The following is a 69,729-nucleotide window of genomic DNA, read 5'->3' as shown; positions in this document are numbered from 1 at the left end:
CGCTTTGGGCTTGAACCACTAATAACACTGCACTGCAGCCATTACCTTTATTTTAAATTTTCAAGATTAAAAAAAAACAGATTTAAGCCAAAATGGCTTATTTCCACTGTGGTCCTCTTAAACACTAAACAGAGAAAAGAACCATAGAAGCAAATAGTGACATATACAGCCAATACAACAGCACAGCTGAGATGAGGCAAAGGCTTTCTATGGGCTTCTCTCATTCATGGTTCTGCTGAAAGACAGAATGGCATTGCAAGCTCAGCCTTGGCCACTAAGGGCATTGCTTGTACTGGACTTCAGTGATGTGGCTGGGTAATGTAAGGCCCTGAACCCTGACCTCTGAACTCTGACCTGACACTGCCCTGGCTGCTGGGGCCTTGATAACATCAAACACTGCATGTGTGGAATGTCTTCAGTCTGTTGTGTGCGGGTGTGTGTGTGTGTGTTTGCTCTGTGCTGGTATACTTGGACATAACTTGGTCGTAAAAAGTGAAGCTTGCTGCACACTTTGTTCTGTGTTAATCTGTTGCCCTTTGTGCTTGAGAAATGTTGTAATATAATTTCAAGTTTTTTAAATGTACAGTTGTGCTGGGCTCACATAGTGCTAATCCATCAGTCTCTCCTCCTCTATCTCTCTCCCCTCAGTCCGTCCTTCCCTCTGTTACCCATTTTTCTCTTTCTTCCCCCCTCTCTCTTCCTCTCCATCTCTGCCCCCTCCCTGTCTCTCGCTCCCTCTCTCTTTGTAAGCCTCAGTCAGGCGATGGTGTGCTCAGTCTCTGGACTGCTGTGGCCATGCCTTCGTGGGTGGCAGTAATTCATACAGAGCCCCCCCCCCCCCGGCCCTGTGTTGTTTAAAACCTGGCGGCGGGGCCATTTTATGAGTGTGGGAAAGTAGCGCCCGGGTCTTGGCACAGGGAGTGGATGATGGGTGTGAGAGCCGGTCCCAAACGCAGCCGGACCCAAACACAGCCCGTCCCAAACGCGGCCCGTCCCGAACGCGGCCCGTCCCGAACGCGGCCGGTCCCGAACGCGGCCTGTCCCGAACGCGGCCTGTCCCAAACGCGGCCGGTCCCAAACGCGGCCGGTCCCAAACGCGGCCGGTCCCGAACGCGGCCAGTTTACCTCACGGCTGCAGTAAAGAGCGTTTACTGGTCCGGTGTGTTTAGTCTGCTGGGGCCTGGCCCAGCACGGCGGGGGGGGGTGCGGTTTCTCAACCCAACCTTCTATCGGGCAGCGTGGCCCTGCCCCCATGTCCCCGCCCACCCCCCGACCCGACAACACGCGCCCCCCACACACCCCCACACCAGTCGGCTGTACGGTCTGTCTGTCTGTCTGTCTTTCTCTGTCCATCCGTGCCTCCGTCTCGCTTTCACTACTGTTGTATAGAAGAAATGTTTTCCCTGGAGAGAGTGATATCAGAGGACGTGCGTGTGCGTGTGTGAGCGTGAGCGTGAGCGTGAGCGTGTGCGTGAGCGTGTGCGTGTGCGTGAGCGTGAGCGCGTGCGCGTGCGGCTGGACCCCTCAGTGTGTGTGCAGTGTGTGTGTGTGTGTGTGTATGAGTGTATAGTGTGTGTAGTATAAGTGTGTGTGCGTGTGGCTGGGGCCCCTCAGCCCAGGCTCCAGGGGCCACTGTGCCCTTCCTGAGGAAGCAGGGTCCCCTGCAGCGGCTGCCAGCCCTGCTGTGTTTCAGAGCTCACATGTTAGGACATGGCTTTCATTAATCTCTGTGCACAGGAAGCGCAAAGGCAAACAGAGAGCCCAGGGCTGCAGCCCCTTACCACCCAGGCACACAGCCCCCCCCCCCAAACCCCCCCCTTCTCCCTGCACCCCTGACACACATAAACAGCTCCACACCGCCCGACCCCCACCCCCACCCCCACCCCAGGGACCCACCGCTCCACGCATGTTCTTTGTTCCATCTGTCTAGGCCCCGCCCCTCACGTCTTCAGAAGCTTTCAGTGGTCTGGTTTCTGCTCTCTCTGCTTATTAAAATGGCCGTTTGTATTATTGGAAAAATGCGTCGCTCCAAGCAGACATTCGCTGTGAGCCCAACTGTTTGCAATAAGGCATTCCTTCACTAGAGCTGAGCTGAGCTCACAGGGCAAATTCTTACCTTCCCGAGAACAGAACTCTTCATATTTTTTAAAATGCTTGAGCCAAAAGGTCTTCAGGCGATTGCACATGTGAAGTCAAAGTGTGGTTGTGCTGCCCCTGTGCTGGCCTGTGCTGCCCTGTGCTGCCCTGTGCTGGCCTGTGCTGCTGCTGTGCTGCCCTTATGCTGGCCTGTGATTAAAATGATTATGAGTATGATAATAAGTTATGTTTTTATCATACTCATAATCAGTCATAGACAAACCCTTTACAGTATGATCAGACTATGACTGGCCAAGCTGCTCAGGTGTTCCCCAGGTTAGCTGCGTCCTGATCAGCAGAACTGACCCAGTGGACCAGACTAGCCTGACAGAACCCAAACCTGGCATGAGGAGGGCGGGCCCAGCCTTCCTTTAGTGTCATGACAGCGCTCTACTAACATAAGACTAGTAACCCCCTCTATCTGCCCCGCGCTCTGAGTGGACTGCTCTATCTGCCCCACCCTCCTGTCCTTGGGGCAGTTTATCTCCCGACGCTCCGCCCCTCCCCTGCAGGCTCTCTGCTTTAAGGACAGCACCCCCAGCCAGATAACCGGAATATTCCGGATTCCTGGTCTGTAAATACCTGTGATAAAGCAGGCGCTGAATTCATTCAGTTGCGCTGGACATCTCTGGCAGGGGCAGTGATTAATGGGTCCAGACTGCCCCCCCTCGCGCCCCCCCTCGCGCCCCCCCTCGCCCCCCCGGCTCACGCACGTCTGATCTCCCTCCATCTCTCAGCGTTTGCCAGGAGAGCCGTTCTGCCCCCGGGGCCAGGAGCACAGGCCCGCCAGGGGGCCTGCAGCCAAATGATGCAATTTGACAATAACCATTTCAAGAGCTGTGTGTGTGTGTGTGTGTGTGTGTGCGTGCGTGTGTGCGTGCGTGTGTGCGCGCGTGCGTGCGTGCGTGTGTGTGTGCGCGTGTGTGTCGGTGTGGGGAGGGGGGGGGGTGGGTATGCTCTGCTAACTTGGCCTTGGGGTGATTTGTTGCTACTTCCTGGGAGTGAATTTGCAATCATGTAGAAATCAAAAGGAAGCAGTGCGGAATCCAAAAAAACTAATTTGTTTAACGCATAGTTGTTAGTTGTGGGGCAGGAGGTGTAGTGTCTTAGTATCTTACTAATGGTAGTACCTTTTCATGAGTGTGATTGTAATTGTTTGCTCAGTAGATGATTTTTTAAGTTTTCCTTGAAGTCCTGTTGTTGTAAAGCACTTCCGAGGTCCAGTCAGGGGCTTCAGCACTCTGTGTACCTCTCTCTATAACCCGTCCTCTGTTCCTCCTGAGTTTTAAACCTCATTCTCACTCTGCCTTCCCTGTGCTGCAGCCGTGTGTTTGGCTGTGTTCATTGTGTTGTAGTGATGAGAGCGGGTGGGTTTGGGTGGGTTTGGGTGGGTTTGGGTGGGTTTGGGTGGGTTTGGGCGGACAGGCTGCGGCTGTCTGCAGGCCCGGGTGGGTTTGGGTGGGTTTGGGTGGACAGGCTGCAGGCCCAGGGCCAGATCCGGCTGTCCCATGTGTTGTTTACATTAGTGGCAGCAAGCGTGCGAGTGATGTATGTCTCTGGGGCAGACTGACTGCAGCCGAAACACGGCCCACTCCTGAGAGCCTGCCACCCGAAACAGGGCCGTCCTGCTCCAGAGCCAGATCAGAACATCGGCTCTGCCACCCGAAACAGGGCCGTCCTGCTCCAGAGCGAGATCAGAACATCGGCTCTGCCACCCGAAACAGGGCCGTCCTGCTCCGGAGCGAGATCAGAACATCGGCTCTGCCACCCGAAACAGGGCCGTCCTGCTCCGGAGCGAGATCAGAACATCGGCTCTGCCACCCGAAACAGGGCCGTCCTGCTCCAGAGCCAGATCAGAACATCGGCTCTGCCACCCGAAACAGGGCCGTCCTGCTCCAGAGCCAGATCAGAACATCGGCTCTGCCACCCGAAACAGGGCCGTCCTGCTCCGGAGCGAGATCAGAACATCGGCTCTGCCACCCGAAACAGGGCCGTCCTGCTCCAGAGCGAGATCAGAACATCGGCTCTGCCACCCGAAACAGGGCCGTCCTGCTCCGGAGCGAGATCAGAACATCGGCTCTGCCACCCGAAACAGGGCCGTCCTGCTCCGGAGCGAGATCAGAACATCGGCTCTGCCACCCGAAACAGGGCCGTCCTGCTCCGGAGCGAGATCAGAACATCGGCTCTGCCACCCGAAACAGGGCCGTCCTGCTCCGGAGCGAGATCAGAACATCGGCTCTGCCACCCGAAACAGGGCCGTCCTGCTCCGGAGCGAGATCAGAACATCGGCTCTGCCACCCGAAACAGGGCCGTCCTGCTCCGGAGCGAGATCAGAACATCGGCTCTGCCACCCGAAACAGGGCCGTCCTGCTCCAGAGCCAGATCAGAACATCGGCTCTGCCACCCGAAACAGGGCCGTCCTGCTCCAGAGCCAGATCAGAACATCGGCTCTGCCACCCGAAACAGGGCCGTCCTGCTCCGGAGCCAGATCAGAACATCGGCTCTGCCACCCGAAACAGGGCCGTCCTGCTCCAGAGCGAGATCAGAGCATCGGCTCTGCCACCCGAAACAGGGCCGTCCTGCTCCGGAGCGAGATCAGAACATCGGCTCTGCTCCAGCTTCAGCCTCTGGTCCCAATGGAAAAAAGTAGTGTAAAAATAAATAAATATATATATATATATATATATATATATACGAAAAAATTTTCACGCAATTGTTGTGAAACGGGGTCTTTGTTTTTGCCGCGGGTGATTTTTAGGGGGGGCTGTCATGGTAAGCCCAGTGACCTGCTGGGGGCCTGCGGACACCAGCCAGTGAACAGGGGGCGGGCCGGAGACGGAGGGGTCCCCCATGCTCCCCCCCCATCGCAGCAGAGTGGTACAGTCCTACCTGTGAACACCTGTGTGAATGTGGGGGTGAAGGGGGACCCCATGGCCTGCATTGTGTGCTCCCTGTATCCACAGACCAGGACTACTGGGTACAGGACGGGGTGCTGGGGTAGTGGGGTGGTGGGGTGGGGGCACTGAGTGGAAACAGATTTTGGGAAGAAAAAGTGAGAGGCAATTTATTTAAAACAGAGGAAGTACGGGACCGTACCCAGTCATGTTCCTGCTGATTGATTAAGAGTGTGAGGCGGCTTGGTGGGAGAACCCCTGAGCTGCCCCCCCCCCCCTCCCCAGGCCCCCCCCCCCAGTCCAACGCTCTGCTTCAGCTCAGCTTCTGAGAGTTAATTTTACACAGTTACTGCAGCTCAGCTTCTGAGAGTTAATTTTACACAGTTACTGCAGCTCAGCTTCTGAGAGTTAATTTTACACAGTTACTGCAGCTCAGCTTCTGAGAGTTAATTTACACAGTTACTGCAGCTCAGCTTCTGAGAGTTAATTTTACACAGTTACTGCAGCTCAGCTTCTGAGAGTTAATTTTACACAGTTACTGCAGCTCAGCTTCTGAGAGTTAATTTTACACAGTTACTGCAGCTCAGCTTCTGAGAGTTAATTTTACACAGTTACTGCAGCTCAGCTTCTGAGAGTTAATTTTACACAGTTACTGCAGCTCAGCTTCTGAGAGTTAATTTTACACAGTTACTGCAGCTCAGCTTCTGAGAGTTAATTTTACACAGTTACTGCAGCTCAGCTTCTGAGAGTTAATTTTACACAGTTACTGCAGCTCAGCTTCTGAGAGTTAATTTTACACAGTTACTGCAGCTCAGCTTCTGAGAGTTAATTTTACACAGTTACTGCAGCTCAGCTTCTGAGAGTTAATTTTACACAGTTACTGCAGCTCGGCTTCTGAGAGTTTCCATGGCGATTAGTCTTTATGAGGTCTGATTGGGAGTCGGTCCAGTAAAGCTCACAGAAGCCGCCTGTAGTCTCCGCTCCCCCAGATCTGTGAGGGACCCACATCTGGAGGAAAAAAAGCCAGATCGAGGCTGCGAGCCGAGACCCCCCCCCAGACCCCCCCAGAACCCCCACCCCCCGCATCACCCCCGGGAGGGAAGTCTACAGCCCTCGTTTCAGGAGTTAAATATAGAAACAGCAGCCGCTCCACAGCTAGCGATTAGCATTCCCCTGCAGCACCGTCAGCGGTCCTCAAACTGCTGGGTTTATTGTGCAGTTTGTCCCTGCAGCTCAGTGCAGGTTTGTGCTGGGAGACTCGTGGTTTCTCCTGAGGTTGACTCTGCTTGCGTTGCTGTTGTGCTGCTGCAGCCACCTTGTTCAGGGTGCTCTTTTTTAAAGGCTGCAGAGACCCAGCTCTGCCCAGCTCAGATGCAGGTTCTTGTAAGGTTACCTGGCGTCGCTGTGGGGCAGAATTAGCTCAGCCTGTGTGTGATTCCGTGTGTGGCCTCTGGAGGGCAGCAGAGGGCTCCATTGAATGGAAACGCCAGGGTCTGTGCTGCGCTCTCCAGGTGCACTGTTGCTGTCTCTCCAAAGTGTTTCCCGGTAGATTCTACTCTCTGCCTGATCCAGGATCAGTTTATCCAGCCCAAACCGCATCTCCCGCCTTCATGCGCGACCTCCCAGGCTGCCCTGGGACCAGCACTTGAGGTCAGGCTTGGTCATGTGACACCCTCACTTCCGCATCTAGTAACCTTCCCTCAACGTTGCCGTGACGCCGCAGGGACGTTGCCGTGACGCTGCAGGGATGTTGCCGTGACGCTGCAGGGACGTTGCCGTGACGCCCCAGGAACACGGTGTTTTCGCCAGGCGAAGCTGAGGGCAGCAGGCAGGTCCGCTCACGCCCACCTGGGCCTTTCCCAGATTTGATTTATCACAGTTACACAAGAATGAGACACAGAGACACCAAACATGAAATCTAAATACAAAAGGAGGAAAATGGGAATATGGCTGTGACGGTGGGGGGGATTAGACTGGGGGCTGGGAAAGGGTTAACATGATGTAATAGTGTTGCTATGGAGCATGGAGTAAAAGATTTCACAAAAACACTGTCTTAAAAAATGGGGAGGTAGAGAGAGCGAGAGAGAGAGTGGGGGAGAGAGAGAGATTTAAAGAAGAAAGCCTGGAGCTGAAGCAGCTTCGGTGCTCCATGGGTGTGGGGGTTCGCTGAGCGGGCGGCGCCACCGTTCACGTGCTTCTGCTGAGTGTGTGTGCGTGCGTGCGTGCCTGCGTGCGTGCGTGTCTGCATGCGTGCGTGTGTGTGTGTGAGTGTGCGTGTGTGTGTGCTTCTGCTGAGTGTGTGTGTGTGTGTGTGTGCTTCTGCTGAGTGTGCGTGCGTGCGTGCGTACGTGTGTGTGTGGGGTATGGGGGGATATCACTCAAGCTGTGTGTTCCCGACCCCCTAAATATAAACGGGTGTCACTGCTGCCATTTTGGGGGGGAAAAAAAAACACCTTAAACACTTTATCCAAACTTTAATTCTCAGTAGCAGCAACAGAACAAAAGTTATTCAGTTTTGAACCTGAATTTTATTCAGTCCTGGAGTTAAACATGACCTGGACCATCCAAGAGACAAAAATATGCATATGGATGTGTGTGCGTATGTGTGTGTGTGTTTTTGTGAATGTGACATTAAGCTGTCAGAATGTACTCCAAATGTACTTTAATTAAATTAACAGATAGATGCCTTCTGGTGCTATTTATTAACAATGAAAAGTTTTTGAATCATTAGGAACCTCAATTAATATTTGTGACATGCATCAAATAGACAAAATGTGAAAATACACTGAAAGGGGGTGGGGGGGGGGTGCAGGCTTCCAAACTATTCCACACGAACACAAACCACCCAGAGCTGAGAGAGATGTCCCAGCGAAGCAGGCAGGAGTCTCTAATCACTCCTTCAGATTTCAGCCCAAAACCATGAGCTACTCCTGCAGGAATGAGCCCATCTCCACAGCCCACATTCACCCCCTCTACACACACTCTTATACGAGTGAGTTACAGGAAACAGCCTATAGCGGGGTTACACACATCGTGGACACACCTTTTATGCAGTCCCACTGCAGTTAGCTCTCTGCCCAGCCGCACTGATAGAGCTAAGTAGCGCCACAGGGCTAGCTGAATCTCAACACGTTCTTTATCTCCTGGAGGGACGAGAGTCCGCGTTCATCTGGTTTATTTTGACAGGGATAAATGTTTGTGTTTATTGCAAAAGTAACATTGCATTTGACATTTTAACCAGGTCCGTCCCAGGTCTGTCCCAGGTCTGTCCCAGGTCTGTCCCAGGTCTGTCCCAGGTCTGTCCCAGGTCCGTCCCAGGTCCGTCCCAGGTCTGTCCCAGGTGCGTCACAGGTCTGTCCCAGGTCCGTCCCAGGTCTGTCCCAGGTCTGTCCCAGGTCTGTCCCAGGTCTGTCCCAGGTGAGTGCATTTAGATCAGTGGCGACGTCACAGGGGGCTGGCATTCAGTGCCACAGTTATCCTGGCTTGGCTTAATGAACACTAAACATAAGCGCTAGCACAGGCTCTTCAACATGCTGTCCTCTTCCACAACTGTGCTCACATAAATACGCATGAGCCAACTGCCACAGCCTGCCTGTGGGTCGGCCATGTTTGGAGAGCACGCCCAGATCCACAGAGGACACTGCAGTTTTGCGACGGGATCTTACACATTTAAAAAAAACAGGGTGATGAAAGTCAGTAATCTTATGATATTTTTTGTGTTGGAGACGGTTCCTTTTGTAACCTTGTCCTTATACAGGAAACCCTTCTTCATCGCTGTTATTTTCATAAGTTATGTTTCACACGGTTATACTGATAAACCTAGAAACCCCTATTACAGAGAGACTCCACCTAACTGAATGAAGTAACAGGTTTTTAGTTTTTTTGGGGGGGGGGGGGGGGTTCCTGAGGTCTGAGTCTCCATTCAGTCTGAGGACAGATCGGGCTTTTAGAGACACGCTGCGTGTTTGGGTGGCGGGTCGGAATGTTCAGCAGGCTGCGGAGCTCCCCGGTTCTCAGAACACGTCCTGTGTGAGGGTTGGGTTAGGGGCTGGGGGGCAGAGGCCCGGGACGCGTCCTCAGAGAGTTCATTTAGAAACAGAGACAGGGCCGGCTTCAGCCCAACGGGGCGCGGCCGCCTTCGAGGAAAACTCACAAACCTGCGGCTTTTTCCTGTTTAACCCAGGAGCCGCTGTTTCACGCACATGCTCAGTGCGTTCATACTGAAACCCGCGTCTGCAGCAGCCAATGGGAGTCTGCTGAGGAATCCAGCCCTGCACAGTCATGCATTGAAGTGTCTATTGATTTACATTCACGGAAAATGGAAACATAAACAGATTATAGAGCACTGGAATTCCTCCTGGAAATAGTTGTGGTGTTTTGATAGAAGCCTTTTAGCTGATGTCCTTTCTCTCTCTGTTTATTTTTCTTATCCCAGAGGTGTGGAAAGCGAAATCAAAATAAATAAATAGATAATAATTCTGTCTCACATAAAATAACTAACAGACTTCAAGTCAACAAAAATAAATAAATCACCGACGTGGCTGACATCACTCTTTCCCTGTGCAGTTCCATAAAAAGACGAACACTGAGATGTTTGAGCTGAAGGAGAGATGGGCTCTCAGGCTGGTTTGGCTGTGAGAGGATGATCCCGTTCTTCCACAGCCAGAACCCCGGGCATGCAGGCAGAGTTCAGACTCACTGGGCACCACGCTTACCACAGCAATACCATTACTGGGCATGCAGGCAGAGTTCAGACTCACTGGGCACCACACTTACCACAGCAATCCCATTACTGTACCAGCAGCTTTCACCAGGATGGCCAGCAGACTGACCGAACAGCCAACAAAATGCTGTTTAGTTTTGATTAACTCACACCTGCTAACCGAACAGAAAAATGCGATGATTTATGATTAATGCAACAGTTTGGAAAGCAGAGCTGTGCATTAGCTGCATTTTGCCGTTTCAGAAGTGGATGATTTGTAACCCTAATTTTGTGTTTTGGAGAAATTGTGCTATGGTTCATTTTGGCACAAACATTCAGCATTCCATGTGCGCGGTTTAAATGCACTCATCTGTAAACCCATGAGGTAATAAATTAGACTCAGACTGTCGGGGTGAGGTGCACTTCAGAGTGCTGATGGAACTTAACTCACACCTCAGATTTAAACTTCCGGGAGATGTGTGGTTGCAGAAAAAATTGATTTTGTAAAGTGCATTCAGATGAAAACCACTCCCCCTGCCACCCCTCTCATGTTTATAACCCAAACACTTCACAACCTTTTATTTTCCCACATTCCAAAGTCGGGCGAGCTGAAGGTTTACTCTGAGCTCTGGGGTGCTGTGTACCATCAGTCTCACAGCTGGGACATGGAGCAGACCCAAACAGCTGACCTCATGCAGATACATTACCCTTCACCCTTCAGGCTGCTCGGGACGTCCAGCGTGCTGGGGGATCGGGCGGAGGATGGGGGCAGAGGTACGCGAGTAAAAACATCCTGGGAAAGGACTGATCAGCGACGCAGTCCTAGATTGATAAACGGGCGAGTGCAGAAGCGTTTTAGTGTCGGAGAGAGAGCGGGCTGGCAGGGCCGACCCGAGCGCTCTTAATAGGGATTAGCGCTGTGTAAACATCCGCTGCAGCAGAGACACGGAGGTCCGCCGCTTTGAGGAGCCGTGTTCCCCGCCACGGCGTCGGGTGGCGGCAGCTGCTGCCCCTGCCCTCGCTCTCTGCTCGCTCGCCCGCCCGCGTGCCCCTCGCTCTCCTCCGCTCGCCCGCCCGCGTGCCCCTCGCTCTCCTCCGCTCGCTCCCTCGCTGTCCTCCGCTCGCTCGCCCGCGTGCCCTCGCTCTCCTCCGCTCGCTCCCTCGCTGTCCTCCGCTCGCTCGCCCGCGTGCCCTCGCTCTCCTCCGCTCGCCCGCCCGCGTGCCCCTCGCTCTCCTCCGCTCGCCCGCCCGCGTGCCCCTCGCTCTCCTCCGCTCGCTCGCCCGCGTGCCCCTCGCTCTCCTCCGCTCGCTCCCTCGCTCTCCTCCGCTCGCTCCCTCGCTCTCCTCCGCTCGCTCGCCCGCGTGCCCCTCGCTCTCCTCCGCTCGCTCCCTCGCTCTCCTCCGCTCGCTCCCTCGCTCTCCTCCGCTCGCTCGCCCGCGTGCCCCTCGCTCTCCTCCGCTCGCCCTTGCTGTGTGACTCCTGGCGACGGCTGCGCGAGGTGGAAGTCCCCAGTCCCCAGTCCCCGTTCCCCGGTCCCCGGTCCCCGGTCCCCAGTCTGATGCGTTTCTGGGCGTGACGCGGCACAAGGGGATAAATCCGATCAGAAGAATGCTTGGATCTGCGCGCTGGCTGGCGCAGGCTGCTGAATGTGCAACACCACAGCTATGCAGTGGAAAAGCCTGACTATAACGCTAACGCTAACCCCAGCGCTAATGCTAACTCTGACCCTTTACAGTTAGCCGCTAATGCTAACTGTGACCCCTTACAGTAAGCCACTAATGCTAACTGTGACCCCTTACAGTAAGCCGCTAATGCTAACTCTGACCCCTTACAGGTAGCCGCTAATGCTAACTCTGACCCTTTACAGTTAGCCGCTAATGCTAACTCTGACCCTTTACAGTTAGCCGCTAATGCTAACTCTGACCCTTTACAGTTAGCCGCTAATGCTAACTCTGACCCCTTACAGTTAGCCACTAATGCTAACTCTGACCCCTTACAGTAAGCCGCTAATGCTAACTGTGACCCCTTACAGTAAGCTGCTAATGCTAACTCTGACCCCTTACAGGTAGCCGCTAATGCTAACTCTGACCCTTTACAGTTAGCCGCTAATGCTAACTCTGACCCTTTACAGTTAGCCGCTAATGCTAACTCTGACCCCTTACAGTAAGCCGCTAATGCTAACTGTGACCCCTTACAGTAAGCTGCTAATGCTAACTCTGACCCCTTACAGGTAGCCGCTAATGCTAACTCTGACCCTTTACAGTTAGCCGCTAATGCTAACTCTGACCCTTTACAGTTAGCCGCTAATGCTAACTCTGACCATTTACAGTTAGCCACTAATGCTAACTCTGACCCCTTACAGGTAGCCACTAATGCTAACTCTGACCGCTTACAGTAAGCCGCTAATGCTAACTCTGACCCCTTACAGGTAGCTGAACTGCTGGTCTAACCTGGGCACCTGCAGTTCCTGACAGCCGCTCACACAGGCCAAACCCAGGTACGGGCCGCAGGTGTTCATACCTGGTCCATGTACAGACTTTGCGTTGTCATGATAACCCCAAACACATCGCTCCTGCAGCCAGGTGAGAGGAAACCGACAGACCCTGACACCCCCCCCCACCCCCCCCCCCCCCCACTGGCAATTAAAGTTAATTTCACAAGAGTCTACAAACAGACCCTGCGGATTGGTTACCCCCCCCCCCCCAAAGTGGCTGGGAGTGTGTCAGGTTTCACATGGAGGTCACAGGGTGGGGGTTCCCCTTGATCTTGGGGGGGGGGGGGGGGGGGTAACAACAGAACTCCCTCTGAGTCCCTTGGAGCCATGCTCCCTGCGTGAGGTCAAAGGTCACTGAGTTTCTCGTTAGTGGTTTCCTAAATACGTCAAGCACAGGAAGTAAACACACTCACGGAACACAGAATCCCCGATCATTCCATTGATCCTGTTTGCCATATAGACACCTTTCATTATTTGGTAAAACTCCAAGACCACCAAACGGGAATTTTATCCCCACTTTTATCCCCAATAATTAGTTACATTTTTTCCATGATTGTAATTCCTGGGAGTATTTGTTTTGGTGGTCTGCCTCAGTGTTGGAAGCATCCTCTTCTGAAGGAGCCAGCGCTCTGCTGAGTCTGCTCTGTCCTTCTGACAGGGTGAAAACCCTGCGGACCCAAACCTTACCTCCCTGGGCATCACTCTGGGGCTCCAGGCTACCGTCAGCTTACTACACCCAACCGTGAGCCTCATAACAAACTCTGACAACCCGTTTGAGCTTTAGAACCCTGACTTTTAGAATCCCGGGCTTTAGAACCCTGACCTTTAGAATCCCGGGCTTTAGAACCCTGACCTTTAGAATCCCAGGCTTTAGAACCCTGACTTTTAGAATCCCGGGCTTTAGAACACTGAGTTTCTTTAACAGTATCTCTTGCAGAGGTGCTGATGCCTGTGCACTGTGTCTGTGCTCCAAAAATGAGAGGTCTGCATGCAGTCTGCTGGGAAACAGAGTTTCACACATGACCCTCCCCAGGGTCAAAGGTCACCAAGCAATTAGTGTGGCCTCCCACCACACTGTCAGACAACGCGCGGTTTTATTGAACTAAATTAGAATAACATGACAGTGGACGACTGAGGGCAATTAAAACTAATGGGAAATAAAGGACATCACTGTGGAACATAGTTTTTGGGAAGAAATTAATGGATGGACACAGGCAAGTGTGACAAACACACATTATTTCACTTCCACAGATTATCTGCATTGACTTCAGTCAAAGCTCTGCTGCAGAGAGCACTTACCACATCTGACAAGACAGATCATAGATCTAAATTAGGGTTTAGGATAAATGAAAATGTTTTTTTTCTCCACCAATCATAAATACAGTATGCTCTGATATTGATTTATATTGTTCAAACCTAAATAATCTCGTCATATCTTCATAAAAATAAGTCACAGCAGCAATCATCCATTCTGCTACTGAATCACAGATTTTATATGGCTCCATATAAAACAGTGGCACACCACGCAGCCATGCACGCTGTGACACAGTGGTTCAAAGCGGTTGCAGGTTTAACTCCCAGGTGTCATGGTACTATTGAGCAGGGTGCTTCACCTGAGTCACTTAAGTGAAATATCCAGGTGAATATTTGGCGGTACTTGGTATGGTGATTTTCACATTGCCATGGATGATAGTATCTGTTAATCAAATATTACACAAACACGAAGTGTTGATTAAATCACATTGGGTTCATGCACCAGGGTTTGCTGTGTTTGTGGTCATCAATACCGTCTCTCAAAAGTGCTGAAAGGAACCTGACATCTATTAAACTTACTTTTTCACCCCACCCCCCCCCCCCCCCCCCCCCCCCCCCCCCCCCCCCTCTCACGCAGGCAGCACAATAAATGAAGATTAAACCCAGGAGACTGCGTGTTGCAACCTGTGTCCAAGTCACGGCAAAACAAGGTGGTATGAAGATAAATCACGTGACAGCTTATGAGTCACAGAGATCCACAAAACGCAGAGATACATTAAAGACGCTGCGCTTCCCTGTACCGCTGAAGGCCACTGACGGAAAGGGAATCAGTGGAAGTCTTCAGCGGCGAAGCTCTCAGTATGTAAATGCGCGCATGTGTCCGGGAGGCTTGCCGGTGGCGAAAGGGTTAAAAACCTTCATTGGGTGGCAAAGGGGGCTGCTGCCGGCTGCAAATCTTTTTTGTGTGCCGTTCCGAAATTCTCCCGCGATTTCGCCTGCAGCTCTCGCACTCTCAGTACAAAAGAGCAAAAAAAAAAAAAAAGCATGTTTCAAAACACATGCGCTCATTCTTTCTTACATCCAATCTGCTCTCCATTTGCCCCTTTCCCCAATAGAGAACTTCAGGAGGCTAAAGTCGTTAAGGAGTTAATATATTGAAACCTTTAAAACAAAACATTTCAGAACTTATCTATGATCAAAGTGTACGTTTTTAATTTATTAATGTGCAATCTTACTATGATTTACATAATTAATTGAATGAATTTAAGAATAACAAAATGCCATTGCGTGCTAACAGTTTGGGCTTAATCGTGTGGTAGTTCACGCGCTCCGACAATTCATGAATGGGGAGAAGAAAAAAAGCAACGTTTCCACAACAGTTTTTTATGTATTTAAACCAGAGAATTTGAGTCATTACGAGAACGCCAACTATGCTGATTTTTTGCCAGAGAGAACGACAACACTATGCAGAGCAAATAGTACTTTAAATAGAGTTAAATAGCGTTAATAAGCGGGTTTATTTCCCAGACCTTGTCACAAATAACCTATTTTGCTCGCAGAGTAAACGATTCATGTTTTAAAAACACATTATTTGCAATGTCTAGGTTAGTTGAGAAAACACTTTGATGAAAACGTAAACTTCACTGGTAAATGTTGTGGCAGTACTTGTATTCAATGTTAGTCCGGCTTCCCAAGGTGGTTACTGGTGCGCATTTATTAAATCGAATTTTGCATTTACTCCGAAATATACCTTGCAGGATAGAATAGATCAGTATATTTGTTCAAGCTGTCACATTATACACGACTTACAAGCTAGCTCTCGTGATCATTATTTTTGTAAAAGACCGACGTTTTTCTTTAATGTCCATCTAAATATTCGCGTATTAACACTGCTGGGTCTAAAGTTGACAGACTTCAACTTGCGCATACGTTTCTGCACTGACTTGCCGTTGTAACATATCTTGTAAATGCCTTACCATCTTTGTTTAAACGCAAATGCCTCGTTCCCTTCAAGACTAGAGTAATCGATCTTGGTTTCAGAATTTCCTGCTGTAATTTGCGGCTGTGCCTATTGATTGTATTCATTTCATTCGCTCACAGTCCTGACGCCGCTCTGTCTGAGGGGGAGTGGTTTCAAGGCGAAAAGAGCGAAATTCCTCTCTGATCTACCTTCTTGGGGGTCTGGGGGTGTTTTTTTATGAATGAACTGGATGCCAATGGCAAATTAACCACTTTCTTTTTCAGAAAATGAGGATTTCCAAACGGTACTCAAGCCAAACATGTTAAACTTAGTTTTCCTCATTCAAGGGCATACTTTTAAACGTGCATTCATAGTATCAAATAAAAATATTATAAAGTCAGATTAATGTTTATTCAGAATTCGTTTTATATAGTTATCTGTGGAAAAAACAGCCAATAATATCATCTAACGAAGATCATTTTCCCCCTATTAATTTATTTTAAAGGTGATTTGCGTTATTCTTTTAAACCCACCATTTACAAATGTGTAGCTGTTCATGAAAGTAATTAAATAGAACTCGCGTTTTAAATAAAACGCGTTTTCTGTGCAGTAGTTTTTGTGTTCAAGGTCGTAAACCCCCCACCCTCCCTCCTCCCCATCAAGCGCTTTCTGGTATTAAAAAAACATCTTTGGCGCTATTGTATTGAGCGGAGAGAGCCGGGGAGGACTCGCCATTCCTTGTCGAGCTCGCTCGGTCAGATCGTGGGAAAGGGGCTGCACGTAAAGCAGTTCGTTCTTTGTCACTGTTGTTCTTGTGTAATTGATCTCACTGCACGTCGATGGGCGGAATACTTCAAAGACGCGCGGCTGTTGGAGGTCGGTCTACAAGCACGCGCTTTCCGTCAGCTTTGCCTCGCTTGTGCCGCTGGACCCGAGGGAAAAAATAGTTTTCCCCTGGACTTTTTGTGTAAGCGGTTGTAAATGCAAATGATTGCTGTGCACTAGCCCGAAGAATAGAAGTCGACGCCGTAGTTCTAAGAGTTTTCGTTTTTCTGTTGCATCAAATTTACGGAAAGCAATTTCCGAAAGCCAAGTGCAAATTCGTCCAGTTATTTATTTCTTTATTTATACCAGTGCGGAGAATATAAATGTTATGTGAAATAGATACTTTGAAAGCGGAAAATAAATTCTCATGTTTGTATCGCTTATGTTTAATAATTCTAAGTCAGTATTTCTACTTTTTCTTTAGCTGTTTTGTTAGAATAACAACACATTGCTCTTATATAATCTACAATTTACCAAGAGTAGGCTATATAAACAAATGTACCAAATGACTCCGTCCAAATACGCACACGCTCGATAGAAGTTATATTTACTGTTTTGTATTTAGGCACTTAGCTGGCGTTCATATAGCCTACAGCGCGACTTGCGTAAGAGCGCATATTTGTTTGAACGCAATAATACAAAATACATAACTGTAGCATATTTTGGCTACTTTTTTTGGTTGCAAAATTAGACTAATTCCCAATATGAGTAGCCCTGCGTTGAAGGCTATTGAAACGAATCCCCTGTCTTTTAGGTGTAGATCACACCGCTGACTGCAATCCCGGAGAGGAGAGGGGTGTCCTTGAATGAATACGAACACATATTTATTTTACAGCCGCTTATGAAATGCGCGCGCTCTCAGTCTGTCTCTTTAAACTTTCTGGATCGCAGCCAGAGACATGAATGGCGCTGGACACGTGAGTTTGTCTCAATGTGCTCCGTCCTCTTAGTGCCGCAGAATTTCTCATGTTGTCTCTGGCGGCGGTCCAACCGCGTTTTTTTCCGTGGTGCCTCCTCCGTCCTGTATTTTTCACAACCCCCTCCTATGCTATCCACCCAGGGGAAAGGTGTTTTTAACGCCGTCCTCATTGAATCCGTGGACTGGTTTCGTGTGGGCTGCGGAGGTGTATTTAAATGCCCACTCTCTCTCTCTCTCTTTAAAACCAAAACATTTTACCCGTAAAGTCTTAAAGCCCCGCAGTTGCTATTGGTGAGGCACTGGCTCTTTTTTGTAACACGGTGGACAGTTGGTTCTTTTGGTGCACTTTACAAAATGTCTCGTGCCCATTTGTACCAATGAAACCAAAATTCCAATCGATCACTGGCTAATTTTATTACTAAAACCACCCCACCCCCTTCCAAAAAAGGAGCACGTGCTACTCCTGAAACACCACCAGGCTCACCTCCCTTTTCCCCCTTTTTTATTTTTTAATATCGCATAATTCGCGCTTATTAATATTATTAATTTCGTCATCGTTGTTACCATTATTTTTAGTTTCATTATTATCGTTTGAAATCGGTCCTTTCGTTACAAGAGAAGATCCCCCTCGCGCTCCGCTCCAGGACATCCGGTGTGCAGAATCAGACGGTGTTTTAGAGTTGGAAGGTGCAGGAGATTACAATTTGGTGCAAGCCACGATGAGCACGCGGGGAGAAGAAACCGGCGAACCATCAGGGTCCCAGGAAGAGCCAGGAACGACACCGACTGCAAAGAGAGGACCGGGCCGACCGAGGAAGCCGCAGCAAGTCAGTCTATGGTTTCTCTAAGTCCATATCATTTAATATAGATATGTAATTGTCATTGGCTTTCAGCTGCGTTTCGTGGATAGGGTTATCGTACGCGCGCTGGGCTCCGGCTCTTTCTAAGCTGGTTGGCCACTTCATTTAGCTATCTACCTGTTGAGGGACCGTCTGATGATCCTGAATGCACTGCCGGTGTATTTTAAATGTGCAAACTCGAATGCTGGTTGAGAACCACGATGTTCCTTTCAACCTATTAAAAAGCTGCCTAGAGGTGTTTATGTGACTGGACTGGGAGAATGCGACCCTAATGCCGCGCTTGTTACTATCAGCGCGATGTGTACTGTTGTCTTCTGTTGAGTTGTGCTCCTTCGGGAGAAGTGGATGTTTTGAACGCAGTTGGTGATTTGGCTAAAGATAGATTACAATGCCAGTGTGGCCTTTAAAAGCCTCGTTTGACACAGAAAAAACGTGCCGTCAGCTCGGTCAACAGCAGTTTTTTGCGGTGGTGTTTGGCTGCGCACACAGAAGCAACTCGGCACTTGTCAGCATGTCTTATACGCGTTTGAGCCATTCGGTAAAATCACGCTTCGTATTGTGTCTGCATCTTCCCCTGCCACTCCACAGTGTAGTGATGCGTTATGCCCCACACCTAAAGGCGCGGGCACAGCTCTGTTCTAATGTGCATTTCACTGTGCGTGTTGACGCCGGTTTACGCCAGTGTTTCTCACACTCGGTGCGGGGGAACCCTGTGTATTCTGGCTTTTGTTACAGGCAGTCTTTTGCACAATTAAGATTGTTGAACACATGTGTTAAGGTTCTTTCATAACTTGTTCCTTAAACCTAACACATTACAGGTTTAGCTCGCTGTCATTTGCTTTGTCTTATAATTCTTCGTTTACCGAATAGTTAAGTAGCCGGGTACCCCCCGTTCCACCAGTTAGTTGCCTGTTGATTAATCTTAGTCTTTAATTTGACTGATTAAAATGTTTTCCCGTTTTTATGTAATCGTTTGCAATATCGCTCAAAAAGCACAATGTGAACATTTGACTTTTATTCTTCAAGGTATGCACTTCTATTTTAGACATGTGGTATAATGGTCAATAATTCCTCAAAACACGAGAAGCATTTCATTCAGAAAATTTTGCAGCTTTTTGCAATTGTGGTTGTCAGGAAAATCAGCATACACACGGGTCCCCAGGACCGAGTTTGAGAGCCCAGCTATTTACACGTATATATGTAGTGAGTACGCACTGGTCTGCGCGCGTGATACTGACTACACGAACACGCCTTGACCTTGTCGTGTGGGCATTGAAAAGTATTCATAGAATGATTTGATTCATACATCCTAGTGTGTGTGGGTGTGTGTGTATTTTGTGATTTATTTAATTTTATTGCGGGGGGGGGGGAGGGGGTTGTATACACATATGTTAGTAGTTTTAAGGGATATGATTCATTTTATGAAATGAGTCCTTTGTGAATCAGTTTTATTTTCAAATGAATGTATTGGTCATTGTAAAAATATGTACACAAATCAATAAGGACCGTGTCGGTTTTTTACAAAAAAATGTGAGTATATGTTCAAATATGTCCGGTTTACTTTCAAAGCAGTTTCCTTTTCATATTAAATGACAGCTAGGCTACCACAAACTGTCAGACACTTTAAAAACCCAAAAGACGAAAAATAAGCATTGTCTGAAATATTTTTCCATAATGTTTTCACTCTGCTTAAACTAGTCATCTAAAGGATCTGGGGAATGCACTGAATCACATTAAACAGAATTGGACAAAAGTGTTAGACTTCCTGAAGGGGAAAAAGGAAATGTAAAAATGTACGGCTGCACGTGCCCTGATTCCGGACATTTAGACGACAGGCTACTTTTAAAAAATAAACGACGGGACAGACCTTTCGCTTTCGATATGCGCGAAAACACAATGCCATTCTAATAATAATAATAATAATAATAATGCAGTCATGCAAGAAATACAGGTTAAGCAAAAACATTTAAACGGGCTTTTTTTCATAAGAAGGACGTATTTTTTAAACTAATGCTGTCATTATTATTATTATTTAAATAAACCCATTAATGTCCCCTTCCATTTCACATATTAGCTTTGAGTATCATAAACCTTTTTTAGTTGTAATGGAGGTTTAAATGCGCTTAAACACGCGGGCCACGCGTAGCGACGCGTAGCGACGCTCGTCCATCTCTTGCTTTTTGCACATAGAGCACCGAGAGGCAGGAGACCACCGGCCCGCAGGCTCACTGCTGAAAGGGGGTCTATTTTCAGGCCCAGGAGGGGAGGGGGGTCTGGGCCCTTGGTTTTGTTTCCTGTCCGTACCACTCGTGTTCACCTCCTCCCCCCCTCCCCCCCTCCCCCCGTCCTCAGGAGCCGACCGGAGAGCCTGTCCCGAAACGACCGAGGGGGCGACCGAAGGGGAGCAAGAACAAGGGCCCGTCCAAAGCGGCACAGAAGGTGGGCACTGCTGTCAATCACCTGCACTGCTGTCAATCTCCTGCACTGCTGTCAATCACTCCTACTGCTGTCAATCACCTGCACTGCTGTCAATCACTCCTACTGCTGTCAATCACCTGCACTGCTGTCAATCACCTGCACTGCTGTCAATCACTCCTACTGCTGTCAATCACCTGCACTGCTGTCAATCTCCTGCACTGCTGTCAATCACTCCTACTGCTGTCAATCACCTGCACTGCTGTCAATCACTCCTACTGCTGTCAATCACCTGCACTGCTGTCAATCACTCCTACTGCTGTCAATCACCTGCACTGCTGTCAATCACTCCTACTGCTGTCAATCATCTCCACTGCTGTCAATCACCTCCACTGCTGTCAATCACCTGCACTGCTGTCAATCACCTGCACTGCTGTCAATCACCTGCACTGCTGTCAATCACCTCCACTGCTGTCAATCACCTGCACTGCTGTCAATCACCTCCACTGCTGTCAATCACCCCTACTGCTGTCAATCACCCCCAAATCCTCTGTACAAACACACACACACACACACACACTTGTTAAATTAATGCACACTTTTTTGGGGTGTATGTACCTGTTAGTTTGAATTCCAGTCAACAGGACTATGTTATAGGTTGTGCTTTATGTCTGTGAATTACTCTAGGGGTTTGATGTCTGAGTCTTTGACCAGTGGCAGTAAGTTGGTTCTTAAATTTTTTGCAATAAGTGGTATCCTTTTGTTCAGGCTTGCCAGCACCACAAGAATGTATTTACACGTGCGCTATTGACATGATATTATAAATTATATTAATCGTACTCCTGAGTTAACAGATTTATGGCACATTTCAAATGTGGTGTAATTTATAATAAAGGAGCACTCTGTACTTAGTAAAATACACCTAATTGGTGGCAATCGTCTGTGTGTTGAAAGGTAGTAATTGAGGAAATAACAGCAGCCAGATTCCAAAAGGTATAATTTAAGGGCCAAAAATGCAGGATACAAAATGATGCCCCCCCCCCCCCCCCCCCCCCCTTGACCTTTGACCTCTCTGTGGGTTTGGGACCCTTTATGCCTGAGCTACGATCAGAACTCGCACAAGTCTGTTGTGTCTATTTATCTTTTTTTTTTTGGTAATGAATTTTTTAAAAGCCCCCCCGGCTCAGGAATGTTAACACCAGCAGGTTCTGTGTGAGCTGTGGGACGTCTGCTCCGTGTCCCAATCAGAAACCCCGCCTGGCTGCACTTACCTGGCGAGGGGGCGGGGCCTGATCTGTCTGCAGCCAGCTGTGTTTGGACTGGCCCCTCCCTCCTCTACTCTGTGCAAACCTGGCAGCGGGGGAGACCCCTAACCTGAGCGCGTCTCCTCCTGGGGTGGATCGAGGTGACCATGTTCACAGATCCATTTTAAAGGCTGTGCTTGGTGGAGTGGTGCGGCAGTCTGTGCAGGACTGAGATGTCGGTGTGTGTGTGGTGGAGTGGTGCGGTAGTCTGTGCAGGACTGAGATGTCGGTGTGTGTGTGTGGTGGAGTGGTGAGGTAGTCTGTGCAGGACTGAGATGTCGTAGTGTGTGTGGTGGAGTGGTGTGGTAGTCTGTGCAGGACTGAGATGTCGTAGTGTGTGTGTGGTGGAGTGGTGCGGTAGTCTGCAGGACTGAGATGTCGTAGTGTGTGTGTGGTGGAGTGGTGCGGCAGTCTGTGCAGGACTGAGATGTCGGTGTGTGTGTGGTGGAGTGGTGTGGTAGTCTGTGCAGGCCTGAGATGTCGGTGTGTGTGTGGTGGAGTGGTGTGGTAGTCTGTGCAGGCCTGAGATGTCGGTGTGTGTGTGGTGGAGTGGTGTGGTAGTCTGTGCAGGCCTGAGATGTCGGTGTGTGTGTGGTGGAGTGGTGCGGTAGTCTGTGCAGGACTGAGATGTCGGTGTGTGTGTGTGGTGGAGTGGTGAGGTAGTCTGTGCAGGACTGAGATGTCGTAGTGTGTGTGTGTGGTGGAGCGGTTTGTAGTTTATAATGCGCAAACATTTGATGTCTTACACATGCTGAGCTGGAGATGTTTCTAAGAAAAACGAATCAGTGAGCAGAAATGCATGCATTCCCCCTGTCTTAGCCAGCTATTACAGGACTTGTTTATGTATTCCATAATCACCCAGCGCAATCAATTCATCCAGTCATCCGCTGCATAGCTTTGCCTGGCAGTGCATTAACTGTTTTCAGCTGAGCGTTGGTTTGGGGAACCTGATACAGTGACCTTTTGGGTCTGCTCATTTTAAACCCTCCCTCTGAACGCTTGTGCAGAGGAGACCCAACACTGTCTGACATGCTGTGGCTTGCTGGTGTAGGCCTTGTGTCTCAACTCATGAGTGTGTGTGTGTATGTGTGTGTGTGTGCGTGCAAATGTGTGTGTGCGTGAATGCGTGCATGTGTTTGAGAATGCATGCAAATGTGTGCTTGTGTGATTGTGTGCACATGTTTGAGTGCATGCGTGCGTGTATGTGTGTGTGCACGTGCTTGTGAGTGCATGAGTGGTTGTGTGCGTGTCTGTGAGCTCTTCAGTAGTGCTGAGAGGCTGCAGTGCAGTGTGCAGTTGGCAGTATTTGAGAGCTGGAGTCAGGCTGCAGTGTCTGATGATTAATTGAATGAGGGTGTTTTCTTACGCACCATTAAATCTGCTGATGATAAAAAAACCGCCAGGTATAATCAGCAGTGACCAGCACTTCTGTTTATTTTGGGCAAATATCAGACCAAATGTCTAGAGATAATATGTGAAAAGTTCAGAGAGAATCTGTGATTGAATAGAGGTATGTCATATGTGCTGCCCTTAGAAATCTTTTTCTTATGGTCACATAAATGCCATTGAGAATGAAAGCTTACTCTGCTGTGAGGATGTAGAGAGGGTGTGTGTGCCAGCAGATCTGTCCCCGCCCACTAGAGCTGGCTGTCCTACACTGGAGAAAGGGTGGTAACCTAGTAACCCGAAACGGACAGATGAAATGGTGCTCAGGAATGACAGGCTCCTCAGACGAATTCATCCCTCAGCTGTCTGACTGATGCGAAGAATTCTGCTGCCGGCGCGTTCCGCAGGGCTGTGATACCTGAACACAGGGGTGTAATACCTGAGCACAGGGGTGTGGTACCTAAACACAGGGGTGTGATACCTGAGCACAGGGGTGTAATACCTGAGCACAGAGCTGTGATACCTGAGCACAGGGGTGTAATACCTGAGCACAGGGCTGTAATACTTGAGCATAGGGGTGTGATACCTGAACACCTTTTCATACCTGAGCGTTTTCAGTGTGTGCTGCAGGCAGGGCCAGGGCTCCAGACCCTGATGGACCAGAGTGGGCCGGCTGTGATTTACAGGCTCCTGACCTTGAGTGACAGGTGGCACTGAAGCCCTTGGCTATGAAGCCCTGGTGTGGATGTGAGCACAGAGGCTGGATGTGAGCACAGAGGCTGGATGTGAGCACAGAGGCTGGATGTGAGCACAGAGGCTGGATGTGCGCGTGCGTGTGCGTGCGTCTGCGTGCGCATGCCTCTGTGTGTTTGAATAGGGGTGACTGGCTGAAGCAGCATGCATTATTGAAGGTGCGGTCGTGTGCGTGCGCGTGCGTCTGTGTGTTTGAGTAGGGGTGACTGGCTGAAGCAGCATGCATTATTGAAGGTGCGGTCGTGTGCGTGCGCGTGCCTCTGTGTGTTTGAATAGGGTGACTGGCTGCAGCAGCATGCATTATTGAAGGTGCGGTCGTGTGCGTGCGCGTGCGTCTGTGTGTTTGAGTAGGGGTGACTGGCTGAAGCAGCATGCATTATTGAAGGTGCGGTCGTGTGCGTGCGCGTGCGTCTGTGTGTTTGAATAGGGTGACTGGCTGCAGCAGCATGCATTATTGAAGGTGCGGTCGTGTGCGTGCGCGTGCGTCTGTGTGTTTGAGTAGGGGTGACTGGCTGAAGCAGCATGCATTATTGAAGGTGCGGTCGTGTGCGTGCGCGTGCCTCTGTGTGTTTGAATAGGGTGACTGGCTGCAGCAGCATGCATTATTGAAGGTGCGGTATGAGAGCGTGTGCGTGCTTGTGCGTGCGTGCGTGCGTGTGTTTGAGTTGGGGTGACTGGCTGCAGCAGCATGCATTATTGAAGGTGCGGTATGAGAGCGTGTGCGTGCGTGTGTTTGAGTAGGGTGACTGGCTGCAGCAGCATGCATTATTGAAGGTGCGGTATGAGAGCGTGTGCGTGCGTGTGCGTGCGCGTGCGTGTGTTTGAGTAGGGTGACTGGCTGCAGCAGCATGCATTATTGAAGGTGCGGTATGAGAGCGTGTGCGTGCGCGTGCGTGTGTTTGAGTAGGGTGACTGGCTGCAGCAGCATGCATTATTAAAGGTGCGGTATGAGAGCGTGTGCGTGCGCGTGCCTCTGTGTGTTTGAGTTGGGGTGACTGGCTGCAGCAGCATGCATTATTAAAGGTGCGGTATGAGAGCGTGTGCGTGCGCGTGCCTCTGTGTGTTTGAGTAGGGGTGACTGGCTGCAGCAGCATGCATTATTGAAGGTGCGGTATGAGAGCGTGTGCGTGCGTGTGCGTGCGTGCGTGCGTGTGTTTGAGTAGGGTGACTGGCTGCAGCAGCATGCATTATTGAAGGTGGTGCGCCTGGCGGAGGCAGCTGACCAGCCCGGTACCTTTGATACCTGCCCTCCCTGCATCACCCTGCAAAATTAATCCAGCGCCGGCCGATAGGGTTTCTGCTTCTGCTCCTCTGACAAAAGCCCGGAGCCAGAGGAGCACTGTATACCCTGTGAATTATTAAGACACGTCTTGTCTTGTTAATTGTCTTAGACTGGAGCTCAGCTTCTTCCACAAGGTTACGCCGTTCTGTCTGGGGAAAACGCTTCCTGCTCCTCCCCACTGCTCTCCCACCGTCTTTCATAGTTTCCAGTCAAACAGAAGTAGGAATGTCTCGATTTTTTATTAAATGCAACGTTATGATTTATCGGGAAAGCATCATTAGCGGTGACAGAAACATGGCCTGTACGAGGCTCCTGATTTGAGAGATGAACTTTTCTAGAAGTTGGTTTGGTTTGATTGGGCGGGTTTGATTGGGCGGGTTTGATTGGCCGGGTTTGATTGGGCGGGTTTGATTGGGCGAGATTCGGTCCGTTACCAGACCCCCGCTCAGAGCGCTGCCCCGCCCCCTAGCTGTCCGTCAGCGCGCTTATCGCCACGGCGACTCTGCTGATAGCGGCCTTCTCATTTCCATTCCAATGGAATAAAGTTCTTCAGGGAAAGATGAGGCTCCTCTCGCTGGGAAAGGCTCCCTTCTGAAGAGTGGCTGTTGGGCTGTAATGGAGATTTCTGGAGCACGTTCAGATCCCCTCGATCCACCACATGCAGGCTGTCGCGCTATTGGAGGAGACCGAGGCCTTTGATGTACCCACGGTCAACATCTAACCCCGCTTAACAGAGAGGGGCTTCTTCAGCCCTCCGCTCCGCGCTGTTCTCCAACGCCGTTTAATTACCCAGGGCGACTGAGCGTTCACCTGTAGTGTTCAGTGCCGTGTTCAGGTAAATCTCTCCACCCAGACTGTTTCCTTCAGAAGAGGAAGGACACTGCCCTGAGTGACGCTGCTCACTGAAACATTGCTGTGATGGTTTGGCAGCTAATTATTGAGGAAGCGCACAGCACCTACTTAGAAATGAGGAGTCCGTTCCATCAGGAAGCTGCAGCTGTGGCCCTGTTATCAATCAGTGATTCGTGTACTCGTTTGATTGATGATTCATGTACTCGTTTGATTGATGATTCATGTACTCGTTTGATTGATGATTCATGTACTCGTTTGATTGATGATTCATGTACTCGGTTGATTGATGATTCATGTACTCGTTTGATTGATGATTCATGTACTCGGTTGATTGATGATTCATGTACTCTTTTGGTTGTTTTGCAGAAAGCAGAGGGAACGGGAGAGAAGAGACCAAGGGGAAGACCAAGAAAATGGGTGAGTCACCTCTACCCCTGTGTTCAGCCTGTCACCTCTACCCCTGTGTTCAGCCTGTCACCTCTACCCCTGTGTTCAGCCTGTCACCTTTACCCCTGTGTTCAGCCTGTCACCTCTACCCCTGTGTTCAGCCTGTCACCTTTACCCCTGTGTTCAGCCTGTCACCTCTACCCCTGTGTTCAGCCTGTCACCTTTACCCCTGTGTTCAGCCTGTCACCTCTACCCCTGTGTTCAGCCTGTCACCTTTACCCCTGTGTTCAGCCTGTCACCTCTACCCCTGTGTTCAGCCTGTCACCTTTACCCCTGTGTTCAGCCTGTCACCTCTACCCCTGTGTTCAGCCTGTCCCCTTTACCCCTGTGTTCAGCCTGTCACCTTTACCCCTGTGTTCAGCCTGTCACCTTTACCCCTGTGTTCAGCCTGTCACCTTTACCCCTGTGTTCAGCCTGTCACCTCTACCCCTGTGTTCAGCCTGTCACCTTTACCCCTGTGTTCAGCCTGTCACTTTTACCCCTGTGTTCAGCCTGCCACCCTGTGTTCCTGGAGCACCCGCATGTGACTGGTGTTATGAATTCATATTCAAACGCAAGTGATTCGGTTTTATAATGGCTGGTTTGAGTTGGGTTAGGGTTAGGGTTCGGGTCGTGTTGGGTTCGGGTCGTGTTGAGGTCCTGGGGGCCCGCCGGTTTCCTGGTGTACTCTGTGTGAAGAGCAGACCACCACGCCTTCAGCTCCCAGAACACGCCTGTAGGGTCGGTGTGGGGAAGCGCTGCTCTCACACCTCATCCTGCGCTGAGCTGTCTGAGTGTTTCAGCTTAAATGAGCTGCCAGGCTGTGGGGGTGAGGTTTGAGGCTCTGGGGGTGAGGTGTGAGGCTGTGGGGGTGAGGTTTGAGGCTGTGGGGGTGAGGTGTGAGGCTCTGGGGGTGAGGTTTGAGGCTGTGGGGGTGAGGTGTGAGGCTGTGGGGGTGAGGTGTGAGGCTGTGGGAGTGAGGTGTGAGGCTCTGGGGGTGAGGTTTGAGGCTGTGGGGTGAGGTGTGAGGCTGTGGGGGTGAGGTTTGAGGCTGTGGGGGTGAGGTGTGAGGCTGTGGGGGTGAGGTGTGAGGCTGTGGGGGTGAGGTGTGAGGCTGTGGGGGTGAGGTGTGAGGCTGTGGGGGTGAGGTGTGAGGCTCTGGGGGTGAGGTGTGAGGCTGTGAGGGTGAGGTGTGAGGCTGTGGGGGTGAGGTGTGAGGCTGTGGGGGTGAGGTTTGAGGCTGTGGGGGTGAGGTTTGAGGCTGTGGGGGTGAGGTGTGAGGCTGTGGGGGTGAGGTGTGAGGCTCTGGTGGTGAGGTTTGAGGCTCTGAGGTTGAGCTGGAGTTACTCGCCCGTCTGTCTGTGTGGAAATGGCGCTGTGATGGGCGAGCTGGTGTGGGTTAGGGTTAGGGTTAGGGTTGATAGATGAGCTGGTGTGGGTTAGGGTTAGGGTTAGGGTTGATAGATGAGCTGGTGTGGGTTGAGCGAGACGGAGCGCGTGCGGAAGGCTCAGAGCCGCTGTGGCTCGGGTGCATGCGGGGGGGCTGAGCACAGGCCAGAACTGTGCTGCATCACCACACCTTCGCAGCCGCAGGGCTCTGTGCTGCCGTGGAAACCTTTGGACTGGCGGCTGGCTGATAAGGGCTGGAGGTTTATGGCGGTGTTTGGTTAGCGCTGGCGGCGGCTGGCGGGCGGCGGGCGGGCGGCGGGCGGGCGGCGGCTGCTTTTGATCGCGTGACGCGAGTGACGGGTGTGAGAGCGTATCTGGCGACCCCCCCCCCCCCCCCCCCCCCCCCCCCCCGGTCCATAGGTCAGCGCTTGACGGCGCTGCTGCTGCGTTTGCAGAGCGGGGGCAGGTACACACACCTACGCCCCGCCCCGCTCGCCCACGCGCTGGCCTCTCTCACTCGGAGTACACTCCACCGCACGCGTCCAGGCTGCCGCTTACCTCACACCGGCCCTGCAGCAGCTACGAGTGATCAAATAACAAATAATACTCATGAAGGCTGCGGTGTGCCCTAGTCGGTGGTGTTTGTAATGAGTCCCCCCCCGTGCAGTGGTGCCCCCCCCCTCTCCACAGTCTCCACAGACCCTCCAGTTCTGCTTTCTGTTTCTGTTTTCTTTGTTCCAGGCAGTCTCTAATATTGATTAATAACGATTCTCATACTTACTTTAGCACATGAGTGATATTACCTGCTGTTGCTACTGTACTCTCATTTCCTGTCCTTGAAGTGAATAAATGTGATATCTTGGTTTGTTGTGTCCTGACCAGTGCTGCCCCCTGTGGAAAGCAAATGTACTGCATTATATTTAAATAATGAAATGCATTATCAAAGTCCGTAAAGATATTACAGCACTTCACAGTACATAGTCGTGCTCCTGCCGATGCCCTTGACCAAGGCTCAGGCCTCAGGGCTGCAGCTGGGGCCCGGGCACTGTTACTTAAAAAACAGAATGACACTGCTGTCACCTTACAATGACACTGCTGTCACCTTGCAATGACACTGCTGTCACCTTACAATGACACTGCTGTCACCTTACAATGACACTGCTGTCACAACATTGCCATTACAGCATATATTTTTTAATAGATTTTCTGTGTATATATAAATGTGCGTCTGACTTTGAGAATAGATGCTGTGTGGTACAGTAAGTGCTCGTTTTCGGGGGGACTGCAGGTGTTCTGTGCTGCAGCAGGGCTGATGTGATGGCCAGTCTGCGGGGTGGGGGTGTGGGGGGGGGGGGGGCGGGGGGGCGGACGGGCGGGGGGGGCGGTGTAGGACCAGCGCGGCGAGCGTCCTGTGATGTCTGTGTGACTCAGTGAGGCCGCGTGCGTAGGGATAAGGGGGGGGGAGCCCGTAGGGAGGGGGGGGGTAAACAGGAAGCGGTCCCGGCTGAGTCAGAAGCAGGCCCGGCGCAGCACGCTGTCCTGATGGGGGCGGGGCCTGTGACACACGTGCGGAGCTGACTCAGAGACCTCGGGACACCCTGAGCTCGGCCGGAGGATCAGCCTGTTTTTCCTGAATGAAGTGGGGCTGCGGTGTGGGGCTGCGGTGTGGGGCTGCGGTGTGGGCCGGGGGGGCCGTGGGGGGCGGTGTGGGCCGGGGGGGGTGGGGGGGTCTGGGGGGGCGGTGTGGGCCGGGGGGGCCGTGGGGGGCGGTGTGGGCCGGGGGGGCGTGGGGGGGTTTGGGTGTCTGCGGCCCGTGTTTGGCGGCTGTAGCTTGGCGCGGGAGAATGTGGGCGGGGCCAGCGGTCCCCACATTCCCGTGTGGGGAAGTCAGTGTGCTCCTGGAACTCATTACCGCACATCCCCCTGCTACAGGAGCTGCTGCAGCGCCTCCTCACACTCACCCTGCCAACAGCGAGGAGGAGGAGGAGGAGGAGGAGGAGGAGGGGGTGGAGGGAGAGGGGGAGGAGGGGGTGGAGGGAGAGGGGGAGGAGGAGGAGGAGGAGGAGGGGGAGGAGAAAGAGGAGGATCCCTGTCCACTAGCCCCTCTCTCTAGGAATGTGTGTGTGTGTGTGTGTGTGTGTGTGTGTGTGTGCGCGCCAGCTGATCCTGAGGCTCAGACCCAAATCCTACCCCCTGTGCCAGGACCATAACGTTCCCCCGATTAACTGCCCCCCTGCCCCGCTCCCGCCCCCAGGGGGGTGTCCTCCGCTCCCCTGTCCCTGCCACAGAGGGCACAGGTTTGAAACAGACGCACGCCCCCAGCTGGTGAAGAGGGTGTCTCTCTCAGGCTAATCTGTCCTGTGCAGAGTCTTCACTCGGCTGGCTGCTGTTCACATTCCCAACCAGCGGGCGGGACCGCCCCCCCCCCCCCCCCCCCCCCCACACCGCACCCCGCCCCACCCCGCCACCCTGTGGTCAGGGTCCAAGCCCTACGCCTCTGCCAAATTCCGCATCGCCATAGAAACAAAACAGGAAGTGCGGCGTGGACAAATCTGTTTCCTGTACTGTCACCTCCCCTTAAATAAATTAGAGGATTCATGCGATGAGCATGCAGACATTTGAAAAACAAAAAAAACTAATGGATGAATGAATGAATAAATGAATAAAAAACAATAATTTGGAATCTGTAAGCCCATATGTGGAAGGGAACATATTATGGATTATGAAGATAAAGTGATATTACCTCAGCCACGTTGTTGGCTCGTGGGTCGTCAGCCAATCGCAGCCCTCCTCTGGCGTTTGAACTTGTTTGAGGAAGTAAAAGGTTGTTTAGGTGAGAGCGTAGGGTCGCACGGCGCTGGTATGGAGGTAATGACCCAGAGCGCCAGAGGTCGCGGCTCATCAGGATGCTAACGAACGCCTCGCACCAGAGAGCCTTCAGCTGCCACTTACGGGTTAATCATTACAGAGCTGAAACATGTGTGCTCATGACCGCTCTCCAGAACACAGTAAAACTGTGTGTGTGTGCGCGTGTGCGCGTGCGCGTGCGCGTGTGTGTGCGTGTGCGTGTGTGCGCGTGTGTGTGTGTGTGTGCGTGTGCGTGCGCGTGTGCGTGCGTGTGCGTGTGCGTGTGTGCGCGTGTGTGCGTGTGCGTGTGTGAGCGTGTGTGCGTGTGTGTGTGCGTGTGTGCGCGTGTGTGTGCGCGTGTGTGCGTGCGTGTGTGCGTGTGTGTGCGTGTGCGGGTGCGTGTGCGCGTGTGCGCGTGTGTGTGCGTGTGCGCGCGTGTGTGTGTGTGCGCGTGTGCGTGCGAGCGTGTGCGTGTGCGTGCGAGCGTGTGAGCGCGTGTGTGAGTGTGTGTGAGCGCGTGTGCGTGTGTGTGTGTGCGTGTGTGAGTGTGTGTGAGCGCGTGTGTGTGCTGTACTGCAGGGTGCGGATGGTGGATGTTTTTGATGACCTGGCGGTCCTGCAGTCCAGAGCTGTCATCCTGCTCAGACTCAGAGTCCATTTCCTGTTTGAGGTGTGGCTGACAGACAGACAGACAGACAGACAGACAGTCAGTCAGTCAGTCAGTCAGTCCAGGGTTAAATGTAACATCCTTGCAGGCTCCTATAGCCCTCTGGGTGGGCTGGGCATGCAGGGCACAGCCAAAGACTCCAGGGCCGTACCAGATACTCAACTCAAATAACGTTGTGGCGGGGGGGGGGGGCAGACTGCGCTGTTTGAGTGGCAGTCTGTGGGTCCGCTCCGTCAGTGCTCCATCGCTGCGTTTCCCTGGAGCTGGCGAGCCAGGTCGTCCCGCTGGTGAAGGGCGCACTGGTCAATCTCAGGGGAATGATCCTCAGATCAAACGCAGCTGAAATTTTATGGACTAGCCGTGACACAGCTGATGTCATCATGCAGGCATCCACAGTAAAAGCTGCTGCAATAATAGTAATAATAATAATAATATACTGTGCTTTTTACTCTGTGTTCTACGGGGGCGTTCCAGAAAAGGACGTATTTGAACATCTGCTGGGTGATGCATCTTGGTCTCGCACCAGGGTCTTGCTTTTTCAGCGTAGCCAAAAATAGCCCTGAGCAGGAAGTAGATTGGCGTGCTCTGTGACATACCTGAAACTGACTAGGAATTTTCCAGAATTTGAGTGCATGTGTGTTTTTTGTGTAATATTCATGCCGTAAAGACTTTTCTCAAGGAAAATGGCGGTAGAAATGGTTTTGTTTGTTGGGGGGGGGGGGGTGTTGGTGTGAAGGGGGGGGGTCAGTAAGCAGGTTATGTGCTGATAGACATTAATCATCCTCTCTGACATGGCAGTGCACCCCCCCCCCCCTTCCATTCACACACTCCCAGTCATAAAAATAAGGTTGTGGAGTGTACATGAGTTAGCACGCGGGCATGTTATAATAATGTGTACTACGTGATGTTAGTACAGTGCAGAGGTGGAGTATTATCACTTTACTGGACTGAAAACGTCTCTAACTGTGCTAGTCTGTGTCGGCCGCTGCACAGTTTTTGTGTAGATGGGTTTTACTCATTTTCAGTTAGGACGCTTTTTTGTTGTTGCATTTTTAGTGTCTACATGTGCACAGTCACGTGTGCTTTGCCCCAACCGTTTCACTTGCCTGATCATTATCCGTGTAAATGTTTATTTTATCACGGCTGATCAGTATCTCTCTTATCGCTGAGTGTTGTGTGTCTGTGGGGAGGACTCTGTGCTGAATGCCTGTGTGTCTGTGGGGAGGACTCTGTGCTGAATGCCTGCAGCAGTGTGTCTGTGGGGAGGACTCTGTGCTGAATGCCTGCAGCAGTGTGTCTGTGGGGACTCTGTGCTGAATGCCTGCAGCAGTGTGTCTGTGGGGAGGACTCTGTGCTGAATGCCTGCAGCAGTGTGTCTGTGGGGAGGACTCTGTGCTGAATGCCTGCAGCAGTGTGTCTGTGGGGACTCTGTGCTGAATGCCTGCAGCAGTGTGTCTGTGGGGAGGACTCTGTGCTGAATGCCTGCAGCAGTGTGTCTGTGGGGAGGACTCTGTGCTGAATGCCTGCAGCAGTGTGTCTGTGGGGACTCTGTGCTGAATGCCTGCAGCAGTGTGTCTGTGGGGAGGACTCTGTGCTGAATGCCTGCAGCAGTGTGTCTGTGGGGAGGACTCTGTGCTGAATGCCTGCAGCAGTGTGTCTGTGGGGAGGACTCTGTGCTGAATGCCTGCAGCAGTGTGTCTGTGGGGAGGACTCTGTGCTGAATGCCTGCAGCAGTGTGTCTGTGGGGAGGACTCTGCTGAATGCCTGCAGCAGTGTGTCTGTGGGGAGGACTCTGTGCTGAATGCCTGCAGCAGTGTGTCTGTGGGGAGGACTCTGTGCTGAATGCCTGCAGCAGTGTGTCTGTGGGGAGGACTCTGTGCTGAATGCCTGCAGCAGTGTGTCTGTGGGGACTCTGTGCTGAATGCCTGCAGCAGTGTGTCTGTGGGGAGGACTCTGTGCTGAATGCCTGCAGCAGTGTGTCTGTGGGGAGGACTCTGTGCTGAATGCCTGCAGCAGTGTGTCTGTGGGGAGGACTCTGTGCTGAATGCCTGCAGCAGTGTGTCTGTGGGGAGGACTCTGTGCTGAATGCCTGCAGCAGTGTGTCTGTGGGGAGGACTCTGTGCTGAATGCCTGCAGCAGTGTGTCTGTGGGGAGGACTCTGCTGAATGCCTGCAGCAGTGTGTCTGTGGGGAGGACTCTGTGCTGAATGCCTGCAGCAGTGTGTCTGTGGGGAGGACTCTGTGCTGAATGCCTGCAGCAGTGTGTCTGTGGGGAGGACTCTGTGCTGAATGCCTGCAGCAGTGTGTCTGTGGGGAGGACTCTGTGCTGAATGCCTGCAGCAGTGTGTCTGTGGGGAGGACTCTGTGCTGAATGCCTGCAGCAGTGTGAGCGGATCAGACGTTCTGGCTCTCGCTCCTCAGACTCTCTGATTGTGCAGCAGCGTCCCCGTTTGTACGTTTGGGCGCGGGAGGCTCAGAGGCACGCACTTTGAACCCTGGGTAACTGAAAATGGGCTTTGGCGGAGCAGCCAGGATGAGTGTCATGGACGGCACTGACCTGGTGCTGCGGAGAGGAAGTGAAGTCTGCGCGTGAGGCTCGTCCCTCCGCGGGCTGCGGGCGGGTTTGTAAGGACAGAGAAATGAGCCGGGCTTCTGCGTTCTGCACAGTTAACACAGTAAAATGGGAGAGGGGCACAGGCTGTGCTGCACAGTTAACACAGTATAATGAGTAAAATGGGAGAGGGGCACAGGCTGTGCTGCACAGTTAACACAGTATAATGAGTAAAATGGGAGAGGGGCACAGGCTGTGCTGCACAGTTAACACAGTATAATGAGTAAAATGGGAGAGGGGCACAGGCTGTGCTGCACAGTTAACACAGTATAATGAGTAAAATGGGAGAGGGGCACAGGCTGTGCTGCACAGTTAACACAGTATAATGAGTAAAATGGGAGTGGGGTAATGCTGCTGCTATTTTCAGCCACACTGCTGCTCCCATTCACTTAAAAAAAAAAAAAAAAAAAAAAAAAAAAAAACACCACCCACCAGCCAACCAGGCCTGAAAGACAAAAAAACCCACAAACTGAAAACCTGGATAGAATAAAACTAAAACTTGAGTTATTAACCCCCCCCCCCATCCTCCCCCCACCCCCCTTTCAGGAAGGCTGGGAACTGAATTCACTTCAAACAGAACTGGCTCTCTAAACGCAGCAGATCCAATTTGTCTTTGCCTTTCTTTCCTGCAGAACCCCCCAAACCTGCAACAAAAGGGCGCTTGTCCTGCCAGGAATGTTCCACATTCCACAGCGCCGCGGACATTTCTCTCCCCTACAAAGGGCCTTGAGCAAATTCCTCCTAATCGGGGGATTTAGCTCAGCCCTGATAGCTGCCATTCACTGCTCCATTTGGCAGGGAGGGGCTGTGGGGGGGTGTAAGGGGGGGTCTGGGGGGGCCAGGCCAGGCAGACGAACGGGGATCTTTTCACGATCGGCTGAACTGGAGGAGGCATTCCATGGGCCATGACAATGAGCCGGGCTGGTGCCCTGGAGATTCCCGTCTACCCCCCCCCCCCCCCCCAGACCCCCCCCCCCCCCCGGCCCCCCCCCAGACCCCCCCCAGACAAACATGTGGTGTTTTACTCGCTGGGCTGAGCTGGGCTGAGCTGGGCTGGGCTGGGCTGGGCTGGGCTGGGCTGGGCTGGGCTGAGCTGAGCTGGGCTGGGCTGGGCTGGGCTGGGCTGGGCTGGGCTGGGCTGGGCTGGGGGAGTTTGGGTCAGTCTCAGAGGTGCGAGTTGTAGGTCAGGTTTGACCATTGGCGGTTGTTTTTCTCTCTCTCTCTCTCCTGACCATGTGGCGGGTGAGCTCTGGTCTGGCGGGCGAGCTCTGGTCTGGTGGGCGAGCTCTGGTCTGGCGGGCGAGCTCTGGTCTGGTGGGCGAGCTCTGGTCTGGCGGGTGAGCTCTGGTCTGGCGGGTGAGCTCTGGTCTGGCGGGTGAGCTCTGGTCTGGAGGGTGAGCTCTGGTCTGGTGGGTGAGCTCTGGTCTGGCGGGTGAGCTCTGGTCTGGCGGGTGAGCTCTGGTCTGGGGGGTGAGCTCTGGTCTGGCGGGTGAGCTCTGGTCTGGCGGGTGAGCTCTGGTCTGGCGGGTGAGCTCTGGTCTGGTGGGTGAGCTCTGGTGGGATGAGCTTCACGCTGCTCTAATAGCTCCAGGTGTGTCAGAGATGATAATACATTTGTAGTTATATAAAGAAATGCAGTCATCACCTATTAAGCAGAGTAAAAGGTGTTCATTTGTGCAGTTGTAAATTGCAAAAACATTCTGATAAAATATTTGTGCATCAGACCCCAAGGGGTGTTGGGACGGTGTTTTATGTCCCTGTATTTCGGGCAGAGTCCTGAGTGTTGAACCTGATGTCCTGTTCATGTCGGGAGTGCTGGGCGTGGTCAAGTACAATGGTGAAAGGGGTGTGGCCAGTGAAAGGGGTGTGGCCAGTGAAAGGGGCGTGGCCAGTGAAAGGGGCAGGGCCAGCGATTGGCTCGGGGTCAGTGCTGAGGTCATGCCCAGTGCAAATGGGGCCTCTGCTCCTGAAAGCAGATTTATTTTCCTCTTACTGCCACAGAATGAGGTCTCTGAAGAGCCGTAAAGGTAACCGTTAAAAAAGGGCCAAACACACAAAGCCCAGACTAAAAGCACATGTGTGTGGGAAAAATAAATAAATACTAATAAATACTGTTTCGAACAGAGGGGGAGTGTACAGGCACACACACACACACTCCCATTCATGCACACGCACATATGCAAATGCACACACACACTCACATACACACACACACACACTCACTCACACAACACACTCACGCAGACTCACACACACACACTCAGTGGGGACTCTGGTAGCTGGGTGTTTGCCCGCCCGTCCTTGCATGACCCCTCCTCTCTCTCTGCGTCCTGCGGAGACGGACCACTGTGACCTGTGATTATAACAGGAAGTGTGCTTGGCTTTCCTCACTGCCAGCTTCGCCCTGCAGCGGAAAGGCTCACGCTTTCTCAGTAAAACAAGTCCCAAGAGTAACCTGGCTAATGAAACAGTGATGGAGTCTGAGGGCCAGTATCATTATTAAGATTAAGATCACCTTATCGTCTGTCAACACAAGCTGACTGGAATTACCCTGCACACACAATACCTTTTGCATAATGCATGAGTATTTGAAAAAAAGGTAAAAAACAAAACATGAAAACATGGATCAATATTTTAGTTCTTGGGACCTTAGATGGAGTCCCTAGAAGAGTGGAGTTTGTGAGGCTGTTTCCCAGGCAACAGAGGCGTGTGAGGTGTGAGGGTGCTCTCCATGCTCTGTCCAGTCCAGTCCAGTCCGTATGAGAGACTGCAGCCGGATGGACTGAGCCTGGACTTCCTGGCCAGTAAATATTAACCTGTGTGAAATGCTCTAATGGACAAAGCTGTTAAAATGTTTGCCTGCTGAAATGTTAAACGCCAATCCTAATCTTCACAAGGTCTGCATTTTGAGTTAGGGGTGTGACCTATACCGTACTTTTACACATACACCCCCTTCCTGTTTATCTTCTCGCATGCGTACCCCAGCTTTCAGATGGGCTGACCCAGTTAATGCAGCCAGAAGTGGCAGCAGGGCAGGATGGGGTAGGAACCGTGTTCCCTTGCCTGGGTGTGAACATGCAGAGCCGGGTTCTCACACAATAAGCACGTATCTCAGGTCTCATTGGCCGTCACCGTGAGCGTGGAGCACGGACGTTACTGCCAGGCTGCCAGGCTCCTCATTCGCAGGGAGGGCGGGACTTCCTGCTGCTCCTAAACCCGCAGCGGTAAAGCGCAGGAAAGGGGTGTTACTGGGGCAGTGGTGTGTTACTGGGGCAGTGGTGTGTTACTGGGGCAGTGGGGTGTTACTGGGGCAGTGGGGTGCAGAGGTGTGTGAGGGCAGAGGTGTGTGAGGGGGATGTGATGGTGGTTCAGGTAGCGGTGTGTATAAGGGGAAACGGACGCGCGGGGTGAATGGCGGTTTGGGGTGTGAATGGCGGGTTTGGGGGGTGAATGGCGGTTTGGGGGGTGAATGGCGGTTTGGGGTGTGAATGGCGGGTTTGGGGGGTGAATGGCGGGTTTGGGGGGTGAATGGCCGGTTTGGGGGTGAATGGCCGGTTTGGGGGGTGAATGGCGGTTTTGCAGTGTGAATTGGACTTTGGGAGACTTCTGGAGAATAAATGCAAAACATTATGGCCATATTGTGAATATGAGGCGCTCGTTTTAATGAAGACGGTCACCGGATACCTCTGCCTGTGACTCCTGCTGTACTTGGTGTATTGGTGGTTTGGTGTATTTTTGGGAAGTTGGAGCTGTGCTCTTGGGCTGGATTCAGAGGAGGAAAGGCAGAATGGGGGTTTTCTCCTGTCATGCAGGGAATTTGTTCAGCTCCCCCCCCCCCCCCCCCCCAGCATTCCAGTGGGAGCTGGCACAAAGGGGGCCAGCTGTTCCCACCCGTTCCACATCAGGGGAGAATATGACTCTCCCCAAACCGGCTCCTCCTTGTTCCTCAGCTGTGGGGGGTTGTGTGTGCATGAGCATGTGCAGCGGTGGAAAGGTGGGGTTACCTGTGCTAGGTAGCAGAAAGGTCCCTGCGGATGCTGGCCCACAGTATGTGCAGATTTCAGGGAGCAGGGGCGAGTCTTCCTGGGTGGGTGTGTGTGGTGTGTGTGGTGTGTGGTGTGTGTGGTGTGTGTGGTGCGGTTTCACTGCAGATTGTGCATTCCGGTCGGGACATTATTAGGGTTACGCTCATTTTTGTGTGTACTGGAAACAGACTCTGAATTTGCACCGCGGGAGATACGGTCTGTGCCCTCAGTGTGTTCAGTGTGTTCAGTGTGTTCAGGACGTTCAGTATGTTCAGTATGTTCAGTGCGTTCAGTACGTTCAGTGTGTTCAGTGTGTTCAGTGCGTTCAGGACGTTCAGTATGTTCAGTGCGTTCAGGACGTTCAGTATGTTCAGTGCGTTCAGGACGTTCAGTGCGTTCAGGACGTTCAGGACGTTCAGGACGTTCAGTGTGTTCAGTGTGTTCAGGACGTTCAGTGTGTTCAGTTAAATGGATAAATTTAGCAGATAAATGGCTGCTGCAGGTTTGTTTCTCTGATAAGCACATGGTGGATTCACAGAAAAAACACTTGACTACACTTCTGAGTTCATTATGTGAAGTTTTAAAATAATATATTTTTCATTTCCTTTCAGCCACAGCAAGTAGTCCAGGAAAAGCCTGCTCAGGTATGTTATAATAAGCACCGCCTCCCAGAACACCTTTCCCCAGCGTCTCTCCCGTTATTCGCTCAGACACACCTGTCACATCGCGACTCGTTCCCATCCTGGTGACGCGTGAATCGCTCGATTACAAATCCAAGATCGTGGAGTACAGAGCCAAAAGTCTTTGTCCCAAACGTTCTGGAGCTCACCGCATGCTAGCTCCGCCCCTTTACGGTGTCATGAAGCCCTGCTGTCTCGATCCTGTGTTCAGCCGCGTATGAGGGACATGGTCCTCCTCCTCCTCTGCACAGTCAGTTCTGTAGCGCAGAAAGCCACTCTCCAGGAATGTCTTTGGAGTGAATGAAAGCAGCTGTGGTTTCTGCTGCAGCTGAGGTTAGCGTTGCTGCTGTAAATCAGACGGCAATAATGTCCGTATCAAAGGAGCCGGTCACACCCTGCGAACAGAACGCAGGCCCAGGGGGGACCCACGGGGGACCCCTAAATTCTGCATTTCAGACGCGTTTTTCATTTTAAAAAGCACAGTCTTCACCATTTAAATATGATGCGCATAATACTACTCGCACAGTGGATGTTGGGAAGATTGAATGATCAGTATTAGAGTATTGTAATTGTATAGTAAAAAGGGCACTATAACTGCCTTTAAAACTGACTATACATTAGTTTACGAGTCTTCATAATCCAGCCTGTACTTGTATACACACTTGTAGCTAATGGATAACTAATAATAATTATTTATGACTGCCTGAGAATGCGCTCATTACCTGTGAGAAAGTGTTCACAGGTAATGAGTGAAGAAGAAAAACAGGACCCCCCCCCTCTCCCCCAACACCGTGCCCCTGTTGGGTGGTGCAGATAATTTGGGTGGGAATGCATAACCCAGCCTGATTGTGGCAGTGTGGGAACAGGGTGCGGAGGCACCCCTGACCCCTAGCACACTGTCTCCTTTTCTCTCACACACCCCTGCTTTTATTTCCACTGGGTGGCGCTATACCACACACCCAGGCTTTCTATTAAATTCACTCTTAAACCTTTAATATGTGATCAGAATGTTCTTAACTGAAGATTCTAATGCTGATGTCGCAGTCACTACTGGAGACTGAAAGCAGTGGAGTTCTAGAACACTGACAAACCTGGTTTAAAGCTCTCCCTTTAAACTCTGTTTGGAGGGGAAAAACAGGGGATTTGAAGACTACTTTACCTGCAAACAGGTGAGAGAGACTTATTCACCTTCGCCTTTGTTTCTCACAGGAAGAGGAAGAGGAGGAAGAAGCTGAGGAGTCTGCGGAGGAAGATTGAGTACCCGTGGCATTTTACCTCTACCTCATTCAGCTGTCTGGTCTTTCCAAGGGAAGAGACACTGCCTTGACCACTTATTTTTCGACTTCTATGGTCTTTCCACTTTTACTTTTGGTGTAATTTTATTTTATTTTATTTTTAAATCTGGGATAATCGCACACGTATAACCTCAGAACACAAACCGCAAAAAAACTCCAGCCGAATGGACAGGCAGAACCTCACCTTTCTCTCTTTCTTCCTCTCTCTTCTTTTTCTAAACGACGAGTAGACACTGCTGTAAGAGGTGTGAGAGGCTAGACGCACAAAATGTCCCCCCCCCCCAGACCCCTCATCTGCTAGTACAGTTCTCCAGGCTAATGCGACCAGGGCAAGCGAGAAGCTCAAAGACTGCTCCTGTCGCTGAGAAACTCAGAGTATTTGACTGGGTTTCCTCGACCAGATAAAGACCCTGAAGCAGAATCTCTGCCCCCCCCCAGTCACAGACCACCAAAGACAAGGGAGATACTGCCTGCATGCCCACCTCTGTCCCACTCACCTGCTGAACACACCTGCGGAACACACACACTCTTCCTCATGCACTCTTCCTCAGTGTTGCTAAACAGGCTCCATCAGAAGATAGAATATGTGCTGCAGCTTTGGTGAACTCGGCAATTCTGCTTTTCACCGCCATTTTATTTGCCAATGGAGAGAGAGAGCAAGTTCATAAAACAAATGAACAAACATGCACCGATCCCCCTCATGGGTTCTGGGGAAAGAGTAACAAACCAAAATAACAGAGAAGATAAACCAAACGCAACAAAAGCTCTTCAGCTCCTCAGCTCCTCAGCCAGGTTGCCGTCTCTCAGACTCTCTCTCTCTCTCTGGACGGGCTCCCCTTCTCAGTCTCTGCCATGCAGAATGCGCATGCTCGTAAGCCCTGAGCTGATTGGCCAGCACAGCCCAGCTGTGTGTGCTTACTCCACTAGTGGGTGTGGTCCCAGGTCACCACAGCAGGACAAGCGTTTTTTATCTCAGTCATACATGCGTGTAACAATTCCCTATATTAATTATGAAAAAGATAATTAGTGCCCTTTATGCAAAGGGAAGGCTTTCTATAAATTTTTAATTGTCTAGATGTAAATCTGCCCCAAGACCTACCCTCTCCCTATCTGCCCCTACTGTAGATCCACCCCCTCTATTTGCCCCAACTGTAGGTCTGGGGGACTGTGCGCTAGAAACCAAACTGTGTGAGGAACTTCCAGTTGTAGTGTCTGAAAGTGTGAAATACAGCTACCCATATTAAAAATGAACATTACTCCGATAGAAGAAGATTAGCTTTACTATATCATTGCTTTAAAAATGCAATGAGGTCTCGTATTTCAAGATTTTACTGAATTACGCTTCGACTCTTCATATTGCTGTTTCTATTAATGTGTGTGCCCATTTTAAACACAGCTTAAAATGGCAAAATGGGTATTTTAAAAAATAGCCACTGATCCTGCTTTGGCAAGTTAAAATGGCTGCCCTGTTTCAGTGAGTATTGGCTCCTTCCTGATGCCCTGCTTTTTACAGGAGTATGACCTGGGCCCAATGCTGGGCCCAAACTGGGATTTAGCTTCCTTCTCTTCTACAGCGGCTTACCAGGGCAAACAAAGCTAAATCTACACAGCACTATGACATTACATTACATCTTTAGGAGCCGCTGGGTATGGCAGTTTCTCGTGTGGTTTTAATTTTTCTGCGCCATTTCCTGGATGACGTATATCTCAGAACGTAAACACTGACGGATACTCTGCAGTTTATATGCACAAAGCTTTTACAAATGTATGCTTGTGATCAGTAGAATATAGTTCTTTTTCCCTGTCTCAACACATTTCAAATTATTCACTATATTTCTCTCTCTCTCCTCTCTTTGGTGGGCTGAACTGATTAGTGTACATTTTCAAAGCATTTTATTGTTCAGGAAATTATTCAGCTGAACAGGTTTTTTTAAAAAGCAGCTAGCTACTGTATCTCATTTTTTTAACAATGATGTCTACTTAACCAACTAATCTGTACATAAAATATTAGCTTTTTTTTACTACATAGCTTTAAACATGACTTTCTCCCACCTGATTTAAAGGGAACCTCAAACCTCATCACTCACCTTTGCAAGAACAAAACTACCGTTTACCTCAAGACACACAATACCTGAGCTCATTGATGGAGCCCCAAAGGACGGCTCACCTCTTAGGATACTCCAGAAATCCAATATTTTACCGTTTCTGAGTAAATGCCTCATTGACGCCAGCACTTTCCAGTCGCTGATGCAATATCTCACTATTCCAAACTACCTCTGATTTCCGTGACCAGTGAACCACCTTGAGAAGCTCATGCTGCTATTCATACACCAGTGCAGGAGACCACAGCGGCCGGCCAGCTAACACACCTCTCACTGTTTTGCAGTAACGCTGCGGCAGAGTCAGTGCCTGTAACGACACACAGCAGCGTTCTGAGGGCTTTGTGTTAGCTGGACCAGGTAACGACTGAAATCCGAGGTCTGTGTTTTTTTCTTTAAAAAAAAAAAAAATGTATAACTGACAAGCAGCTAAGGGAACAAGTTCTGTTTCTTTTGTTATTATTTTATATTTCTCTTTTGCGTTAGCATTACTTTATTCTTAACATTTAACAGGACACTTTCCTTCCTCTCTGCAAATTAGAATTTCTGTATGACATTGTTAACTTGAATATATTTTTGTACTGATTTAATCAATGGTATCTTAAGGATCAAGTGCTTGTAAGACACGACATGATATAATTTCAACTGTTCCTTTTTTGTCTTTGGAATTATTTACTGTCCTTATTTGTACCTCAAACAAACTGTTTAAAAAATTGACGAATGATCAATGGATAAAGACCTACCTCCAGTCTGGAAAAGGATTGAATTTGCCTTGTTACTTTCAGCATTTGTTTGTTATTATGAACAAAATAATTAGGACTGCAAATGATCCCTACTCAAAGTATTTTTGTAAGAGAAAATGTCTGAATCAAATGCATTTTAATTTGCATGGAGAACAGAGGAACCTCGAAGAGGCTTGAAACTTTGCAGGTTTGGAAAACACTTGTTTGGGTTTTTTGTGTGTTGCCTTCATGAAAATGTTTTTTTTAAATTAGTAGACATTGAGATATACTTGATTAGTGATTTTTGTGTACTTGACACAAATGTGATTTTATTATATTTCCGTTATATGGTTCAACCAGATGTATTTGAATTGCTTCTTGCATAGTGAGTCCACTTTCCACCTGTCAGGGACTGGGCCAGGGGTAGTGAGTGGAGCTAGAGGAGGAGGAGCACGTTAGCATCACGCACACATGGCGCTCAGCCCTAGCCCGTACCGCCATGGCGATCAGCCACCCAGAGCCTTACCGCCATGGCGATCAGCCACCCAGAGCCTTACCGCCATGCGATCAACCCTAGCCCTTACCGCCATGGCGATCAACCCTAGCCCTTACCGCCATGGCGATCAACCCTAGCCCTTACCGCCATGGCGATCAGCCGCCCAGAGCCTTACCGCCATGCGATCAACCCTAGCCCTTACCGCCATGGCGATCAACCCTAGCCCTTACAGCCATGGCGATCAGCCACGGCGATCAGACACCCAGAGCCTTACCACCATGGCGATCAACCCTAGCCCTTACCGCCATGGCGATCAACCCTAGCCCTTACAGCCATGGCGATCAACCCTAGCCCTTACCGCCATGGCACTTAGCCTTACCGCTAACTCCTGAATTACGGTGGGCTGTGAGGTGGGACACCCACGGGGCGGGGCTGGGGGGGCGGGGCTGGGGGGGGCGAGGCGCTGTACCTGCGGGGCGTGGCAGCTCAGCTTTCTAAAGCACGGCTTCTGAAACAGCTGGACTCCAGTGCTGAGGCCTGGGCCCGGCTGGCAGCTGACTTCGGAGGTCACTTGGAGGTCACTTGTAGCACATCAGGCAAGTTTGACGGTCACTACAGATTAAAGATGGGAACAATCTGTATTTAGGGGGGAAGGGGGGGGGTTTAAATGATTTTTCACGTAAAGATTCTTTACCTCCTCCCCCAGAGTTAAGGACAAACCGCAATGTGGTAGAATTGGGTCCAGCGTAGAGTCAATATGGCATCTGTGTCTCTCAGAGTCTCAGGAGATTAATAAGGAGAAGAACGATTGGAGACGTCTCCTCTGTACGATGTGGTGCACATAAAATAACTCTCACACCAGTGAGGGGGAGAGACGCTCCGTCTGCAGCTCCACCTGCAGCTCCGTCTGCAGCTCCCAACATCTTCTGCATTTTATTTCATGAATATGTACTTGAGTTTAAGATTTTAAAAGAAAATGATGTTTTTAATGTTTTTGACCTGGTTGTTGGTTTGCGTGCGTGAGAGGAAGTCGCTGTAGACGGGCTGTTGGCTCTGGGAGTCTTATTGAAGTTGTGCTTGTGTTTTCTCATGTCATGTTCTTGTACAATCGAATACACACTACTACCTCCGAATAGGGCCTACTGTTACCTCATTTTCAAACTGAAAATCTGCTTAAAAATTTGGTGGCCAAGAAGTCCAGGGAGAGCATCGTAAAATTTTATATATATATAGTTTATTTTTGTGGGGGATAAATTTTATAAGACTGTTCGTCCCTGCCTCTTGGCCACTGTTAGGTAAGACTGGACATTTAACCTTTTTTTTTTTTTTTTTTTAAAAGACTTCTTACATTATGCAATGTTGTGTAGTTCCTCTTTTACCCCATTATATCCTTTCAAGTGTTCTCTAACTTTATGACTGTCGCTTATTCACCTAGTGTTGCTCTCTTTGCTTATGCTCTGAAATGGCTTGCTTGTTTTAAACGTTCTTTAATGGATTATCACAGCCTTGTTCAGCACAATAAATGTAATAGTGTTTGTGACACCCCTGGCGTAACTCCTGAGTTTTTTTTTTTTTCCACCTGCGGTTGGGTTGAATATGCTGGTAGTTGGGTTAAATACACTTACAGTTGGGTTACGTACATGGTGGGGCTGGGTTAAGTACACTCATCGCTTGATTAAATGTATGGGCTTTTGGTTAAATACACAGGTGATTGGGTTTTAAACTATTTACAAATTGTAGCATATTGCAGATACTGGACTAATTCTTACATGCACCCATTAATCACAGCTTTGCAGAGTTAGTGACTATGTCAGGTGAGTCCAGTTTTGCACAGGTGAGTCCGGGTTTGCACAGGTTTGCACAGGTGAGGCCAGGTTTGCACAGCTTTGCACAGGTGAGTCCAGGTCTGCACAGGTTTGCACAGGTGAGGCCGGGTCTGCACAGGTGTGTCCAGGTTTGTAAACTGCTTTAGCGGTTGCGTTAGCAGCAGCGTTAGCGTGTTTTGGGTGTGGCACTGCCTTTAGGCCAGGGGAATGCCCCTTTAGGGCAGGGGAATGCCCCTTTAGGCCCAGGGGAATGCCCCTTTAGGGCAGGTGAATGCCCCTTTAGGCCAGGGGAATGCCCCTTTAGGCCAGTGGGATGCCCCTTTAGGCCAGGGGAATGCCCCTTTAGGCCCAGGGGAATGCCCCTTTAGGGCAGGTGAATGCCCCTTTAGGCCAGGGGAATGCCCCTTTAGGCCAGTGGGATGCCCCTTTAGGCCCAGGGGAATGCCCCTTTAGGCCCAGGGGAATGCCCCTTTAGGCCCAGGGGAATGCCCCTTTAGGCCAGGGGAATGCCCCTTTAGGCCCAGGGGAATGCCCCTTTAGGCCCAGGGGAATGCCCCTTTAGGGCAGGTGAATGCCCCTTTAGGCCAGGGGAATGCCCCTTTAGGGCAGGGGAATGCCCCTTTAGGCCCAGGGGAATGCCCCTTTAGGCCCAGGGGAATGCCCCTTTAGGCCCAGGGGAATGCCCCTTTAGGGCAGGTGAATGCCCCTTTAGGCCAGGGGAATGCCCCTTTAGGGCAGGGGAATGCCCCTTTAGGCCAGGGGAATGCCCCTTTAGGCCCAGGGGAATGCCCCTTTAGGCCCAGGGGAATGCCCCTTTAGGCCCAGGGGAATGCCCCTTTAGGGCAGGGGAATGCCCCTTTAGGCCAGGGGAATGCCCCTTTAGGGCAGGGGAATGCCCCTTTAGGCCAGGGGAATGCCCCTTTAGGCCAGGGGAATGCCCCTTTAGGCCCAGGGGAATGCCCCTTTAGGCCCAGGGGAATGCCCCTTTAGGGCAGGGGAATGCCCCTTTAGGCCAGTGGGATGCCCCTTTAGGCCAGTGGGATGCCCCTTTAGGCCAGGGGAATGCCCCTTTAGGCCAGGGGAATGCCCCTTTAGGCCAGTGGAATGCCCAGTTTATGTGACGCACCCACAGAAAGGGGGCTTTCCGAAATAAGGGATAAAATTAGCGATAACATTTTTAAAAGAATGAAAAAAATGATGAATTTCCTGTGACTGGAATGAACTGTGTGACGGACCTCTGGGGCAAATGGGACTACCCCCACACCCCCCCCCCACGTGCAGAATGTGAAGGGATTACAGGGAAAGTGTTTTTAACATTCCCAGTAAATTTTAACCGCCATTTTCCCTCCATTTGTGTTGTCTCTGGTTGTACCCCCCCTCCGCCCCCCCCACCCCATTCACAAAGTAAGCAGCAGCGTCTCACGTGAGAGGAGACTGTGGCCCACCCCAGAGTCTGTGACCTTTGACCCTGCTGGGTCAGAGAGGGGGGGGGGGGGGAGGGCAGATCAAAGCTATCCTGCTCCCTGTTCCCTGAAAAGCCCCCGGCCCTTCACCCCCCCCCCCCCCCCAGACTCTGAGTGCTAGAACATCCTGAAGCTCCACCCTCATTCCTCCAGACTGCCCTGCAGAAGTTGAGGGGGGGGTTTCTGTTTGTTTGGGGAGAATGGGGGGGGGCGGGGTTGGAGACAGGGGAAATTCCTCTGCTAGATAAAGGTGGTCTCTCTTTCCACTCAAGCTTAAACATCTTATCACCAACAAAAAACTTCTGGATGCATTTGGTTTTGCAATAACAAGACCAAAAACAATATACAGTCACAAGTCAACAAAAATGTTTTGTTTTATTTTATTATAAAAATGTTTTTTATTGAAAATTTGGATTGATTAAGAAATGATAGGACAGGAGACTTTAATGAGCTAATAAATGATGTTAAAACTAAAAATGTATAATAACAACAATAGAAAAGGATTAGGTTTCACTTAGTTAAATTCCAACTAATGACTTTCTGAAAATGTGATATAGCCAAAACAAATAGCTGTTTCAGCACTTCTGCAAATTCTGATGATATTGATTGGTTAGTCTCACGCTCTGACTCAGTCAGCTGTTTCCTGCGTCTCCTGAGTGAGATGTCCTCAGTTCTGCCAGGTCAATGTGACATGGTGGCTAAAGCGGGCTGTTAGTCCAAACCAGCTGTAGCTCCAGTATAACCCCCCTCCTCCCAGTGTCTGTGAGAGAGACATCCCATAATATCACACTTCCCCCCTCCTCCCAGTGTCTGTGAGAGAGACATCCCATAATATCACACTTCCCCCCTCCTCCCAGTGTCTGTGAGAGAGACATCCCATAATAACACACTTCCCCCCTCCTCCCAGTGTCTGTGAGAGAGACATCCCATAATAACACACTTCCCCCCTCCTCCCAGTGTCTGTGAGAGAGACATCCCATAATAACACACTTCCCCCCTCCTCCCAGTGTCTGTGAGAGAGACATCCCATAATATCACACTTCCCCTCCCCTCCCAGTGTCTGTGAGAGAGATTCACTTCAAATGACCTCTAGAAATCAGAATGTCATGCATAATTACTCTTTAACTTTGCATAAACACACATTTCATAATGGTATTCACTGTATCATTTAGCTCTGATATGCCAGCATTCACTTGTGCAAAAAATGGTTTTAAAGACATGCTAGATGAATGCAAAACCCAAGGATTTAATGCAGACGAAGTATAAAACGGTTCTTTCTTTTTATTGGTGTAAATATTTTAGATTTACTCAGTGAAACCTCTGATTGGGGTGGTGGGATCGGAACACAGTTTCACAAAACGGAACTCCCCCGAACCCCCATCTCCACCCCACTGCCCAGACCCCCCTTCCACCCCACCCCAAGAATTCCAGGCATTTCCTCCAGAAGGAGAGAGGGTTGAGAGAAATTGGGTTAAACTTTCGTCCTTCGCTCTTAAAACAAGTGCTGGAGTTTATGGTCTGTGTGCATCAGTGAGAACCTCTGATTGGGTTAGGGTTAGGGTTGTAGGGTCTGTGTGCATCAGTGAGAACCTCTGATTGGGTTAGGGTTAGGGTTGTAGGGTCTGTGTGCATCAGTGAGAACCTCTGATTGGGTTAGGGTTAGGGTTGTAGGGTCTGTGTGCATCAGTGAGAACCTCTGATTGGGTTAGGGTTAGGGTTGTAGGGTTGTAGGGTCTGTGTGCATCAGTGAGAACCTCTGATTGGGTTAGGGTTAGGGTTGTAGGGTCTGTGTGCATCAGTGAGAACCTCTGATTGGGTTAGGGTTAGGGTTGTAGGGTTGTAGGGTCTGTGTGCATCAGTGAGAACCTCTGATTGGGTTAGGGTTAGGGTTGTAGGGTCTGTGTGCATCAGTGAGAACCTCTGATTGGGTTAGGGTTGTAGGGTTGTAGGGTCTGTGTGCATCAGTGAGAACCTCTGATTGGGTTAGGGTTAGGGTTGTAGGGTCTGTGTGCATCAGTGAGAACCTCTGATTGGGTTAGGGTTAGGGTTGTAGGGTCTGTGTGCATCAGTGAGAACCTCTGATTGGGTTAGGGTTAGGGTTGTAGGGTCTGTGTGCATCAGTGAGAACCTCTGATTGGGTTAGGGTTAGGGTTGTAGGGTCTGTGTGCATCAGTGAGAACCTCTGATTGGGTTAGGGTTAGGGTTGTAGGGTTGTAGGGTCTGTGTGCATCAGTGAGAACCTCTGATTGGGTTAGGGTTAGGGTTGTAGGGTCTGTGTGCATCAGTGAGAACCTCTGATTGGGTTAGGGTTAGGGTTGTAGGGTCTGTGTGCATCAGTGAGAACCTCTGATTGGGTTAGGGTTAGGGTTGTAGGGTTGTAGGGTCTGTGTGCATCAGTGAGAACCTCTGATTGGGTTAGGGTTAGGGTTGTAGGGTTGTAGGGTCTGTGTGCATCAGTGAGAACCTCTGATTGGGTTAGGGTTAGGGTTGTAGGGTTGTAGGGTCTGTGTGCATCAGTGAGAACCTCTGATTGGGTTAGGGTTAGGGTTGTAGGGTCTGTGTGCATCAGTGAGAACCTCTGATTGGGTTAGGGTTAGGGTTAGGGTTGTAGGGTCTGTGTGCATCAGTGAGAACCTCTGCTCAGCTCACCTGTGACCCCTGCCACAGCCCACGAGCACGCAGAACAACCAGCTGATGCACCATATGCAATATACGCTACCTGTCCTGCACAATACACTGTACTGAGCTAAATTTCACCCCTTTATTAAAGAGGTGATTCACTGATTCATTAACGGATTCATTCCTAGTCAGTGCCCCTCTGTCTGTGAGAATAAAAGAGTCTATGCAGGCTTTGAGTGTCTAAGCCTCATGGCCTAGAGAGGGCTATGAGTCATCTTATTCATAAAGAATATCCCATGCAATGAGTCATCTTATTCATAAAGAATATCCCATGATGCATTGCCAGCTTCAGCATGGTAATGCTGAATAAGGTGAGGGACTGTGTCCCTGTGATTCTGTCTCACACTCCAGCCCTGAGTCAGGTGACACTAGACACCTCCAAAAGTGGGTGGTGTCAGGTTACCCCGCCCCCACCACACCTGCTGCTTGTCCTCTCCTCTTCCACACTGCCTGTGCTCTGTGTGTGTGTGTGTGTGTGTGTGTGTGTGAGAGAGTGTGTGTGTGTGTGTGTGTGTGAGAGAGAGTGTGTGTGTGTGTGTGAGTGTGTGTGTGTGTGTGTGTGTGTGTGTGTGTGTGTGTGTGTAGTTGTGGTGCAGAGCTGGCTGTGACTCACTGGGCAGTAGGCCACTCTGAAGAACAGAGTCATCGAGGAGTAATTTCCTTCTGTTCCTCTGACTCATTTTGGTTTCAGTTTCCTACTCGCCCCCCCATGCCCCCTCCCCCATACGCCCCCTTCCACCTCCGGCTCCGCCCGCCTGACTGCCCCCTGCTTCACAGGCTTAAAAAATGAGCTAATTTTAATGAGTGGCAGGTTTATTCAGAAACGAAACAGCATCAGCAAGAATCATCAAAACAACCAGTCAATCTGAAACCCCTTCAGCTCTCTCTCCTCTCTCCTTTTTCTCCTCTCTCCTCTCCTCTCTCCTCTCTCTCCTCTTTCCTCTCTCCTAGCGCACGCTAACGCAGCTGTAAAGGTGAGCAGAGTTCTGCGCACAGGTGGGCTGTTTTAATGCTGGGGGGGGGCTGAGAGCGGTCTGTTATGACACACACTTCACGTGTCACGTTTGTACAGCTGCCCCCCCCACTGCCCCCCCACTCCCCCGTTTCTGACCCTGCAAACAAACTGCGGGACGGATCCTGAATCACCCACAAAGTATTTGGAGCCATTCAGACGGGCTGGTGACTCACTGGCGGGAGGCTCGGGTTTGTCCTAACGTGGCCCCGGGCGAGCAGAGGTGACCATAGGCGCTGGCTTAGTGCTGGGTTAGTGCTGGGTCACAGGAAGCGAGACACCAGCATCCTTCCCTTCTAATGGGAGGCCATCTTTTCCCTTCCCTTCTGCCGTCCCTTCCTCTGTCCAGAACAGAGCTATCTACACTGGGGGTCCACTCCACTCTGTTTACCCACAATTCCCCATGCTTCCAGACACCCAACCACCCATCCAGACTGTCCTTCACCTTTAAAAACAATTATAAAATCTGACTCAAAACAGAAAAGTGAATGGCCTGTGTTGCTGGCTCTGTGTACTGAATGGCCTGTGTTGCTGGCTCTGTGTTCTGCCTGTGTTCCTGGCTCTGTGTACTGAATGGCCTGTGTTGCTGGCTTTGTGTTCTGCCTGTGTTCCTGGCCCTGTGCGCTGCCTGTGTTGCTGGCTCTATGCGCAGTTGAAGCATGCCGGGCTTGTTCAGGGCTTATATTAAAGAGGAATGACTCACTCCGAGTGCCAAACTCAGACCAGATGGAGGGGAAAGGCAGGAGCCAAAATTAGAAAGAAAAAGAGATCCCCTGGCCCTGCGTAATGTGCATTCCTCCCCCTGTTCCCAGACCGGCCGTCCTCCTCTCAGATCCCATCCAGCCTCCCGACCGCCATTAACGCAATAATGTCTCCAACGGGCCTGCTCAACCGCTTTCAGCCTTCACTCCAGCGTCCTGCCTGCCAGCCACAACATGGACGCCACACATCCACTGCCCGCTCCGTACGTACTCTCTCTCTAATTATGTGCACGTCTACTGGCAGTAAGTTACTTGTTTTTCTCACATGTTGAAACTGTTTTGAATGGATACATTTTTTTTGTAAGACACCCTGAAGCTCCACCCAACAGATCTAAAGCAACTGACCAGATGGCACACACATTTTTGGCTGTTGATATCTGTATTTGGCACGAGAACCTAGTTGTCATGAAGTAAAACAAAAAAAAAAGGCACTGGGAAGTTTATTGATCTCTGACTTGAATCCATGTCTTTGAATTTTATATATGTTTGGTCTGTCAGGGGAAAATAAATATTGAAAAAAGATGCAGTTTAATTTAAACAGCTGAGCCCTCCCAACTGCACCGTCCGTCACTGAGCTGGGGGGCGTTCACAGGACAGGTCTTTCAGTCCGTTAGCAGACTCCCCCTGCCCCACATTCACTGGCGCTGTGGGGGTCCCCTTTGCCCTCCTGGGGAGATTCTGTTTGCCCCCCGGTAGTCCCGTTTGCCCCCTGGTAGTCCCGTTTGCCCCCCTCTCCCAGAGACTGGGTTTTTTAAGGTTAAGGCCTCATACACACACACACACACACACACACCCCTGGCTGCTGCGATTAGTAGGCTGTATTGTTTGATATTCCATGCACCTATTTTTGTATTCTTGTTTGACCATCAAACACCAAAAGCGAAATAGTTTTTGTGTGAACAAAGCATACATTCTTAAAAGTCAAAGATAGTCTAATTGTGCACACTGGCCAGTGTGATCCGCGCTAGAAGGCGTTCCAGGATTAAACCTGTTGCAGTCTGGTGGAGTCGCATGCCATCTAGTGGAAATTGTTACATACTGCAACCTTTACTTGAAAATGAGGTTCTCAAGCGTCAATTTCATAAAATATATAGTATTCCATGATAATCTTAGCAGCAGTCATATCTATATATATCAACATGAGTAATTCCAAGGATTATTATTGTTGTTGTTATTATTATTATTATTATCATTATTATTATTATTATTATTAATAATAATTAGTCAATGAAATACTATTTATAATTCCAAAAACTGATTGTAATGACATAAAGACCATGAACAGAAACATATTTATTTGATGAGGTAAGTTTTGGAAAAAGTCAGCACAAAATTACCATTTAATTAATGATTAAGTTAAATCAATATTTAAATTAAATTAATAATTATTTAATTAATGGGTAAAAAGTAATTAAAAGGGTCTTCAGGAGGTATTATTAATATCATAAATATAGTTTATACATTCAATCACAGCCAGCTGCTATTCTTTCTGATTTCATTTTGCTTTAAAATAACAAGAAACAGCTACAATTATATGAGTGGAGGGAGGTTTATCCTCTATCATTTTAGAGATTTTAACTAAGACCATAAAACATCACAGTGAGCTTTCTCAACTGTATGTTTTCCATAATATTGTGCGAGGGAACCATGGTTACAGGAAACGGCGGAACGGCCTGGCAGAAGCGTTAGCTCCCTGGCCGCGTTTATGTACATCCCCGATGCACGGCTCGCTGGAATGCAACGGTTCCACAGAACATTAAACCTGACGGGGTCAGATTTCAAACGCTCGGCACAATAAATACGAGCTGGCCATAGATCAGCATGTGAAACGATCCCGTTATATTTCTTTGGTACAGAAACTGAGAAAGTAAAAACAGACCCGTTCCATGTTGGAGCAGGGAATCCGTCTTGAAGAATTCCAGAGTCCTAAGATGACATCAGCCCACAGACATGTGTTACCGTGTTGTTTCTTGTTGCTCTCGATAGAGAATAGAAAGTGTTGCAGGAAGTCTCAAAAGGTAAAATTTTTTTTTAAAAAGTTGTGTAAGTCCCTCTGGATACGAGCGTCTGCTCAAAGCTTGTAATGTAATGTAAAGCAGTCATGGACCTGACGGTGTTCATCAAACAGGTCCCAGAAACAAACACATTTCTCCTGTGACATCACAGAAGTTTAAACGCTTACCTCTCATCACATGTCAGCCTATGCTTCTGGGTGGCCCACATACAATATTGATGGTGCACTGGAGTGGGTTGTCTACATACCGATTTGTGTACATGACTGTGATTTAGCGAGTGGAAAGTATTCCCTCAAACGGCCATCTTGGTGGAGAAGAAGGCTTTTGTAGGCTGACAGTCAGGTCAAAGATCATGTTATATGGTTACTTCAGATTTTGGGAATGCTCTATGTTATTGTTAATGTTTTAGGGTATGCCATTGTGCTTAAAGTCAATGCTTCTGTGTTCAACTTTCTCATGTCCACCGCTCTACCTGGATATTAAAGCCAATGGCTTCTTCAAAAAACGTTTAGTTGAAATGTTTTGCTTGACATTTTGAAGAGATTTCATTGTCTAGTACATAAACTATACACATGTACTGGGAGTTGTACATTTAAATATTATATTGAAATTGTCATGCGTTCAACATTGAATTCAAAGTAAAAATAAAATAAAATAAATTAAACAAAAATGGTTCCGTGTCTATATTGACTAAGTATTGCAGTGAGAAGGTTTTTCTATTTTTTGTAAATGAAGCCGGCTGCCATAAGAAAGGGACTTGAAGTTCAGAATCACCCTCAAAGTCCAAAAAAAGTGAGGCTGTGTAAAATATTAACTACTGTTGGGAAGAAACTGGGAGCCAAAGGACAATTTTAAACACTCTGCACTTTACAATGTTTATACTGTAAATACTTATCTATAAAGTCTTAGCACTGGAGTTACGCAAAACTTCAATATCCCGAACAAACATCATAATGACCGGAACTTTCATACCAAATCCGTGAAAAATGTAACCCACTGCATGTTTCTCTGACTATAGATCTCGGAAGTGACGGCGGTATGTACAGGAAGTACTGATCTAGTGAGCTGTGGGTGCTCTGCACAGCTGCTATTCGGAGCTGTTGGTTTTGTGGGGCTTTCTTGCAGTTTGAAGTGCCCCGAAAAGCGGTTGAGTGGATTAATTTCACCATGTCTGCTAGAAACCCAGGAATGGAGCTTGGTAAGCGCTTAGTCCCTGTCTGTCGGTGAAAATGCCATAAATTACCGGCTGGAATGAATGCTGGCTAGCTAGTTAGCCAGCATTTGATCTGTAGCACTTAGCTAAGTTTGACACATGGGCGAACGAGCTGGGTAACTTCAGTTCGTCGGCAAACCAGATGGCACGATTTGTATTCAGATTATTTTTAGGCTTATTTGTTCTCTCTCCGCTTCGTTGCTAACGTAAATCAAGTTCGCTTTTGAGCAGAGGTAGGATCTAGCCGAAAATATTAAATAAAAGCCACAAACTCAGCTACAGTGCACGACATCAGTAATGTAAGTGAATCGTAATCCGTAATCTCTGGGACTCGCTGAGAGTATGCCACATTTCCATTTCAGATTGTCACTGAACATTATTCCATGGGGCGAAAACGCTTCCCAAGCTGATTGAAGTCGCAGTAGCATTTTTTTTTTCGGCCACGGATTGTTAATATTTAACATGCTAGATAAACGGGACAGAAAGACATGGTGGAAAAGTGCACGACTCTGTAATTGTGCATCTGCCGTGAAGACCAAGCCGTAGTTAATGTGCTTCACATGAGTTTGATTGTGCAGAAAACAACATGTGATCTGAGGGGGGGGGGTCAGGGCCTTCTCAAGACCGTCGTCTGACACACAAGCACTCACCGAAGAATTATACTTTATACAAAGTTTGGGGGAATTGTTTTTTTTTGGTCCCATTTCGTTGCCAGTCTCTACTGGATGTTACTTTTTACATTTGTAGTTCTTGTGAATAATGAGAGGCCAGGTAACTGTGCTGAACCCTGGCTTGTGCACTGATTCGTTTGCTGTGTGCGTTCCCATCGGCAGACCTGGAGTGGGTCTCCAGGGTGCGAGTGAACACTCAGGCGGTTCTGAAGAGAGCCCAGCAGATCCAGGGCCGCAAGCTGGTGAAGAAGCAGTGGGAGGTGAGCGCGGCAGATCGGCTGGGGCTGCTTCCAAACGGGGCTTCTCCGAGCCGACACACCTGCTGTCCTCTCCCTGCTTTAACCCTACGTAGGTTAAGCAGGTCTTTTTGGAATGTTCAGTGTTCTAGAACGCCACTGTTTTCAGTCACCAGCAGTGATTGTGACATCAGCATTCTGATCACATATTTGTGGTAAATGGTAAATGGTAAATGGACTGCATTTATATTGCGCTTTTATCCAAAGCGCTTTACAATTGATGCCTCTCATTCGCCAGAGCAGTTAGGGGTTAGGGGTTAGGTGTCTTGCTCAAGGACACTTCGACATGTCCAGGCCGGGGTTAATGTTAGTAAGCTGACCAGGCCCGTGGCATCACTGTTTGCACAGGGGTTGATGGACTGGCTGCCGTTTACCTGGCATCCAGTCAGCAGTGTTCGGGCCTTTATGCTGGTTTGGCTGCCATGTTGTCTGCATTTTTACTGACCCCCAGCCAGCGCTGCCTGAAAACCCCTTTACCCAGCATGCTCTCTGCTCCCGCAGGCGGCCTGGCTCCTCCGGGCAGTGACCTGCATCGACCTGACGACCCTCGCCGGCGATGACACACCCTCCAATGTCCACCGCTTGTGCCTGAAAGCCACGCAGCCTGTGCGCTGTGACCTCCTGAAGGCCATGGACATGCAGGATAAAGGTACTGCGCTGGAGAGCTCCTCTGCGCCTCCCCGTCTCCCTGCTCTGTGCTGGAGTAGCCTGCATGTCTCCACCACCCGTGTGTGTGTTTGCAGGCATCACCACGGCCGCAGTGTGTGTGTACCCCTCTCGCGTGGCCGACGCCGTGAAGTCCCTGAAGGCTGCTAACTCCAGCCTGCCTGTGGCCTCAGGTGAGAGGGCGGGGGTGCGTGGGTGTGTACCTCTCGCTGTGTGAGGGGGTTGTGTGTAAGTCTGACTCCACCCCCCCCCACCCCGCTAACCCGCTAACTCTGCTCTGGCAGTGGCGACGGGGTTCCCCGCGGGTCAGACGCCGCTGAAGACGCGGCTGGAGGAGGTGCGCCTGGCCGTGCAGGACGGGGCCGGCGAGATCGACATCGTCATCAACCGCACGCTCGCCCTCACCGCACAGTGGGAAGGTAGCCACCAGGGGGCGCCAAAACTCCATTCATTATTTTTAAAAATGTCACTGTGGTGGGTTTGAGAAGGGCATGGTGGATGGCAGGTCTGAGAGGGGCACAGCGGGCGCTGAGCGTTTGGGCCCATCTCTCCTCAGCGCTGTGTGGTGGGTGGGGGGTTGGCATGGCGGGTGAGAGGCAGGTGGGGGTGGGGGTGGGGGTCGGGTAGAGACAGAAGCTGAGTGTTTGGGCCCCTCTCCCTCAGAGCTGTACCAGGAGCTCCAGCAGTTCCGGGAGGCCTGTGGAGAGGCGCACATGAAGAGCATCCTGGCCGTGGGGGAGCTGGGCTGCTTCAGCACCGTGTACCGGGCCAGCCTGGTCGCCATGATGGCGGGTGAGAGCGCCGACCGCCCGAAACTACGGTCCCGTAAAACAGAGCTTCTAAAAAGGCCATTCCAGAGGGTTTAGGGTCTCTACTGCAGCTCACCAAGCTGAGCATTACTGAGCTGATCATTACTGAATGCTCTTGTGTGCTGCTCTTCTGCTAACCATGATTCTGTCCTATTATTTATCTCTAATCTCTTTAAATTGGCTAATGAGCTGTTGTGCTGGCTGACAATTAAACGATTTGACTTCCTTCTTGTGCATTGTACACATTTTGTTTAGATAATTTTTGCATTTGTAATGAATCCTTCTTGTCAATTCATATTGATCTTCAGTATCAATCTTTTTTTGATGCATCATTGATGTGCTCATATCATAACTTATTCAGAAATGCCCTGTAGATTATGCTGAATTATGGGTTGAGGCGACTGAAGAACCTTATTCACGTCCAGCGGGATGATTTCAGAACGGCACGTGCAGTTTGCCTGTGTGGCCACTGCGTGGCGCTGTTGCCCAGCTGTTGGGCGCTGCCGGGCTCCCCAGAGTGGCCGCAGTGAGACGCGCAGACAGCGACTGTGTGCTTAACTAATAATCACATTTTAAGCCGATTAGAGCGCCAAATTGTCTGCTGGCCTGATAGAGATCATTATTAAAATGCATTGCTTTCGTGGCCCCGCTCAGCTCTTAATCTCCCCTTGTTTCTATGAATCCCGGATGAGATTTCTGAAATTGAATAATAATTTGATCCATTAATCTCCGAAGCCGGCAATTTCGCTCCGCTCTCCCAGCAGCCTCGGCGGCCGGCGAATGAATGGAGCTTCATTACTGTCGCCCGCATTTAATAACCATTATCCATTATCACGTAATTAAGACTCCCCATAACGAATCTTAAGGACAATGCCAGTCTGAGGGAGGCGGGGTGGGGGGGCGTGTGGGGGGGGGCGACAGGCAAAAATACATAGAACATCTCTTTAATGAACTGGAAAATGTTCATCTTGTTCTGTTGGGTAATGAGGTGCCGAACTGCCATTAGAGCAGCCGCCCAGCAGAAGGGGCTGATTTTTATACGTCCCCGGTTTGTGGTTAATCCATTAACGGCGTCGTTTCATCTTCTATTTTTAATCGGGGAGCTGATTAAACTTCATTTTCCCCTCTTCGGCTGTGAAGAAAGGAAAATAATGAAGCGCTTTATTGATGAACAGTTACGCGCCTCCTGTTGCCTGTCAGGAGCAGCATATGTTCCGCTAAAACCACGAATACAGTAAATCTGCGCTACTGTGCCCCTCTCACATCCTGATTACAGTAAATCTCCGCTACTGTGCCCCTCTCACATCCTGATTACAGTAAATCTCCGCTACTGTGCCCCTCTCACATCCTGATTACAGTAAATCTGCGCTACTGTGCCCCTCACATCCTGATTACAGTAAATCTGCGCTACTGTGCCCCTCACATCCTGATTACAGTAAATCTGCGCTACTGTGCCCCTCACATCCTGATTACAGTAAATCTCCGCTACTGTGCCCCTCACATCCTGATTACATTAAATCTCCGCTACTGTGCCCCTCTCACATCCTGATTACAGTAAATCTCCGCTACTGTGCCCCTCACATCCTGATTACAGTAAATCTGCGCTACTGTGCCCCTCTCACATCCTGATTACAGTAAATCTCCGCTACTGCGCCCCCTCACATCCTGATTACAGTAAATCTGCGCTACTGTGCCCCTCTCACATCCTGATTACAGTAAATCTCCGCTACTGTGCCCCTCACATCCTGATTACAGTAAATCTCCGCTACTGTGCCCCTCTCACATCCTGATTACAGTAAATCTCCGCTACTGTGCCCCTCTCACATCCTGATTACAGTAAATCTGCGCTACTGTGCCCCTCTGACATCCTGATTACATTAAATCTCCGCGACTGCGCCCCCTCACATCCTGATTACAGTAAATCACCGCTTCTCCCTGCCCCTCTCACATCCTGATTACAGTAAATCACCGTTTCTCCCTGATCCGATGCCTCTCTCAGATCCAGAATGAAGCTTGTAGCAGGATGGCGCAGTAAGTCCTCCTCCATGGTGGGGTCTCAGCCTCTCCTGGCTGTGTTTAGTCTCTGATTAAGTGTAATTGGCAGCAGGGCTCATTTGGCTGTAGAAGTTAAGTAAGCATTTAAAGTGGACAAGCTCTGCAACGTGTGTCCCACAATTAACCCCAGTACTGCCAGAACAGGTGAATGCCACAGTGTGCGTGTGTGTGTGTGTGTGTGTGTGTGTGTGTGTGTGTGTGTGTGTGTGTGTGTGTGTGTGTGTGTGTGCGCGCTCACACAAAACTGTCTCATGCAACCATGCACACACACTCACACATGCAAGCACACACACACACACACACACTCACTATTGTCATGTGGTTTCTGTGGATGCTTGTCTGAGGCGTATCTCAGGTTGAAGGTAGAATGTGATCTCTTTTTCTCTCTCTCTACAAACAGGCTCAGACTTCATCAAAACCTCGACAGGAAAGGAAACGATCAATGCCACCTACCCGGTTGCCATAGTGATGGCGAGGGCCATCCGGGATTACTTCCTGCGAACCGGCCACAAGGTATAAGCCCACGATATTCACTTCCTGCCTCAGTAATAATAATAATAATGGTAATAATTATAATCATCATCATCGCAGTAATAATAATTATCTTAATTTGTACATTGCTGCATTATGCAAATGCAGAATGTGATTCACTCATGGCTTTGTGGGAGGAGTCAGGCAATGCCGTGTGTGATTGGTGGTTGTTGATGGATTGGCGGTTGTTGATGGATAGGCACGTCTGATTGGTGGTTGTTGATGGATTGGCGTGTCTGATTGGTGGTTGTTGATGGATAGGCACGTCTGATTGGTGGGTTGTTGGTGGATTGGCATGTGATTGGTGGTTGTTGATGGATTGGCAGGTGATTGGCAGGTTGTTGGTGGATTGGTGGGTTGTTGGTGGATTGGCGTGTCTGATTGGTGGGTTGTTGGTGGATTGGCATGTGATTGGTGGTTGTTGATGGATTGGCAGGTGATTGGCAGGTTGTTGGTGGATTGGTGGGTTGTTGGTGGATTGGCACGTCTGATTGGTGGTTGTTGATGGATTGGCATGTGATTGGTGGTTGTTGATGGATTGGCAGGTGATTGGCAGGTTGTTGGTGGATTGGTGGGTTGTTGGTGGATTGGCACGTCTGATTGGTGGTTGTTGATGGATTGGCGTGTCTGATTGGTGGTTGTTCATGGATAGGCACGTCTGATTGGTGGTTGTTGATGGATTGGCAGGTGGGGTTTAAGCCGGCCGGGGGCATCCGCACGGCCAAAGACTCGCTGGTGTGGCTGACCCTGATGAAGGAGGAGCTGGGCGAGGAGTGGATGGGGCCCCACCTGTTCCGGCTGGGGGCCAGCACCCTGCTGGCGGACATCGAGAGACAGGTGAGAGAGAGAGGGGCGGGCGGGCGGGCGAGATAAGGGCTGGGTGGGGTTCTGAGCCCTCAGCATCCATATTGAGGCACAGTCAGTCGCCATGGTAGCAGCCCCCCCCGGATGGGAGATGCCCGTGGCTCTGCTCTGGGCAGAATGACCGCCTCACCCCTGGAGTCCGTCACACACACACGGCTCTCTGCACCGTCGTGTGCGTGTGTGTGTGTGTGCGCGTGTGCGAGCGCGTAAAGGCCTTCCCTCTGTGCAGAGCTCCTGTGTGTAAAGGCCTTCCCTCTGTGCAGAGCTCCTGTGTGTAAAGGCCTTCCCTCTGTGCAGAGCTCCTGTGTGTAAAGGCCTTCCCTCTGTGCAGAGCTCCTGTGTGTAAAGGCCTTCCCTGTGTGTAAAGGCCTTCCCCCTGTGCAGAGCTCCTGTGCGTAAAGGCCTTCCCTCTGTGCAGAGCTCCTGTGTGTAAAGGCCTTCCCTCTGTGCAGAGCTCCTGTGTGTAAAGGCCTTCCCCCTGTGCAGAGCTCCTGTGCGTAAAGGCCTTCCCTCTGTGCAGAGCTCCTGTGTGTAAAGGCCTTCCCTCTGTGCAGAGCTCCTGTGTGTAAAGGCCTTCCCCCTGTGCAGAGCTCCTGTGTGTAAAGGCCTTCCCCCTGTGCAGAGCTCCTGTGTGTAAAGGCCTTCCCTCTGTGCAGAGCTCCTGTGTGTAAAGGCCTTCCCCCTGTGCAGAGCTCCTGTGTGTAAAGGCCTTCCCTCTGTGCAGAGCTCCTGTGTGTAAAGGCCTTCCCTCTGTGCAGAGCTCCTGTGTGTAAAGGCCTTCCCCCTGTGCTGTGAAGCTGAGGGAGTCCTGGGCTCGTCTAATTCTCTAATTCTCTAATTCTCCCCTCTCTCTAATTAATTATTCATGAGCGTGTTTCTCAGCTTGTGTGTACACGCGGGGTCTGTTCTGATTCGTCCCTGTCTTCACAGGTCTACCATCATGTGACTGGGCGCTACGCGGCCTACCAGGAGCTGCCCCTGGCCTGACCCCGCCCCGCCCCCGCCCCGCCCAGACCTTGCCCTCACCTCACCTGGGCTGCAGGTGACCCACAGACCCACCGCACGGGACAGCCCCTCACCTGTACTGTTGGGAACAGGCTCGCCTCCACATGCCAAAATACACCAGGTTTACTGAAACGGACTGAAAAGTGATCGAAATGAAGTTCAAAGTCGTGATGAAGTGATTGTATGATGTGGGGTGTGTGTTAGTCCAGGGGTGAATGTGTGTTGAGGTGTATTTACTCAGAGCTGATGTACACGCTCCCCTACACCCACACACACGCTGCAGGCTACATAAAAAGGACTTTTAAGGATTTATTTCTGTTTAAATCGATGAGATGTCAGACTCGTGCCTTGGCTCTGTGCTAGTTGATCATTTTGCCTGGTCTTCAGAGATGTTGATGGAAGGTCAATGTGCTGTATGATATTATTCTAATGTTTGTGTAATTATGGATATGCTGAATAAGAAAGATCAACAGTCAAAATTAATATAATGAAGAACATTCCTTAGCCCCCATAGCACTAATGAAATAAAGAAATGAATAATTTTATTATTTGTGTGAGTTTTGATTTGGCAGGGAAAACAGCTGGAATTAATTTTAATGTATACAGGACTACACTGTTTCCAGATTTTGACATGTTTTTATTGAGGTATGCATAAAGCGTGTTTGCAGCAGTGATATGACCCTGTGTATGAAGTGCTTATACAGGATGTAAACCCTTTGCTCATTAGAGTGACATTTACTGGCCTAAAGTTACACATCAGATCATTTTACTAATGTTTTCCACTTCTTCATTTATGTACTTGGGAGATTTGGTGGTGTCGTTTAAAAAAAAAAAAAAAACTTTTTTTATTGCTCAGTGCGTGCTGTTGCTTCACTTGGATGTGTGTCTCTAAGTGTTCTAAGAATGATGGGATTCCTGATTTTTTTTTAGAATCCTGATTTTAAGGCGAGAATAGGAGATTAATTGAGTGAGTTCAAATGGACTTTTTCAAAGACTTCAGCTGGGTCCTGAAACTCAGACTTCTCCCCCTCCCTCCTGCTGTTTAGTGTCGTTGTGGGAGGGCTTGTCCTTGACTGTGTGATGGTGGGGGAGCCGGGGAGGTGATGGCAGCCTGGTTATGGTGCTCTGAGGAGCTAGGGCCCGAGCGGGGGGGGGGGTGGCTGGGGGGGGGCTGGGGCAGACTCTGGAGTCGCGCTGTCCGGGAGGAACGGAACAAACCTGGTGTCGCTTTAATAAGCGTCCCCCCGGAAACGTAACTCCACTTTCTGTCTGCAGGAAGCGGCCCCAGACCGGCCCCACAGGCGGGGGGGGGGCTGCTCACAGAGCGCCGGCCCCACAGGCGGGGGGGGGGGGGGGGGGGGGGGTCTGCTCAGAGCGCGTTCTGAGAGGGAGGTGGACTCACGGGTCTGCGGTGTGAAACTTTCTGGAAAGTTCTGTGTGAGTGTGATTTTTATTTATTTATTGATGAGCAGGCTGGTGTGTGCAGAGCTGCAGTGGGTTTGTGAGGGGTTGTTCAGGAGGCCTGGGACCCTGTTGAGTCGGCCTGGCTGAGCTCCCTCCTCCTCCTCCTCCTCCTCCTCCTCCTCCTCCTCCTCCTCCGACCTGGTGGAGCCGACGCTGTCAAACCCGTCCAGAGCAGAAAAGCCGCGCGAGGAGAAGAAAAGAAAAGATTGATTTTTCTTTCCTCCTCTTTTCTTTTCTGGCAGATCAAAGGCCTGCCTGGCAAACAGGCCTGGGCCTGGAGAAGCGGCACCAGGCCCTAAAGGGGGAGAGGGGGCAAGCTCTCTGTCTGTGTGCGCCCCTCTGGCCCAGTCCACTGAGCCTGAAAGCAGGCGTTTGATTGGCCTGGGACCGAGCTGCGTCCCATGGGTGGGGCAGGCTCTGCATACGGAAAGGGGAGCGGGTGGGGCCCCCTCCTGACAAATGGCGTCACTCAGATTGATTGGCTTTCTGAAGCTTTATTTTTCTCACGGATGTTTAGGGAGAGGAGATCGCTCAGCCTGTGCGGCGGTGAGAAATGGCCCTTCTCCGAGCCGCGGTCGCACGGACCCCGTTTACCACGCCGGACTGATGACCCGGGACGCCTGCGTATCCGCGGCGCGGCGGCTGCTCGTTATTTCTGCCGATGTCAGTGTGTAACGCTGCTGGCGCATTCATAACCCGCGTCAGACGCGGTGTGTTTCACACAGGTTTATAAATGAGTGTGAATCTGTTCGGTTCCCATCATGCATTTCTTTGGGTGCGTGTCATATTGAGTGATCGGGTACAGGCATGCCTCATGTTTTATAATAAGGTTTTGAGATGTATTGCATATTTATTCCATATCTAAAAAGACTGAGGTGCCAGTGTAGGTAATAATCAGACGTGGATTCATAGGCGAATTACAGTGGCACAATCTCCTTGCTAGCAGAGCAGCGACGACAGCAACAATGGCGCGCGTGGCTAACATCACACGTCTAAAATGAAGCGACTATGGTAGTGCGGCTAAAGCAGTGCATGGCTAAGCTAACGTGGCTAAAGCAGCTATAGTGATGTGCGGCTAAGGTAACGTAGCTATAGCGGTGTGCGGCTAAGCTAACGTGGCTAAAGCAGCTATAGCGACCCGCAGCGTGATAAAACGGATGGTAATGTGTGGGGCGGATGGTAATGTGTGGGGCGGATGGTAGTGTGTGGGGCGGATGGTGATGTGTGGGGAGGATGGTAATGTGTGGGGAGGATGGTAATGTGTGGGGAGGATGGTAATGTGTGCGGTGGATGGTAATGTGTGCGGTGGATGGTAATGTGTGCGGTGGATGGTAATGTGTGGGGCGGATGGTAGTGTGTGGGGCGGATGGTAGTGTGTGGGGTGGATGGTAATGTGTGGGGCGGATGGTAGTGTGTGGGCGGATGGTAGTGTGTGGGGTGGATGGTAGTGTGTGGGGTGGGTGGTAACGTGTGAGGTGGATGGTAACGTGTGGGGCGGATGGTAGTGTGTGGGGCGGATGGTAGTGTGTGGGGCGGATGGTAACGTGTGAGGTGGATGGTAGTGTGTGGGGCGGATGGTAGTGTGTGGGGCGGATGGTAGTGTGTGGGGCGGATGGTAGTGTGTGGGGCGGATGGTAGTGTGTGGGGCGGATGGTAGTGTGTGGGGTGGATGGTAGTGTGTGGGCGGATGGTAATGTGTGGGGCGGATGGTAATGTGTGGGGAGGATGGTAGTGTGTGGGGTGGATGGTAGTGTGTGGGGCGGATGGTAGTGTGTGGGGCGGATGGTAGTGTGTGGGCGGATGGTAATGTGTGGGGCGGATGGTAGTGTGTGGGGCGGATGGTAGTGTGTGGGGCGGATGGTAGTGTGTGGGGCGGATGGTAGTGTGTGGGGCGGATGGTAGTGTGTGGGGCGGATGGTGATGTGTGGGGCGGATGGTAGTGTGTGGGGCGGATGGTAATGTGTGGGGAGGATGGTAATGTGTGGGGAGGATGGTAATGTGTGGGGTGGATGGTAGTGTGTGAGGTGGATGGTAACGTGTGGGGCGGATGGTAATGTGTGGGGCGGATGGTAGTGTGTGGGGCGGATGGTAGTGTGTGGGGCGGATGGTAGTGTGTGGGGCGGATGGTGATGTGTGGGGCGGATGGTAGTGTGTGGGGCGGATGGTAGTGTGTGGGGAGGATGGTAATGTGTGGGGAGGATGGTAATGTGTGGGGTGGATGGTAGTGTGTGGGGTGGATGGTAATGTGTGGGGTGGATGGTAGTGTGTGGGGTGGATGGTAGTGTGTGGGGCGGATGGTAGTGTGTGGGGCGGATGGTAATGTGTGGGGAGGATGGCGCTGCCTGCTTTGCGCTCGGCTCAGTGATGCAGCTCTTCCTGCTGCTATTGATTTGATCCTCCTTATCAGCGCTGAACAGGTTGATTTGTCTTGCAGAGAAATGAGCGGAGAGGAGAGATCCTTCTGCGCGCCGGTGTGACAAAGCATGCTGGGTACTGCGCTCTGAAAGCACGGGAGCCAGCGTGGCCGCTCATTAGAAGATGGAGGCAGGTGCTGAGCATCGATTAGCTGCTGCTGTGCTGTGCTGTCTGAATGTCTGAACGCAGCTCGTTCTGCGCTGACAGGCTTCTCAGCAGCCAGCCCGCTCTGAGCCCCGCCTCCTGTAAAAACTGTGTGGGAATTTGGGATGGGGTGCATATGCAGGTGCAGCACAGGGTCCGGAGGGAGGGCTTCTGTGGAGGACGCAGAAGGGCCTGGACCCCTGAAAGCGAGCTCTGGGCCTGGACCCCTGAAAGCGAGCTCTGGGCCTGGACCCCTGAAAGCGAGCTATGGACCTGGACCCCTGAAAGCGAGCTCTGGGCCTGGACCCCTGAAAGCGAGCTCTGGGCCTGGACCCCTGAAAGCGAGCTCTGGGCCTGGACCCCTGAAAGCGAGCTCTGGACCTGGACCCCTGAAAGCGAGCTTTGGGCCTGGACCCCTGAAAGCGAGCTCTGGGCCTGAACCCCTGAATGCGAGCTCTGGGCCTGGACCCCTGAAAGCGAGCCCTGGGCCTGGAGCCCTGAAAGCGAGCTCTGGGCCTGGACCCCTGAAAGCGAGCTCTGGGCCTGAACCCCTGAAAACGAGCTCTGGGCCTGAACCCCTGAATGCGAGCTCTGGGCCTGGACCCCTGAAAGCGAGCGAGGGAGCCCTTCCTGAGTCCTGGCCGTCTTTGAGCTGGGCTCGCCTGGGCGTCCCGATCCCCTGCGCTGCAGAACAGATGGAATTCATGTTTGTGAAATCAAACCTGCGCCCTGCACCTGCCTCTCCTCTCCTCTCCTCTCCTCTCCTCTCCTCTCCTCTCCTCTCCTCTCCTCTCCTCTCCTCTCCTCTCCTCTCCTCTCCTCTCCTCTCCTCTCCTCTCCTCTCCTCTCCTCTCCTCTCCTCTCCTCTCCTCTCCTCTCCTCTCCTCTCCTCTCCTCTCCTCTCCTCTCCTCTCCTCTCCTCTCCTCTCCTCTCCTCTCCTCTCCTCTCCTCTCCTCTCCTCTCCTCTCCTCTCCTCTCCTCTCCTCTCCTCTCCTCTCCTCTCCTCTCCTCTCCTCTCCTCTCCTCTCCTCTCCTCTCCTCTCCTCTCCTCTCCTCTCCTCTCCTCTCCTCTCCCCGTGCAGTCTGAAATATGTTTTATTGTCCGTCTTTGATCATTTAAAAAAAAAAAAAGAAAAGTAGCCACTGGCTCATCAGGGTTGGCGATTTTTATCGATCCGTTTTATTACTGTATAACAATAATGTAAGAATGTGCAAAGGCTATATACAGACGTTGCAAAAAGGTTCACATTTAGCGTCATTCACAGCTTTAGCTGTACAGAATAAATACAAACAGACTGTAAGAATAGTACCAGGCTCACATGAACATGTCCGTCACTACTGTACGTAACGCCAGCGTTACAGCCCTCCTGTAGGGGGCGCAGTCACAGGACCGTCTCTATGGACACCAGGGTGTGGGTGGGGTCACAGGACCGTCTCTATGGACACCAGGGTGTGGGCGGGGTCACAGGATGGTCTCTATGGACACCAGGGTGTGGGTGGGGTCACAGGACGGTCTCCATGGACACCAGGGTGAGGGTGGGGTCACAGGATGGTCTCCATGGACACCAGGGTGTGGGTGGGGTCACAGGACGGTCTCCATGGACACCAGGGTGTGGGTGGGGTCACAGGATGGTCTCCATGGACACCAGGGTGTGGGTGGGGTCACAGGACCGTCTCTATGGACACCAGGGTGAGGGTGGGGTCACAGGACGGTCTCCATGGACACCAGGGTGTGGGTGGGGTCACAGGACCGTCTCTATGGACACCAGGGTGTGGGTGGGGTCACAGGATGGTCTCTATGGAGGCCAGGGTGTGGGTGGGGTCACAGGATGGTCTCTATGGAGGCCAGGGTGTAGGAGCGCTCCACGGTGTCGTAGAAACGCAGACACTTCTTGTGCTGGAGGAGCTTCTCAGCGAGGTGGCTCCGCCCCCCCTGCCCCAGCTCCACACTCAGATCACTGTATCTGCAGAGAATAACAGCACAACCCCATTACTGCACAGCCCAGTCCATTACTGCACAGCCTGGTACAGCACAGCCCAGTACAGCACAACCCCATTACTGCACAGCCCAGTACAGCACAACCCCATTACTGCACAGCCTGGTACAGCACAACCCCATTACTGCACAGCCTGGTACAGCACAGCCCAGTACAGCACAACCCCATTACTGCACAGCCTGGTACAGCACAGCCCAGTACAGCACAACCCCATTACTGCACAGCCTGGTACAGCACAGCCCAGTACAGCACAACCCCATTACTGCACAGCCTGGTACAGCACAGCCCCATTACTGCACAGCCTGGTACAGCTCAGCCCCATTACTGCACAGCCCATTACTGCACAGCCTGGTACAGCACAGCCCATTACTGCACAGCCTGGTACAGCCCAGCCCCATTACTGCACAGCCCAGCCCCATTACTGCACAGCCTGGTACAGCTCAGCCCCATTACTGCACAGCCCATTACTGCACAGCCTGGTACAGCACAGCCCATTACTGCACAGCCTGGTACAGCACAACCCCATTACTGCACAGCCTGGTACAGCACAACCCCATTACTGCACAGCCTGGTACAGCTCAGCCCCATTACTGCACAGCCTGGTACAGCACAACCCCATTACTGCACAGCCTGGTACAGCACAGCCCCATTACTGCACAGCCTGGTACAGCTCAGCCCCATTACTGCACAGCCTGGTACAGCACAACCCCATTACTGCACAGCCTGGTACAGCACAACCCCATTACTGCACAGCCTGGTACAGCACAGCCCCATTACTGCACAGCCTGGTACAGCACAGCCCCATTACTGCACAGCCTGGTACAGCACAGCCCAGTACAGCACAACCCCATTACTGCACAGCCCGGTACAGCACAACCCCATTACTGCACAGCCTGGTACAGCCCAGTGACGTACAGAACAGCCTGTAGAGCACAGCTTAGTACAATAGTATATAGCACAGTCTGGTTCAGCTTAACAGATGGTTCATTCAAGCACATTCAGTGTAGCACAGTGCCAAGATAAAATCATACATCCTATAGCACAGTTACATCAGCAGGGCTGAGTTAGGATGGACGCTGTCCTGCTCTCTTACCTGTACGATATTCTCCAGAACACCAGCGTGTTTATCGCCATTAATGCTGCTAGGAGGAAGAAGAACCGCTCCAAGTTTCCGTTTCCGTCGCTCAGACTGTCTGGGTAGAAGTTCCCTAAAACAGAAATCGCAGCACTGCAATTAATATTATTATAATAGTCATATTATTATAGTAGTCGATCCTTACTTCACTCTAGTGTTTCTTTTGCACCTCTACATCATGAACCTATGCACTTGTTGTACGTCACTCTGGATAAGAGCGTCTGCTAAATGCCTATAATGTAATGTAATGTAGTCATATTATTATAATAGTCATATTTATTATAATAGTCATATTATTACAATAGTCATATTATTATAATAGTCATATTATTATAGTAGTCATATTATTATAATAGTCATATTATGATAGTCATATTATTATAATAGTCATATTATTATGATAGTCATATTATTATAATAGTCATATTATTATAGTAGTCATATTATTACAATAGTCATATTATTATGATAGTCATATTATTATAATGGTCATATAATGGTCATATTATTATAATGGTCATATTATTATGATAGTCATATTATTATAATAGTCATATTATAATAGTCATTATTTACTGGGGAGGGAGGGGGGAGCAGGCAGGTCTGCTGAAAGTGCAGCATCAGCATTATCTTTGTGACTAGAGAAGGAAAATGGCTTCATTAAATGGAACCAATCTGTGTTGTTTTCACACCACTGCTCCCGCTGTGTCAGAGAGAGCCTCACAGCATCAGGTGGGACAGTCGTGAGTCCAGGTCGTCCTGAGCAGGGTGTGGCTGCAGGTGTGACTTTCCCCTGAAGCAACTCTGCTTTCATAGAACACTCTCTCTCTCTCTGGCACATGTAAACTGGCTGTCTGAGAGATGCAAGCCATCCGGCATTCTAGAACTCGCCCCCCCCCCCCCCCGCTGACCCCACTGGCTGCTGTGTGTTGGTACTGGAGGTGGTGGTGGTATTGGGGGATGAGGGGGTGGTGGTATTGGGGGATGAAGGGGTGGTGGTGGTATTGGGGGATGAGGGGGTGCGGGGGGGGGATGTTTTTGTTCTTTCCTGAGGTGGTCACCGCCAACAGTGCTCATTCATTTTAGATTATCCCCTCCCCCCCCCTCACCCCCTCCGGTCCATGAGAAAGGGCCAACGTTGACTGGTCCACCAAGGCAGGGAGAGAGAGAGAGAGAGGGAGAGGAGGAGGGAGAGAGAGAGAGGACAGGCTTTGTAGCTGCTGTGGGTGTCCCACGGCAGCCTGTGGAGGAGAGCGAGAGTGGGAGATGGAGAGAAGAAGGGATGGAGGAGGGGTGAGTTCAAACCGTGCGTACCTCCGGAGAGCAGGTAGACCAGCTGGATAATGAGGGCCCCCAGGAAGCAGCCGCCCCCGTAGGAGAGGCTGAGCAGGTTGAGAGAGACCCCTCGCACGCT

General features: G+C 50.7%; 3 protein-coding genes across 4 annotated transcripts in view; 2 read left to right on the top strand and 1 right to left on the bottom strand.

Annotated features, from left to right (window-relative positions):
• Positions 1-14,198: 14,198 nt before the first annotated feature.
• Positions 14,199-42,836, top strand: hmga2 (high mobility group AT-hook 2). Of its 2 annotated transcripts, XM_035401260.1 has the most exons (6): positions 14,199-16,317; positions 17,802-18,012; positions 20,398-20,484; positions 26,404-26,454; positions 38,613-38,645; positions 39,891-42,836. In XM_035401260.1, the coding sequence occupies exons 2-6, from the start codon at positions 17,905-17,907 to the stop codon at positions 39,936-39,938; spliced, it is 327 nt and encodes a 108-aa protein (XP_035257151.1). In that variant the 5' UTR covers positions 14,199-16,317; positions 17,802-17,904; the 3' UTR covers positions 39,939-42,836. The 2 variants fall into 2 exon arrangements, with proteins under 2 accessions (XP_035257151.1, XP_035257150.1); XM_035401259.1 differs by having other exon boundaries at positions 14,199-18,012.
• Positions 42,837-53,964: 11,128 nt separating this feature from the next.
• dera (deoxyribose-phosphate aldolase (putative)) lies at positions 53,965-61,704 on the top strand. Its single transcript, XM_035401249.1, has 9 exons — positions 53,965-54,247; positions 55,096-55,193; positions 55,731-55,878; positions 55,973-56,068; positions 56,180-56,314; positions 56,559-56,687; positions 59,160-59,272; positions 59,978-60,127; positions 61,085-61,704. The coding sequence occupies exons 1-9, from the start codon at positions 54,217-54,219 to the stop codon at positions 61,139-61,141; spliced, it is 957 nt and encodes a 318-aa protein (XP_035257140.1). The 5' UTR covers positions 53,965-54,216; the 3' UTR covers positions 61,142-61,704.
• A 4,621-nt stretch (positions 61,705-66,325) lies between these two features.
• The window catches only part of slc15a5 (solute carrier family 15 member 5), a 17,702-nt gene continuing 14,298 nt past the window's right edge, over positions 66,326-69,729 (bottom strand). Inside the window, exons 7-9 of the mRNA XM_035402242.1 lie at positions 69,630-69,729; positions 68,274-68,388; positions 66,326-67,147 (exon numbers count right to left, since the gene is read on the bottom strand). The exon at positions 69,630-69,729 is cut by the window's right edge and continues 32 nt beyond it. Coding sequence (XP_035258133.1) covers positions 67,006-67,147; positions 68,274-68,388; positions 69,630-69,729 — 357 coding nt within the window. The 3' untranslated portion in view covers positions 66,326-67,005. The remainder of the gene's footprint in view (positions 67,148-68,273; positions 68,389-69,629) is intronic.

This window comes from Anguilla anguilla, chromosome 19 (assembly GCF_013347855.1).
Source record: "Anguilla anguilla isolate fAngAng1 chromosome 19, fAngAng1.pri, whole genome shotgun sequence".
Taxonomy (NCBI): Eukaryota; Metazoa; Chordata; class Actinopteri; order Anguilliformes; family Anguillidae; genus Anguilla; species Anguilla anguilla.
Note: the sequence above shows the minus strand (reverse complement) of the source record. Positions and strands in the feature narration are given on the sequence as shown.

Excerpts from the sequence above, each read along its gene's own strand:
- hmga2 (XM_035401260.1), top strand. The coding sequence starts at position 17,905 with ATGAGCACGCGGGGAGAAGAAACCGGCGAACCATCAGGGTCCCAGGAA. Across the intron at positions 20,485-26,403 it reads CGTCCAAAGCGGCACAGAAG|AAAGCAGAGGGAACGGGAGA; the intron begins GTGGGCACTGCT and ends GTTGTTTTGCAG. Across the intron at positions 38,646-39,890 it reads TCCAGGAAAAGCCTGCTCAG|GAAGAGGAAGAGGAGGAAGA; the intron begins GTATGTTATAAT and ends TGTTTCTCACAG.
- dera (XM_035401249.1), top strand. The coding sequence starts at position 54,217 with ATGTCTGCTAGAAACCCAGGAATGGAGCTTG. Across the intron at positions 54,248-55,095 it reads AAACCCAGGAATGGAGCTTG|ACCTGGAGTGGGTCTCCAGG; the intron begins GTAAGCGCTTAG and ends TCCCATCGGCAG. Across the intron at positions 55,194-55,730 it reads TGGTGAAGAAGCAGTGGGAG|GCGGCCTGGCTCCTCCGGGC; the intron begins GTGAGCGCGGCA and ends CTGCTCCCGCAG.